We start from the raw sequence: 72,089 nt of genomic DNA, 5'->3' as shown, positions 1-72,089 counted from the left end.
CTCTGAGTTTGCCCCTAAAGACACTATGGGCTGAGCATGGTAGCTCACACCTGTAATTCCAGCATTTTGGGAGCCCAAGGTGGGAGGACCATTTGAGCCCAGGAGTTCAAGACCAGCCTGGACAACACAGCATCTCTATAAAAATAAATCAATAGAAAGTAAAAATGCTGTGAGTGCACAAAAGCATGCAGTAGCCACAGAAACAACATCAAACAAAGTCAAGTAAAGATTTTTAAATTTTTATTTAGGGCTGTTTATTTGGTTTGACCCTTTTTCTTTCTATCTATCTCTATGCCCTGGGAATTAAGAGAACTGAGTTTGAGGAGCAAATCTGCATTTTGCTTAATGTTAACTGAGATGTTTCCTGCACTTCGGCACCAATATGGTTTGGCTGTGTCCTCACCCAAAATCTCATCTTGAATTATAATCCCCATAAGCCCCATAATCCCCACATGTCCAGGGAGAGACGAGTGGAGGTAATTGAATCGTGGGGGTGGTTTCTCCTATCCTGTTCTCATGATAGTGAGTGAGTTCTCACGAGATCTGATGGCTGTATAAGTGTTTGGTAGTTCCTCCTGCATTCATTCTCCTTTCTGCCGCCTCACGAAGAGGTGCCTTGCTTGCCCTTTGCCTTCTACTCACGATTGTAAGTTTCCTGAGGTCTCCCCAGCCACGCTGAACTGTGAGTCAATTAAGCCTCTTTTCTTTATAAATTACTCAGTCTCAGGTATGTCTTTATAACAGTGTGAGAACGGACTAATATATGCATGATCTGTGTACATATTATTGTTTAAAATGGTGTTCCTAGAGAGCATTAAGTGACCTAGTCAGACAAGCTGGGGTGTCAGGACCATGGTACATGGTTCTAGGATCCTCAGGCCTTTTCCATGAGCCACACATGCACTCACAGTCTCCAACATTCCTCTTCAATGTCTTTTCTTGCTCAGGTCACAAGGAATGTTGCCAAGGCAAGCATCCAGGGCCCCTGGGCTGCAGATGCCCACCACCCTACCTTTGGCCCTGCTCCTGTCTCTCTAGAACATTCTTTCTTCCTTGTCTATCCTGCTCTTAGAGAACACCTGCTCAGAGTTCTTTCTCTGTGACAACCATCACTGGCGGAAATTATCCCCCTCTTCCTCACGTCCCCACCAGACACAGGGGACACTGAAAGTGAGGACCATGTTCTATTGTCTCTGTAGACACAGCAACTAGCAGAGGTTCTGGCAAAGAAAAGAAAGTCTCCATGTAATGGTTGAACCAAAGCTTTCATGGGCTCAGAATTTATTCACCTGACAAGTGTCTGTTGATCACTACTGTGTACCAGGTCTGTGCTATGAGGAAGGGATATAAAGATGAAAAAGACCCAGTTCATGTTTACGAAGAGCTCTTAGTCTAATGAAAATTAATGCAAATTTGTCAACCTCTAAAGGAGAAAAAATATCCAAGTTTATTCCCTTCTGATAACAGGACAGAGGCATCTTATTCTTGGGGCCAGAGTTCCAGCACCATTTGTAGAGAAACTCACCTCACTGGGCATCACACCCACACCTAATGAAGTCTTAATAACCTGATATGTTTAAAGCTGAATTCAAGTTAACAGAGGCCTGAAGATATTAGGGTTGATTAGGGAAAGTACAAGAGAGAAAGAAAGAAAATTAAATCTGAGAAAGAGAGAAATAAAAATGATAATCAAATTTTACGGTAGGCGATTTTGTTCTATTTCTCTGTCTCAAAGTGAAGGCAAAAGTAGAATTTTCTTTTATTCTTTAGAAAATCCACAACTAGCCCAGGAGGCCAGGCATGTACTTGGTTCCCACCTCAAGACTTCATTTATAGCATTCTCCTATTTTTAAAAATGGATTTCTGTAAAATGTTTCATAATGTGGATTGGTTTCTTTGGGGTCTGCCTCTGCACTATAGCTGCATAAAAAAAGACATTAATAACTTCTCCGTTAATGGGTTTTTCAGAGTCTCCAAAGACTCACCTTGTACATTATAACTTCCTCCCCCTTAGCCCCCTGGCTATATCTTGATTGCCCTTGTAAGACATCTTCAGGACATATTGCTTAAGTTAAAGATTGTCCTGATGAGAAACAACTTCTCATACTAAGCACAACGTACACTCAGGAAACAGCCGTGCTTAAGTGCCGTCATTTCATGTGTCATTTTACCTTCATCCTGTGAAACGCTCAGCTCTGAGAGGGGCTGACCCTGCCTAGTAAATGAAGAATTTCAAAGACAGAGGCAGCTGAGGCTCTATCTAAGACACGAGAGGTGACTTTGAACTGGTTATTTCATATTTTTGTCCTTTGCCAAGACACTGTAGTCAACTCGCCCAATCTTCACTTTTACAGGGTGAGGTGGAGTTCCCAGAAAATTATTGTTCCATTTTGAAACCTGTAGAAGAGAGAAAAAAGATTCCATAACATCATAATTTGCTAAGTGTATGTGTATGTGTGTATACATGAAATATATGAGTATCTTTTCTATCATCCAGATATGCTAATATTAAAGATAGAGTCTTACAATGCGTCTCAAATTTTGCTACGTGAGCTCTATAAACCATAGAATGTAAATCATTAGAGGGTAGGAACCATGGCAGCCTCATATTTGTCACTGCTTCTAGTCTTGTTATTTTAGTCTTTTCTGGTCCTAAAAGAAATCAAGCTTGCATCTCACTAAATATCTGTCATTGGGACGAGCAACTGGCACCAGCCGCTTTAGCTTGGCAAGCAAACCCTGAATTCAGAAGTGACAAGCAAAGGTCCCAAGTTTCTTCTTGTTCAAGTAGGAGTGCTTTACCTTTTATGAGTTACACACAGCTTTGGGAATATTTTTAAATGTACATAGCTACAAACAAAAGTCTGGATGCTATTTTTGGAGGGTCATAGGCCCTGACAGCTAACTTCAGCATCTCTACCTTGAAAATATTTTTAAAAGCAGTCTGCCCCATCTCTTCATATTCTGCCCTGTCTTCCCCAGGTTGGCAGCCCCTTGCTTTATTTTGGTCTCTGCCGTCTTCTTGCTACTCAGAGAGCACTTATTAAATAAGCAGCCTCCGAAATGATCAGGTAACTGCAGTGGTAGTTGTGTGCCTCGCCATGCTGCCGTTAAAGAAATGACAGTCTGGTTAACGAAGCAGCACTGGTTTTTGACAGATGACAAAGCATTCATGGCACTGAGATCAGTTTCAAAACAAATGGCTGTCTCAGGCTACTCACCACTCTGTCATGAGACTGTCAGGGGCTGCCTGTGCGTGGTTCACATCCGAGGAAGCTTGGCCAACTGGCGCTCACAAGAGATGACATCTATCAACAGCATCAGTCTCTACAGGCCTCCAAGTACTACACCCAACATTCAAACACAAAGCGTGATAGAAGAGGCATCCCAGAGCGGCAGCTGCAAATTAGCGGCAGACAATGAAAAGTTGGTTCAAAATTTGGCTTCATGGTTTTCATTCAGGACAGCATGATGAGTGAAAGCAGATTTTTGTCTCTCGTGGACCTCATTTGTCACTCACTTGCCCTTTCAAACCACCCTTTTACTCAGTTTCCCTTTATAGAAAATGGGGAAAATTGAAACAATTATTTTCCAAGGTTACTGTGAATGGTAAATGTAGTGGTAGTTAGTGCAAGTAACTACTACAGTGCCTGTCAAGTATTAAAGGATTCAAGGAACTCACGAATGAAATAGTAAATGCAAGTTAGTTCTAACTTATAAAAGGAAATCATCTAAGTTTTATCTGAGAACTACATAGTAAAGTCAGTCTGCATGGGCTGCCATAACAAAATACCATAGACTGAGGGGCTTAAACAACAGAAATTGATGTCTTGAAGTCCTGGAGGCTGGAAGTCAAAGATCAAAGTGCGGATGGAGATCAAAGTGCAGGTGGACTCTGTTCTTGGTGCGAGTGGACTCTGTTCTTGGTGTGATTCTTCTTCCTGGTTTGCAAATGCTGCCCCCTCATTGTGTCTTCACGTGGCAGATGTGGTGTGGGGGAGAAAGAGGCAGACCTGGTGCTTTCTGGTGTCCCTTCTTATAAGCACACTAATCTCATCAGATCAGGGCCACACACTTATGACTTCGTGTCACCTTAAATCCCTCCTAAAGGCCCTATCTTTAAATACAGTCACATTAGTGGTTAAGAATTAGTGCAACTTAGGAACTTGGGGAAAATACAATTCAATTCCTTGCTAATGACAATAGATTTTAGGTATCCTGAGAAATTTGGAAAATCAGACCCAAACTGAAATAATATCTCTAATTAACAAATTTTATAAATCTTGAACTGAGAAAATTAAAATTCTGAATTGAGAAAGTCCGTACAAAATTATATTTCTCCTTCTCTGGGTTGAGGGAGAGCCATGCCAAGTCCAGAAATTCTCCACCATTTGGCCCATTTTGTGAGTCTATTGGTACAATTTGAGGGTTGGACCACAGACACAAAAGTATGATGCGAGGGACACTCCACCAACTGTGCCAGGGAGTGAGGGCAGGGAAGGCAGGCTAGCCTGCAACTGCCACTTGCTCTGTGTGGCCATTGTCAATGAAGGATCCCAGGGGCAAGAGAGAGTATTTTAAAGTTCATGGCACACAAAGAGTATGGAAGAAGTCAGGGATATTTTCTGAGTTGGAAAAAACATACCTAGTTTTCTGCTAAATCGACACAGCTTTTCTTTTTCTTCTAGCTCTGGAGAAACTAAAATGTGAGGGGAAAAGCTCCCCTGCATTTTCATGCCCATCTGTCTGTGCTTATACGCCATTCCTTTGACTTGAATACTGTTCCTGCCTTCCCTCATGGGCAAAATAATCAAGTCCCAGGCAAATAACACATCCTCCTTATAATTTCTCATAAGTTCCATCTTATGATGGAACCCCAGATAAGTTCCAGCAGCATTCTCTCTTTCACCCCATATCCCAATACACTTTCCTCTTGCTACTCTGTGACCTCTTAGCAAGTTCTTTACCCCTCCACCACTCAGTTTCCTTGCCTGCAAAATGGATATGTTATTGATATATATCTCATGGATTTGTAGTAATTAATGAAACAATAAATGTGAAGCATTTAATATGGGGCATGACATATTACAGCCGCTTAATACATTTTAACCTATTGCTATTATTATAAATTGTTTGTAACATGTGTTTCAGATATCTTGAACAATTTTCCAAGCCTTAGTGCTTCTATTAACTACATAATATTTACAGAATTGTATAAAAATAGATAAAGACACTTAAAAGTATGTATGACATGTTCTTTTTAAAAACTTGAATTTATGATTTTTGGAGAAATTTATGATTTTCTCCTATAAATCATTATTCTTTTAAAATCAACCATGTTGAGGCATAATTTACACTCAATAAAATTTACTCATTTTATGTGTAAAGTTTAATGCATGTTAACTAATGCATACACCATTGTGACTGGCACTACTTATGAGACACAAAATACTTCCATCCCTCCCCCTGAAAGGTCCCTTGTGTCCTGATCCACTCAAGTTCATTCTACCCCTACCCTGCTACTTTCTCTCACTACAGATTCATTTTACCTGATCTATAATTTGATATAAATCAAATCCTACAGTTTGCTTTCATTTTTTTCTGGTTTCTTTTCCCAGATTAATGTTTTGAGATGTGCCTATATTGTTAAATCTATCATTAGCTAATTTTTTACTGTTTTTAATTTATTTTTTTTTACCCATCATATGGCTATACCACACAGTTTGTATATAGCTTCGCCGTAGATGGACATTTGATTGTTTCTGTCTTTTATGCATCATGAATAAAGCTGCCATGAACATTTCATTACAAGTCTTCATATAAACATACATTTTCATTTCTCTTGGAATTAAATTGTTAGGTAAAATGGCAAGTGCGTGTTTATAAGAAACTTCCAGGTTATCTCCTATTTTGATTTCCCCCAGTGATGTATGACTTCCAATACTCAATGACATTACCAATGTTTTGTGATGTAAGTCTTTACTTTTTGTCTTTCTAGTAGGTGTACGGCAGTATCTTACAGCGATTTTCATTTATTTTCCCCAATGATTAATGATGTTGATGATCTTTTCATGTGCTCCTTGCCCATTCATATACTGTCTTCTATGAAGTTCCTATTCAAATATTTTTTTTTCTTATTAAGTTGTAGAAACTCTTTATGTATTCTAACTACAAGTCCCTTGTGAAATACATGTAATCTAATATCCTCTCACAATCTTCAGCTTGCCTCTCATATTCTTAACCATGTCTTTTAAAGAAAAGAGCTTTGGATATAGTCAAATTAATCATTGTTTGTTACATTTAGCTTTTGTTTTCTGAGGAATTTTTGCTTACCCCAATGTCACAAACATTTTCTTGCATGTTTTTGTCTCATAGTTGTATGGTTTCAGCTTTAACATTTAACTCTATGATATATTTAAAGTATGTTTTTGTGTAAATTGCAAAGTAATGGCTGAGGTTTATTTTTCTTATACATATATCCAGCTTCTCCAGAACAATTTATTTTTTAAGAAATGATGTTTCCCCAGTGAACAACTGTAACACTTTTTTTGAAAATCAATTGACTGCATATGTATGTGTCTATTTTTAGACTCAATATTCTGTTTCATTGCTCCATGTGTTTTTCTTAGGCCAATATCAGTCTTGAACACAACTAAGCCTTGTGTCCCCACCCAAATCTCATCTTGGTTGTGTCCCTACCCAAATCTCATCTTGAATTCCCATGTCTTATGGGAGTTACTCAGTGGGAGGTAAGTGGATCATGAAAGCAGGTCTTTCCCATGATGTTCTCATGGTGGTGGGTGAGTCTCATGAGATCTGATGGTATTATAAGGGGGAGTTTCCCAGCACAAGCTCTTTTATTTTGCCTGACGCCGTCCATGTGAGACATGACTTGCTTCTCCTTGCCTTCTGCCATGATTTTGAGACTTCCCCAGCCACTTGAAACTGTAAGTCCATATTAAATCGCTTTTTTGTAAATTGCCCAGTCTCAGGTATGTCTTTATCAGCAGTGTGAAAACAGACTAATACAGTAAATTGGTACCAGGAGTAGGGTGTTGCTGAAACAATACCCAAAAATGTGGAAGTGACTTTGGAGCTGGGTAACAGGCAGAGGTTGGAACATTTTGGATGCTTCAGAAGAAGACAGGAAAATGTGGGAAAGTTTGGAACTCCCTAGAGACTTGTTGATTGGCTTTGACCAAAATGCTGATAATGATATGGACAATGAAATCCAGGCTGAGGTTGTGTCAGATGGACATGAGGAAGTTTTTGGGAACTGTATCAAAGGTGACTCTTGTTATATTTTAGCAAAAAGACTGGTGGCATTTTGCCCCTGCCCTAGAGATCTGTAGAAATTTGAATTTATGAGAAATGATTTAGGGTATCTAGCAGAAGAAATTTCTAAGCAAAAAGCATTCAAGATATGACTTGGGTGCTGTTAAAAGCATTCAGTTTTATAGGGGAAGCAGAGCGTTAAAGTTTGGAAAATTTGCAGCTTGACAATGTGATAGAAAATAAAATCCCACTTTTTGAGGAGAAATTCAAGTTGCCTGAAGAAATTCCCATAAGTTACAAGGAGCTGAATGTTAATCCCCAAGGCAATGGGAAAAATGTCTTCAAGGCATGTCAGAGGTCTCCAAGGTAGCCCCTCCCATCACAGGCCCAGAGACGTAGTGCACAGAAGTCAAGAATTGGGGTTTGGGAACCTCCACCTAAGATTTCAGAAGAAGTATGGAAATGCCTGGATGTACAGGCAAATGTTTGCTGCAGGGGAGGGACCCTCATGGAGAACCTCAGCTAGGGCAGTGAGGAAGGGAAATGTGGGTTCAGAGCCCCCCACAGAGTCCCCATTGGGACATCATCTAGTGGAGCTGTGAGGTGATGACCTCTGTCCTCCAGACCCCAGGATGGTAGATCCACTGACAGCTTGCACCATGTGCCTGGAAAAGCCCCACTCAACACCAGCCTGTGAAAGCAGTTGGGAGGGAGGTTGTGCCCTGCAAAGTCACAGGGGCAGAGCTGCCCAAAACCATGTGTATCCACCTCTTGCATCAGCATGACCTGGATGTGAGACATGGAGTCGAAGGACATCATTCTGGAGCTTTAAGGTATGTCTGCCTCGCTGGATTTCAGACTTGTATGGGGCCTGTAATACCTTTGTTTTGGCCAAAGTCTCCCATTTGAAATAGCTGTATTTATCCAATGTTTGTGCCCCCATTGTATCTAAGAAGTAACTAACCTGCTTTTGGTTTTACAGGCTCATAGATGGAAGAGGCTTGCTTGCCTTATCTCAGATGAGACTGTACTTGGACTTTTGAGTTAATGCTGAAATGAGTTAAGACTTTAGGGGACTGTTGGGAAGCCATGAGTGGTTTTGAAATGTGAGGACATGAGATTTGGGAAGGGCCAGGGGTGGAAAGATATGGTTCGGCTGTGTCCCCACCCAAATCTCATCTTGAATTCCCATGCATTGTGAGAGGAACTCAGTGGGAGGTAACTGGGTCATGGAGGCAGGTCTTTCTCATGGCGTTCTCATGATGGTGGGTGGGTCTCATGATATCTGATCGTATTATAAGGAATGTTTTCCAAGACAAGCTCTTTTTCTTTGCCTGCTGCCATCCATGTAAGATGTGACTTGCTCCTCCTTGCTTTGTGCCACGATTGAGGCTTCCCCAGACACTTGGAACTGTAAGTCCATATTAAACCTCTTTTGAGAGGCTCAGTTATGTCTTTATCAGCAGGCTCAGGTATGTCTTTATCAGCAGCCTAGGCTCAAGTATGTCTTTATCTGCAGTGTGAAAATGGACTAACACACCTTGAAATCAAGCAGTATAAGAGATTCCCCTTCATTCTGTTTTTTCAAAAACTTTAAGCTGTTTCTTACCACCATCCAATATACATTTTTTGATGATGAAAATGTTCTATATTTGTGCTGTCCAATACAATATCCACAGCCACATGTACCTAAGTGTATGAAAAATTTGGATTTTATAACTGAGAAACTAAATTTTTAATTTTACTTAATTTAAATTTGACTTTAAATACTTACATGTGGCTAGTGGTTACCATATTGTACAATAAAGTTCTTTGCCTTTCCATTGAAATTTTAGAATCACTTTGTAAATTTCTACCAAAAAAAATGCTTTCTAGGATTTTGATTGGGATTGTGTAGAATCCATAGGTCAATGGGGAAAATTCATATCTTAATATCATGTCCTAAAATCTAAATAAATTCCCATTTATTTATATTATCTTTAACTTCTCTCTTTATTCTTTGTAGATTCTCTACACAGATCTTACACAATGTCTTAGTTCATCCTGGCTGTTAGAAAAAAACACCACAGACTGGGTTACTTGCAAAGAGCAGAAACATTTCTCACAGTTCTGGAGGCTGAAAGGTCCAAGATCAAGATGCCAGCATATTGAGTGTCTGGTGAAGGACTGCTTTCTGGTTCATAGATGGCACCTTCTAGCTCTGTCCTCACACAGTGGAAGGGGTAGCTGAGCTCTTTCAGGCTTCCTTTATAAAGGCACTAATCCCATTCATGAGGGCTTCACCCTTAACGACCTCACTACTTCCCAAAGGCCCAGCCTTCTCATATCAACACCATGGGGGCTAGGATTTCACCATACGAATTTTGGGGAGACAAATTCAAGCCAGAGTGCACATTTTGTCTAATTTATTTTTAAGTATTTCACATTTTTATATGCTATAGAAAAGACTTTATGTTTTTCTATGGCTATTTCTAACTTACTAGTATTTTGCTAAGAATTTTTGAATTTATGTTCACTAAGGTATTAAGATTGTAATTCTGGCTTGCATTGTTTCTTATGAGAAATCAGTGGTCACTTTTAACTTTGTTCTCTTATGTGTCATTTTTTTTCTCTTGCTTCTAAGATTTTTCTCTTATAACTGTTTTTCAGCAATTTGATTATGCCTTAGAGAAATGATATTTTTATTTATTTTTATATTTTTATAGCTAATACATAGAAACAAAGCTGATTTTTGTGTATTAAGCCTATATCCTGCCATTTTACTAAAAATTTACTCATTAGTTCTAGTATCTGTTTTGTAAAGCCTATAGACTTCTAAGGTTATATATATACAATTCATGCCATCCATATATAAAGACACTTCTTCCTTTCCAATCTAAAGTCTTTGTTTTTCTGATCATATTGCACTGCATAGAAAAACCTTGGGTACAATACTGAATTTAAGTGATGAAGATGACTAGCTTTGTCTTATTTCTGTCTTAGGCGCCTAACGTTGGTAGGCGTGACTGAAGTAGGTTTCTTTTATAGACACCCCTTACCAGGTTGAGGAAATTTTCTTCTACTCCTAGTTTATTGAGAGTTTTTACCATGAGTGAATGTTGTATTTTGTGAAATTCTTTTCCTCAACCATCAAGATGACATGAGTTTCCTTTTATAGTAGGAGTTAATAAGATTTTCTTTTATAGTAAGAGTTTATCTCTGGAATGCAAAGTTGTTTTATTGTTTGGAAATAAACCAACAATGTAACCATTATACTAACATAATGGTTAATATAATATGGTTTCTATATATCACTTAATTCAATTTGCTTGTGTGTGTGTGTCTGTGTGTGTGTGTGTGTGTCTTGAGATACAGTCTTACTCTGTTGCCCAGGCTAGAGTGAAATGGTGTGATCATACCTCACTGCACCTCAACTTCCTGGGCTCAAGCAATTCTCCTGCCTCAGTCTCCTGAGTACTCTGCCCTGTAAATTCCAGCCTCCTCCTTCTCTGTCTTCTCAGTTCAGTGCAACCACTATGGTCTGCTTGTGTTCCCTCTCCTCATATCATGTTCCAAAATGTGTTTTCAGGAAGAAATCTGAGGAAACTATGGGACTCACATTGTTAGTTCCCCTTTTCTCAGGCATTAGAAGACTGAGCTGCTTATTGCCAAATATCTGAAAAGTTATTTCCTGTATATCAGCCAACATTGCAGTTGATTGCAGAGAAAAATGAGTCCTATATTACCTATTTTCTTCTCTTTTTTTTTTTTTTTCAGGGAGTAGGGAGCGACAGAGTCTTGTTCTGTCACCCAGACTGGAATGCAGCAGCCCAATCTTGGCTAACTGCAACCTCTGTCTCCCAAGTTCAAGGGATTTTCCCGCCTCAGCCTCTAACTAACTAACTGTAGGATTACAGGCATGTGCCACCATGCCCAGCTAATTTTTTGGTGGTTTTGGTAGAGAGGGGTTTTGCTATGTTGCTTGACCAGGTTGGTCTCAAACTCCTTACCTCAAGTGATCCACCTGCCTTGGCCTCCCAAAGTGTTGGGATTACAGGTGTGAGCCACTGTCCCTGGCCCCTATTTCTTTCATAGTTGAAAATCTCTATGCATTTATACATACATTTAATATACAATGTGTCATTGAATTATAACTTTTTAAAATTAATCTACAATACCCTGCTAAAACACTTTGAGGTCAAGAATCTTTTGTCTTTCATATTTATGAAACCTGAATTTAGCAAAATGCCTGGCATATAATGAACATTGGCATAAAATGTTTGTGGAATGTGTGCTTTCTTCTTCTCTCCCAACTCTGACCTCCAGTCTCCCAGATGTGTACTGGCAGGCTGACTTAATTTTATTTTTTATGAACCTTATTTCCCCCATTATTCTCTCTGCTTCCTTCAATTCAGGTGTTGAGCTATGTAATTTAAGCCAAGTCAGGTAAATCTACCCTGATTCCTATTTATTTCTTGACTTGATTTTTGATTTTCTGTATCCCAAATCCAACTAAATTAGTAAGAGAAAGGGAAAGATGTGAACTTCCTCCCTTAGCATGTCTAGGAAAATCAAATAACATATGTGGTAATACATATCCAAAAAATTAGATAACACATAAATAGTACTTAATAAATGTGCTGTTATTCTCCTACTCTCACTTACCAGCCTTCATCAACACAGAAATCATCAAAGGACCCACCACTTTTCCATTCCCAAATACAAGTTAACAGAAACACTCAACAGTTAATTTGCCACCCCAATTACACAGCTACTTTGCGTTTTACATGCAAAATGTTTAATCCAGTTTTGACCCGTACTACTTTGAGAGTTTTTGTCTGCTCACTTATTAGTTCTACATTTAATGCTTTTGTCTATCAGTTCTTCATGTACATAAGCTCCTAGTAGGCAGTAATATCAGCAATAGCTCATGTTTATCTGGCACTTAGTTGCAAGTATTGTGGATCTATTAACACATTGAAATTTCCCAACAACCTTGGGTGGTAGGCGCTATTATTTTCTCTAGTATAAAGATTAGATAACCGATGCCTATAAAGGACATGAAACTTGCCCAAGGTCACCTAGCTAGTAAATTCAGGAGCTGGGATTCAAATTCCAGAGCTGGAACTCCTACCCGCTACAAGATGCTACCTCCACAAGGATGGTCTTATCTTCCTGACAGCAGAATAGTCCTCATACATTTATATCATGTGCCTTGAATTGGATGCCAGACTACTTTATTATCACCCCAGATCCACCAGGCCCCTCTGCCCCCTGGGTCCCAGCCACTTGCTTCATCTTCTGGCCACAATGGCTGCATTAAAGACAGAAGCTTCTGCAATCATTTCTCTGCATCTCATAACACCATCAATTTTCTCAGTCTCCCTAGAGGATAAAAGTCAGGCTTTGTCTTGGCTTTTATCTCGCTCATTCCTGCAGGAAATACAACCATCTCAATGCCCAGATCCAATGTGATTGGTCCCACCCAGGGTCTAGCTATTGCACAAGATGTCCAGAGTGACAAATTAATACTGCTAAGAAGGATGAGGAGTTAATGCCTCATGGAAAGTAATGTGTCCTTTGATAGACAGGAAGAAGCCAGGAGATCAATTCTTCTTCCTTCCTTCCTACTTGACTGCTCCAAGACACAGTGATTCCATGTCACTTCTCCAACTCTCTAGATACAGTCCCAGTAACTGAGCAACCAACTATAATCTTTCAAAGTTGTAGTGTTGTGGGAAGTCAGGGACCCCAAACGGAGGGACTGACTGTAGCCGTGGCAGAGGAACATGAATCGTGAAAACTTCATGGACATCTGTCAGTTCACAAATAATACTTTTATAATTTATTATGCCTGTCTTTACTTTAATATCTTAATCCTGTTATCTTCGTAAATTGAGAATGTACGTCACCTCAAGACCACTGTGATGATTGCTTTAACTGTACAAATTGATTGTTAAATATGTGTTTGAACAATATGAAATCAGTGCACCTTGAAAAAGAACAGAATAACAGTGATTTTTATGGAATAAGGGAAGACAGCCATAAGGTCTGACTGCCTGCAGGGTTGAGAAAAAAGAGCCATATTTTTCTTCTTGCAGAGAGCCTATAAACAGACATGCAAGTAGGAGAGATATTGCTAATTTCTTTTCCTAGTAAGGAATATTAATATTAATACTCTGGGAAAGGAATGCATTCCTAGGGGAAGGTCTATAAATGGTCATTCTGGGAGTGTCTGTCTTATGCGGTTGAGATAAGGACTGAGATACGACTGGTCTCCTGCAGTACCCTCAGGCTTATTAGGGTGGGGAAATACTCTGCCCTGGTAAATTTGTGGTCAAACCGGTTCTCTGCTCTCGAACCCTGTTTTCTGTTGCTTAAGATGTTTATCAAGACAGTACATGCACAGTCGAACACAGACAGTTAACAGTAGTTCCGTTTTGCCTTTGTCCTGTTCCCTCAGAAGCATGTGATCGTTGTTCTGCTTTTTGCCCCTTTGAAGCATGTGATCTTTGTACCTACTCCCTGTTTTACATCCCTTCCCCTTTTGAAACCCTTAATAAAAAACTTGCTGGTTTGAGCCTCGGATGGGCATCATGGTGCTACCGATATGCGATGTCACCCCCAGCAGCCCAGCTGTAAAATTCCTCTCTTTGTACTCTTTCTCTTTAGTTCTCAGCTGGCTGACACTTATGGAAAATAGAAAGAACCTATGTTAAAATATTAGGGGCAGGTTCCCCCAATATTGTAGCCTGTTCTATTAGGCACCACTTTGAATTGTTTCCTGTCTTCCTTGCCTCACTTTCTTTTTCCCCTCATTATTTCCTCCCTCCAATTATATTCTCTGGCAAAGCATAAGCACACAAGCTTGACTTGAGGGTCTGTTTTCTTTGGGCAACCAACTTATTTTCTTCAAATAATATAGGTTAATTTGTGCTGACACATATGTTCTCTGTCTTTGCATATTAATTATCTATTGTTGTATAACAAATTAGTCAACACTTAGTGGCTTAAATCAAGAAACACTTATTATCTCATGGTTTGCATGGGTAAGACATGCAGAAGCTGCTTAGCTGGGAAGTTATGGCTCAAGGTCTCTCCAGAGGTTGCAGTCAAGATAACAGGCAGAACTGCAGCCTTCTCTGAAAGCTCAACTGGGGCTGGGCCATCTGCTTCCAAGATGGCACACTCACAGCTATTTCCAGAAGCCTTGGTTTCTTACTAACTCTTAGCAGAAGGCCTCAGTTCTTCACCAAATGTATCTCTCCATAAGGCTGCTTACATGTCCTCCAGAATGAGTGTTCCACGAGAGGGCAGCAAGGAAGATGCAATGCCTTTTATGACCTTCTAAGTCACACACCATCATTTTTGCCTCATCCTATTCATTAGAAACAAGTCATAAATGTGGCTCACATTCGAAGGGAATAGAAGTACTCTCTACCTTTTAAAGAAATGAGTGTGGACAGAATTTTAAATCACCACACCTGGTTTTTCTAGTTGCTAAGAATATATATTTACAAGGCAGATTGCTAGGGTTATAGTCTACTGGCTTGAACTAGAGAGTTGCTAAAGATTCTATGAAAAAAAAAAAAAAACTGAATTCGTGGCCACCACTAACACTTTGCAGAGTTCTTTCTAACTAACTGTCTTGCTGTATGGCACTATCATAAATGATTCGCACTTCTTTTAGGATGTAATATATGATGTCAGCATCCCAAAATAATTTTGGTTCAGCCTTTCTTGGTTCTTTATTCAGTCCTCTCCAAACCTATATCTGCATTTTATGATAAACATCCCAACAATTGATTGATACTGACCACGTCTACTATTGGTAATGAATATTAATAAAAATAAATCTTCTAATTTGCCAGTAATAACAAGGTTATTGGAAGAATCAAGTAAGTTAGCAAATGAAAAATGATCTGGCACAGTGGGTAGTCAATAAATGTCCTCCTCTAAATCAAAACAAAACAAATCTATAAAAACTATTTATCAGCTAATAGCTCTTACCTTACTGCTTCTTCAGTCACTGCAACTATATTCTTGTAGATCACATAATCAAAATTTGTTCTGCCCCTACATGGTGATAAGTAACTTGCCTCTTTCACCTGATATTTTGTTGGTATAAAACATATAAAAAAAATGACACGTCAGTTTCGGTATTTCTGCTTAACTGTCTTCTTCCTATACTTTTGATATACCTTGTCTACCACTTTGGCCTTGGTGAAATTGAATCTCACTCACACTACAGGTTCAATGAGATTATTATTGCCCTGCATATTCAATAAGATAGTAGTTTATGTCATTAGTTTCCTACTTCAAGATACATTCGCTCAGCTATTGAAACAATTAAACTTTTAACTGAAAACAAATGCTAATTGCTGGCCACAGACATAACTTTCTAGGTATTATTATTATTTAAAAGCAATATTTTGCACACACATAAAGGTAAGCCTTATAGCCACTCATCGAAGATCTTTAGGTCTCTTGTTAAGTTCCTATGTACAGCCAATTGTTAATTATTTGTGCTAATAAGTAACAACATAATTGAAATTAATGAGCCAATAACTGTCTCCTACCTTCCAAAAAATTTCCCTTTTCTCTTTACTACAACATCTACCACACTTAAATAATGTGTTTTATTTCATTCTATTTCTTCTATCTATGCTTATAAAGTGCTAATAAGCAGAGAAGAGTCAAAATAGGTCAACCTGAAGAAGAAAAGCAAAGATCTTAGTATACCTAAAAATGAATATTCATTCCTCAAACAAATGAGAAAGAAATGCATTTTCTAGGTATAAATACAGAGTGGGAAAATCTTTGTATCATGGTAATTATAGGTGATATGCCCTTAGACCAAGAAATTATGTTTATAACTAGGCCAATAAATAGTTTTCAACTCATGTACCAATTTCATATGGTGCACATACTGAAAAGGATCCCAAAACCAAGGACACAAGGGACAGGATGATAGCACATCTAGACCCATGAGAGCAGCCTTATTCATAATAAATTGCTTGAACATTTTCATATCCATCACGTTCATTTAATCCACACAAACCTCACCTTTGAGTCATCAATACCTTCTATTTCTGGGATGCAGATTACAATTTACTATTAATTTCCTTCACCCCACCCCTATTAACCCAGCTGTCCCTGTGAATTCCTAGTAACTGTGCTCACTCTGGAAGGACAGCAGCAATGAGGGCAACAGTGTGGCAAGTTTAACTGAGAGAAGGAAGCAGAGAGGAAAAGATAGCAAGGCTCCAAGGGAAGAGTCAGAGATCATCATGGTTTTGGAAGGTGTTTATAATGCTCTGCTCAGGAGAAAAAGAGAAATGCAAGTTTGGTGTCTCCAGAAACTTCTCCTGGTGATTCCCCATCATAAGAATTCACCTGGCTTGCCCTGTAGATCCACTTCCAGGCTAGGGAAGAGGACAGTGGGCTTCTATAGAGGTAATAGGGCTGGGCTGGACATGGCAACTTCTGGAAGACATCTCTTCATGCAAAAGTAGCTATTCTATAAAAGGGCAATTGCTAAACTAACATACCTTCAGCAAATATGGTTACCCATTGCCTAGTTGATGAAACACTATAGTACATTCCAATTTACTTTGCATTTCCTCCAAGAAGTAGGGAACTTCACCTTGACACTCTTGGCCCCCTGAAAGTTGGCTCAAAGTATCTATCTGGCTTATCAGGGAGAGAATCCAACATTTTCTCCCAGAGAACCAAGAAAACAACTTAACAAACTTGACAATTATTTCTCTCAGCGCAACAAGGACTGCTTTACTTTCCTGGAGAGGCAGTGGATCCCCATGCTCAGCACATAGCTCCCCAGGCGTGTTTGGTCACCAGGCTAACACTATTTAGCATCCATTTCTTTAATGAGGACTTTGCCCTCACAGGGTTGACTGTTGACTCAGAGAGATGCAAAAGGCCTCCACACTTGATGTGCCCAAGATCTGGAATGTCCTTCCAGACAAACGCCCAGTAGCTTGGAGCCCGTTTATTGTAAAGACAAATGCATTTGTTTCCATCACAGAACTGCAGGCAAAGTCTAGCAGAGTGGGAACGGGAAAATGAAAAATATATCTTTATAGTCTATGTCTGTGTATGATTTCAATCAAAGTAACAAGGCCAACAAAGTAACAAGGCCAAATAAATTTACACCAAAGACTTCCTACTCCAATGTTAGCATTGTTGTGGATACAGTTTGTAAAATATAAAAAATAAAAGCTGGATGTGGTGGTTCAAACCTATAATCCCAATGCTTTGGAAGGCTAAGCTGAGAGGATTGCTTCAGGACAGAAGTTTGAGACCAGCCTGGGCATCATAGCTAGACCCTGCCTGGAAAATAAATATAATTTTTTAATTTTTAAAAAGTCTGTTTTGAAGACCAAATCTTAATGTTGTAAGTACCTAATCTAAGTACCATTTATTTCGGTTACTCTAGTGAGTCCTAGATGATATCCATGTGCAATTTTTACCTAAATTTCCATGACTTTACTGTTGAAACACTGGACTTACTATTTTTTAACTCTCCTAGGCTACTTACCTTTCATTTTTCTTTTCCTATTTTTCTCTATAAGCTAAATTCTAACTTCACCACTTCCAGGCTATGTGATCTGGAACAAGTCACTTCACCCTCCTTGTGAAGTTATTCACCTATGAAGTTCAGATAAAATAGACCCCACCTCATAAAGCTGGTGGAAGAACTGAATATGAATGCATTGAAACCTCACAGAACTGAGGCATGCCATTCTCTGATTCAATATCACCATCAGAGAGAGGGAAAAAAATGCAGGTTACAATATCTGCAACTTCACTATTATACAATGAATATTAAATAAATATTACCTATTATTATTGGGCCCACTACACAATGGGACCATGTTCCAGGTATCCCAATCCTAGGCATTTTTATCTTATTCAATCCTTTTTCATCAACATTGTTCTCATCACAAGCTGACTCTTGACTTTAGACTTTCTCTCTTTTAAGTAGGCAGGCTTTGTACTTGTCTTCTGGCTCCAATCTTTCCTGGCTGTCTGGAGTAAAGATGCAATACCTGTCCTCCAGTACCTCCCTCCCAACACCCTTCCCAAGGTAACAGAACATTGATAAACAAGCACCTGTGCAGTGAGAGGGAGCTGCTCAAGTGCATGAACTGGAAAACAGCATCTTGAGCAAGCGCTGGGTAAATCAGTATAAGTGCACTTTTGGAACTTGTTTCAGCTCACTCTTTCTTCCATCAGTTTGTGGTTTATAGAGTGATAAATAACATTTTTAAATGTTGCTTTCGTGACACTCAAGTGGAAAGAAAATTTGCCATAAACTAGATAGCAACCTTTGCACACGCTATCCCCCGTTCCCTTTTCCTGGGCAAGCCTAGAAAGCCCAGGACTTAGGAAGGAAAGTGAGACACATCTAAGTCCAGAAGTAGCGGGGAGCTGATTGATTTGGTCTAACCAAGCCTCTTTGAAACACAGAAGCAGGCTATAACACAAGTGATGATCTCGGCTCTCCTCAGATCCACCGTTACTGCCACCAACTTTCTTTAGAGTCTTATCACCTCTCACATGGATTCTAAATTGCTTCCAAGTCTTTCTTGTTCTTACTGGCAAATTCCTTCTGATCCACAGCACTTTTCAAATGGATGCCAAATTAATCGGATTATTGCATTCTGATCTTCAACGGTTTCTTGCAGCCAGCCACATTAGGTAGAAAAGACGGATTCTGGCATTCAAAGCCCTTCAGAAGTTTAGCCCCAACCTCACTTTCTAGCCTTATCTCCTTTCATTGCCTACAAACACCATACTCTCCAGCAGGGCCAGATCTTTTTCAGGGATCCTTTTAATGATTTGCAACTTTATTTCCACCAGAAACTTATTCTCCCATTTCTCCCCCAGTCAATTTCCATTTCAAATTTTACTTCCTTCCTGACCACAATCACCCTATCCTCCTGCTCTCACAACAAGATGTAATCTCGTCTGCATCAAACATGTCTTGGTGCTGTGGGTATAGCCCTCCTTAGGCTCTTACTACATTCTGCTCTGTATGGTAATCACTTGTATATTGAATTTTTTCCTTGCCACCATCAAACCATAATCAGCCTGAGCATAAAGACTGTATCATTACATTTCCTCCGATGCCTAAAACAGAGCTTGGCCTGCTGAAAGCACTGAGTAAATATTTTTCAAATTGAATTGAATACTGTATCATGGAGAAATATCCTTTATTCACCTTATATTTATTTAAATTTGTTTTATTTTGCAAATATTAGTAACTATATCAACCTAACATTTATTTTTCCCTTCTGTTCCTGTTACTGCCAGTGAACAATATTTTCCATAGCTGTATCTATATACTGAAAGCCAGAGAGAGAGAGAGAGAGAGAGAAGAGAGAACAAGGCATTATATTTAATGTTTCCAGATGAAAGGGCACCAGTATTTCACGTTCTCAGGTGACCGCATAATGCACCAGGCCATGGAGTCACTGAAATAAAATAAAGTTTAAAAGGCAAGATTCCATTATTATTCTTTGGGACCATACTTCTCAATTGCCCTTTGGTTTATCTTTAAAAGAGTCTTTCATCCCATGAAATTCAGTGTTCTCTCCCTTTTCTCATTATAAACAATTCACTTCACATATGCAGAAAAATGAAATTAGGTTGAATAATAAAAAGTTATGAATGCTGATAGAAAATAAATATCTTTTTATCTTCCTTTCATTTTGCTGCTTGGTCTCTGTGGTTTTGCCTTTCTGGATCCGTGCCTTTTAAATGCCTTCAAGTCTAAAAGTTGAAAGGTGGAAAAGATGAGAAGATTTACTGTTAATGAGCACAATTGGGTCCTATGTCTTTATAGTCAATATTTTAAGTAGTTTAAGGAAAAGAATGTTAATTTAAGAGATAGGTCAAATGTTTTGTCTTGTTTTTCAACAGGAGCACCTGGAAGAATATGTTGTTTTTATTTATTAGATATTTATAAGGCTCTCAGAGCCCAGCGAATTATGATGAACACTAGGTATTTAATACAATATGATAAACATAAAAACTCCCAATACAGATTGTTTGTTTGTTTCCAGATTTTTTTAAAAAGTACTGAATCACGGAACTAGTAAAAAGAAAGACAGAGAAATAGAAAGAAGGAAGAGAGGAAGGAAAGAAGGAAAGAAAAAAGAAAAAGGAACACTGATATTGGGAGAGGTAGCCCAGGCTGTCTTTCATAATAAGAACATTGAAAGAGCAAAGGGAAGGCTTTCAGCTAACTTACCCAAGCACCTGTCAAAATTCAGGGTTGAGTCTATCTAAAGAAAACAATACGGAAAACAATACGGTCAGTTTCTATTTACTTTAAAGAGCTACAATAAATCTGTTTGAAATGTCTAAATGTATGCTTATTGTGAGTCACTGTTTTCGTGAACACACAGTCATGTACCTGTCTCTTATACAGGCGGTAGCATTTAAGGTAATTTTATAGGTTGAATGACCAAAAGGCTACGTGTCTTGGAAACCCTTTGCCCTTTACCTTATACAGAACATCTATGCTGGAGGATCAAGGAAGATCAAGGTAGGGTCAGGGGAGGGTGCTCAGAAATACACAGTTTAAAAAAAAAAATGGAAAGAAAGAGTACTATTCCAGGGATTATTCCCACCCCAATTCTTCATTCAGATATTTCTACTCAAAACCCAATTTTCTCAAAAACAAAGTGCCTACATCTATTTCTCTTGCCATTTCCTTAAATTAAAATTCCTTCTATTCCCTATTTCTGTTATTGGGGTTGCAAGATTTAGCAAATAAAAATACAGGACATCAAACGAAGTTTGAATTTCAGAAAAATAATGAATACATTTTAGTAAAAGTATATTCCATGCCATATTTTGTATATACTTATACAAAAAAAAGATTGAAATGTAAACAGTGAATCATTTTTAGTCTAGGTATGTCCCAAATATTGCATGAAACATATTTACACTGAAAAAAATATTTGATGCTTATCTGAAATTCTTATTCAACTGGACATCCTGTATTTGATCTGGCAATGCTCATGTAAATTCTTGCATCATTCAAAGCCCATATCAAATCTCATTTCTTTAGTGAATAGTTTCATAGCCATTTTATATGTTTAAACATAGCCATTTAAACATTGGCTATGTTTATTGAACATAGCCAATAGTTCAATATGGGTTGAACATTTAGTGTCCTCCAGGAACTGTTAGGCATTAAGGCTAAAACAAAGATCCTGTTGTTAGAAGGCAGAGGTACCCTTGAAACCAGCAAGAATGACACAGGTAACAAGAGCTATGAGAGAGGTGCACGGGGCACCATGGGAGACCCTCAGTGAGCCTCTGCCTCTTGTCTCCTGTCTAACTGTGTCGCACATCGGCACTTGGAGCTATACCTTTCACTTCTAAGCCTCTCCCTAGTGTACTACTTTGCTTATGGTAGGAACTTAATATTTATTTGTTTTCATATAATGAAGGGCTTTTTCCATTCACTTCCCCTTCACTGGAGTTATTAGAAAGCTAACCGCAGGATTGGGTTTGGTTTGTTTCTCTTTAATCAAAGTAAGAAACTGCCTTTTCCAATAAGCTAAATGTGACAAGCTTTGCTCCATGTTCTTTGAACAGTCATTTAATCCTCATGCTGTCATCATGAACTAGGTGCTATTTATAACCCATTTTACTAAAGAGGAAACAAAGACACAAAATGCTTCCGTTAATTTGCCCCAGGTCAGATGAGTAGGAAAGGAGGGGCTGAGATTCAGACCCAGCGGTCTGGCTCTAGAATGTTCTGTTGCCACTCTGTAGTAAGTAATAGAGGTAACTTTAAAAATTAAAACTAATAAGCTTCTGGAATTTTCTGTAGACACTTAATAGCTTCCTTTTTCATTTTATATTTAAAAAAAGCTATCCTTATTTTATTTCTGATGATCCGCAAATGAACCAGATAGATTCCTCTCTACTTCAAAAGGAAGAAATGTTAAGGAGAAGGAAGCCAAAACTGTGCCATCTAACATAATGAAAGCATTTGTTTGTTCATTGCATTCTCCTTCATTGCAGCCAGTGCAAATCATTCTGGTCTGTGCTGCAGTCTAATGTCTGATTCCAAGGGTCAGCTCCATACCCACCCATACGGCATAGTACAGACAATAGCAATTCTGATGTCACTGGGAAAGTAGAGTCATGAAACCTTTTACAAGTGACTGTTTAACTTAAAGTTGGCCACTACGGAGTTAAAATGAATCAAAACATTCATAAACATTCACTAAGAAATGTTAAGGAAATGTGACACAGGAGAGAGAGAAGTCCTAGGTATTGAGGGTTGTTACTTTATTGCCTGATCTATGAAAATTCAAATTTGAGTATCCTGAATGTTATAAAGTCTTGGGGATTTCCAAAATGTGTTCTGCGTGAAGCTATTGATGAATGTTAAAAATATCCATTTTCCATGTGTATAGAATGAGGATACTTAAAACATAAACAGATTAATTTGGATGCACTACAAGTCCCCTTTCTCTCAACATAGTACTGCCTGTTCCCACTTCTTGATAGATGGGATTTCTCACAAATAAGTCATGATTTAAATGTTAGCTACCTGGAATACCAATAGGAACCAGTTAAAAAGCATTTTTACTACTGAAAAAGATGAAGAATTGACAACACTCATAAAGAGACTTTCATCTTCAGGAAATAATTGTCCTGCTTTGAATAGTGCAGGTTGTTGTGGTTTGGCCTCAGTGTTTATGTCCCACTTCGATTAATGCATTGTATTAGGAGAAGGCTAGCTTTGTGGAATCTTTGCTAATAAATTATGTGTTAAGATAAGTAAAATAAATAAAATTGTTGGGACAGACCTATTTGTCCCTAGATGGCATACTGATACCAAAGCTAAGACTCTATTGATATTTTTTAAAGGTCTGTTAACTGTAAAATATAGTTTATGGCCTCCTTCACTTTCAAAGTCAGAAAATAATGCAGAAATGGGAAGTTATTGTAGAAAATTCTGTTTAATATCTTATATAAATCAAAAGTTTCAGAATCTCAAAACCATACAAAGCCCTCTTATTTTGCATAAATTGTCCCATATAGAAACTAATATGAATTTCATATATAATTGATAGGAGAGTGACATTTAGAATAATATAAAATGTCAACAGGGACATCTTGAATAAACACATCACAAAAGCCTGTGTTTATAACAATAAAAGACAAAAAGATTTGGAGGGAATAAAGGAATCTCAGAGGTTGAAAGAACTTTAAAGTTTAACTAGTTCAGCCACCCCACTCTCATACACTTTATATTATCACCTCCAGAAACCTGAGCCTGGGTGCTTGTACAGTATCCCCTAGGAGTTCACAGACTCTGTGTCCACCCAAACATTATCCCTGGGACTTACTGGTAAAGAACAAGAAAATGAGGCCAAGATCAGGAAGAACTTTGAAAGCAACTGTTTTCCCCCTCTCCCACAACAAGCAATGCTTCTGTCTCCCTCTGAACCTCTCAGCACTTTGCCTCCTAACCCTTGGAGAATGTGGGCGCTTGAGGAAGCACCATTGGGTGAACCAAGAACCATGGACAGGAAAATTCATGTGCAATGAAAGCAAGGCCAGGAAAAGTGTGAAGGTCTGTGGGACAGTGCAAAGCTCTGATGGAGGTGGCAAGTGTCCTGGTATTGGTCTGAAGCTGAGAAAAAGCCATATGATCCAAGACTATCCTTTCATGTTTAAATTGTGGTTGAAAAAATAAGTAACATAAAAGTTGCAATCTTAACCATTTTTAAGTGCATAGTATTAACCATATTCACATAGTTGTGCAACCGATCTCTAGAACTTTCCATCCTGCAAAACCAAAACTCTGTGCCCACTGAACAACAACTCCCCATTTTCCCCTCCCATAGCCCCTGGGGACCACTTTTCTACTTTCTGTTTCTAAGAGTCTGACTACTCTAGATATCTCCTGTAAGTGGAATTAGGCAGTATTTGTCTTTTTGTGACTGGCTTTTTTCATTTAGCAGAATATTTTCAAGGTTCATCCATGCCATAGCACATGACGGGACTTCCTTCCGTTTCAAGGCTCCATAATATTCCATATATACAACACATCTTGTCAGCCATCCATCTGTCCATGTTTATTTAAGTTGTTCCCGCCTCTTGGCTATTGTGAACAATTGTGCAATGAAACATAAATGTGCAAATAACTCTTTGAGATACTGTTTTCTGTCCTTTTGGATATATACCCACAAGTGGGAATGCTGGATCATATGGTAATTCCATTTTTCATTTTTTGAGGACCTCAAGACTTATTATTTAACCATATTGCTACTTATTCTTTTCAATTGCCTGTTCTTCCAATTCTTGCTTCCCAGTAGAGGCTATTAAATCAATCCAGGGACACCTGGGGACAACCTGCCACTGGCTTCTCCTATACAGATTCACACTATTACTGGGACCAAACCAAGCCTTTCTGTACCACCTTTCACACATTGCTCCAAAGATGAAACACTGTCCAATCATTCTTTACTTACTACATTTGGACAGGAAATACATGTTGATTCCTTTTAGTAATTATTTCCCATTTTAGTTTCAAGATATCATTCAAGAAAGGCTCCCAACTACACAAATGCTATTTTTATTTCAAAGGAATGATCTTCCTTTCTTTATTTGAGAAAAAATTTAGATGTTTTTAGGGGTAAAAAGTATTATTTTGAGAGACTTGATATGAAACATGTAAATATGTTTGTGTATATTAACTTATGAACATAATTTATAAACTAGATAATGCCCATCAAATAGCTAAGATGGTTATCTTCTGCAAATTAAATTAGTAAAATAAACATGTCAAGGAAAAGATAATTTGTTGCAAAAGTCTTCAGAAAGACAATGTTTTTAGGTAAAATCCTCAAAAAGCAAAGCCTGTGATATGGTTTGGCTGTGTCCCCACCCAAATCTCATCTTGAATTGTAGCTTCCACAGTTGCCATGTGTTGTGAGAGGGACCTGGTGGGAGGTAACTGAATCATGGGGATAGGTCTTTCCCATGCTGTTCTCATGATAGTGAATAAGTCTCACAAGATCTGATGGTTTTAAAAAGAGAAGTTCCCCTGCACAAGCTCTTTCTTGCCTGCCACCATGTAAGACATCCCTTGCTCTTCCACCATGATTGTGAGGCCTCCCCAGTCATGTGGAACTGTGAGTCAATTAAACCTCTTTCCTTTATAAATTACTCAGTCTCAGGTTTGTCTTTATTAGCAGCAGGAGAACAGACTAGCCGAGAAAAAACTTAACTAATTATCCAGAAAATGTTCAGTGGGATTATTATTCTGAAAAAATAATGTGTAAACATCAAGGCAATGTTCAGCAGAGGTCAAATAAAGGCAAGTACAAATCAAAGAAATTCCTGTCTCTTTATCAAGTATTCAGAAGAAAGCAAGACTGAATTGGGGACAGAAATGCTGTTCTCTCTAAAACTCACTAGAGTTGTGAAACCTGGAAGGCAGGGAGAGCTCTCTGGATTTTACATAGCCTGGAAAAAAACAAAAGATGTTAAGATTATCTTTCTCCTTTCGTTCTTTTTAGCAAGCAAAATTCTGAGTACCCTTAAGGTACCCTGAGGCTGCAAAGGAGGTATGTGAATGGAGACTACCAGAAATAAATTTTCCCCATTGTAATTAATAATTATTTGGCATTTTGGTTCAAATATCACTGTCTTGTGAGTTGATTTAAGGAACCAGTCATTGGAAAGTTGATAAACTCCAACCACTCTGCACCAGCAAACCAGAAGCTAAGACATAAGGAGGCCCTATCCTGGTTCCTGCTTAGCTATGCAATCCATCTACAACCTCCTGAGTGATAGAAACCCAAAAAGTGACCAACTTCTTGGAATAAAAAGAAATTCTTACAGCAATAATAATAATAATAATCAAAGAATTATTCTACCACACATGCAGCAAAAATTCAAAATGTTCTCTTCAGTAATTATCCAATGTTAAGAAAACCCTCAAAGAAACAGATGGAACAAATTGTAGTTAAATTTTTAAACATTTATTGGGGCTGCAGCAACCTTGCGGACAGTCCAAAATTCCAGAGCAGTATTCCTCAAGATGTAGTGGAGATTTTTGGAGTTTCGACCACATTTGAGAAGCTCTGCTCTTCCTTTTCAGCACTCAGTAACAGAGAAGGGCGTTCTGATTAATAACTTCCAAATCAATAAGATTTTCTGTTTATGAAAATGAGATATGCCACAGGAAAATCAAGCCCATATGTGAGTAAATTGTGAGGCCTTATGATGCTTGATGGGAATTGACACCCATTTATTTTTCAAAATATACATTTTACCAGAACTCAGATTTTGTTTGTTTGTTTTTTGAGACAGAGTATCACTCTGTCACTCAGGTTGGAGTGCAGTGGCACGATCTCAGCTCACTGCAACCTCTGCCTCCCGGCCTCAAGAAACTCTCCTGCTTCAGCTTCCTGAGTAGCTGGGACTACAGACATGTGCCACCACACCCGGCTAATTTTTGTATTTTTAGTAGAGACAAGGCTCAGATGTTTTTAAACAAGGCTTTCCCATATAATATCATCAGCTTCACTCATTCCATAATTAAGTTCAATCAATATGTCCCAAATACCAAAGGAATTGTCAATAGTGACAATATTTAGTTCAATCGATGTATAAAAACTAAAAAGTTTGTTCTTTATTGCATTTAGTTACATATGATATTCCTCTTTACTCCTCTAATGTCTCTTCTTAGAACCCTGGGAATTAAGTTTTCTTGCGGTAGTTTGTACATATCAACATATTTTAAAGGCAAGTTTACTGGAAGACCACATAGTGTGAAGATTAAACTATCAGCTCATAATAAGAGTGAGAAGTTTCCATCCCTGGCCCCTCTTTCCTGTCAATTGGCTGGTTGAAATCAGGCTTCGTGAAAGAGATTATCTTTGAAGACGAGAAAAGGGTAGTTTGAGAAGAAGAAATAGAATATTCCTCAAGATATGCAATAGCAACCCCCACTTCTATCAAGTAAGGGGAATTGACTAAAATAAATTCTAAGTACAGTCATACCTACAATATTTAGTGACTATTTGAGCATAAAACAAAATACAATGGTAAGGATCAAAGACAGACAGCAGCCAGCAATAAACTACATGGTAAGGTTTGAGATGGTGCTTACTAGTATGACTTAATACCACATTTTTCTCGAAATAAAACTTCCACATTAATTGCAAATTCTGCCTGACTAACTCATTGACAGAAATAAATTCACATATGAATGTCAACCAATAAAAGGACAAAAGGAAAGTAACACTAAAAACAAACATTTGATAGTTCTTCAAAATAAAAGTACCTAAGTTAAAGCAGAGTAAGCATTTTTTACCAACATTTTCATGAGATGAAAATAGGTGTAAAAACCTTAAAAATAATCTGCTGGAAGATAACAGATAGCTAATAAGATGGGAAATAGAGATCCAAGGAGGTTAAACAAATGGCAGAGGCCATTTTTCCCAAAGGATTGTTCTTGGAATACTAGAAGAGATAATAGAGAGAATTAGCTGCACAGCTGACAATGTTTTAAGCATAGAAGACAGTGATTGGAGTCTGGTACAGAACTTTTTAAAAATCATCAAGGAGACAGGCCAACATAAATGAAACCCAGTATGGGGAAAAAAAAAAAGGCAATGGAATCAGATCCATGGTGGTTCCAGATACTAGAAAGTCTATATTTTTAAGGAAGTCTGCTTACTGTGTTCAAGAGTATCACAAACAAAATTCTCGTCATAGAACTAGATAACTTAAAAAACTGAAAATAAAAGGTACAATAATTGAAATTAGAAACATATAGATCAGCTTAGCAGCAGAATAAACACAGTTGAATGAAGAGAGAATTGGTGAACTGGTATAGACCAGAAGAATAGGTTCAAAATAAAGGATGGAAAAAATATTATAGATGATATACAAGAAAGAGTGAGCAACTCAGAAGGCACAGTGAGAAAGCCTAAAGTATGGGCAATTTGTGTCTGAGAAAAAAAAAAGAAGTAATGTTTGCTAAGATGGTGACTGACAGCTTGCCAAAATTGAGACAAGATGTTTAGTGATATATTTAAAATCATTATGAAGCTCAGGCAAGATAAATAAAAAAAGTATATGTAAGTACATTGTATTAAATGCTGAAAACCAAAGACAAAGAGAAAATATTAAATCAGAAAGAAGGGAGAAAAAGGATAAGTTACTTTCAAAGTAACAACAATAAGCGTTATAGATAATCACTCAATAGACACAATGGAATTCAGAATAAAATGTAGTTATAACTTCAAAGTGCTGAAGGTAAATCACTCCTAAAATATAATTTCATACTTAGTTAAAATATCCTGCAAGAATGGAGATAGCAAATCATAACTGAAAAAACAATTGCTGCTAGAAGCCCCTCCCTAAAGAAAATGCTAAGTGTTGCCTTCAGGAAGAAAAAACTAGACAGTTGTTCAGAAATGAAAAAAAAAAAAAAATGGGGAGCAACAAAATAAGAAGTATTTGGATAAATGTAATGAATATTAACTTGCAAATGAAAATAATGGTTCTTTTTCTTAATTTAAGCTAGAGAGACATAAAATTCACAGCTTCAATGACATGTGTCCATAAGGGTTCTTACATTATCTGAGAATGAGACAAAAATACAAAAACAATGGCTTGAAAACTAAAGGAGGTATGGTGTAATGTCTAATGCCACCGCTAAAATAATAATAGCAACACTGTTTAAAACTCCCAATCTAACACATAAGACAAATGCAGTAATAGAAAATAATAAATTAAAAACAAGGCAAGAAAGAAAAAGGGAATATAAAATATGTATTCAAATAAAAAGTATTTGGTAAAACTAAAGATTTAAACCCAAATATAGAATACATCATATTAAATGTAAGTGAAAGGAGTTTTCAGAATAAATAAACTCTGCATTGCTATTTAAAAAAAAACACATCTTAAATTTAAAGAAAAAGAAAGATTACAAATGAAAGGATACAAAAAGATATGCCACACAAGCATGACAAGGAGAAATCTGCTGTAGTCATTGATATGGTTTAGCCCTGTGTCTCCACCCAAATCTCACTTTGAATTATAATAATCACCATGTGTCAAGGGCGGTGCCAGGTGGAGATTACTGAATCATGCAGTCAGTTTCCCCCATAATATTCTCGTAATAGTGAATAAGTCTCATGAGATCTGATGGTTTTATAAGTGGGAGTTCCTCTGTACATGCTCTCTTGTCTTCCGCCATGTAAGACGTCCCTTGCTCTTATGCCATGATTGTGAGACCCCCCCAGCCATGTGGAACTGTGAGTCCATTAAACCTCTTTCCTTTATAAATTACCCAGTCTCAGACATATCTTTATTAGCAGCAGGAGAACAGACTAGTACAGTCATATTTTTCAAAACCGATAAAATTTACTTTAAGACAAAAAGCATCACCAGAGACAGATTGGCAGGCATTCCTGGTGTCACTCAACATGTCCAATTTCCCTCTTTTTCTGAGGACACCACTCTAACGGCTACATTATAACTTAACCACCACTTTAAAGACCTTATCTCCAAACATTATTACATTCTGAGGTCCCCGGGATTAAGCCTTCCGATTCATGAATTTTGTGGGGACACAATCAATCTCTAATGCATAATTATAGTAACTCATAAAAATTGCTGATCTGATTAGCTTGAAAATCACAGCAGATAAGTAACAGTCAGTTTTTACTATTTTATATTATATGACAAAAGGCCCCACGCTCCCTGTTGTTTATAGCACAACCTCGTGTTTCTGTGGCTTCCATGGCTCTGCTCCACGTGTCTTCTCATTGTAGGAATAGATGAGGGAAGAGCTTTTAGCAGGGATTTGCCATTCCCATGCAAACGGGAAAGAGTGGGGAAAATGTGGTGCAAACACACAGTGATTTTAGGAGTTTCTGCTTGGAGGTAGCATAACTATCACTATCACTATTGCTTACTTGGCCAAAGCAATCCCATGGCTCAACACTAACGCTTAACAATTGGCTATTCTGGGCAGGTGTGGTGGCCCATGCCTGTAATCCCACAACATTAGGAAGCTGTGATGGAAGGATTGCTCGAGCCCAGGAGTTTGAGACCACTCTGGGCAACATAGTGAGACTCCCTCCAGCCCACTTCCAACCCCATCCCACCCACCCCCATCTTTACAAAAAATTTAAAAGTTAGCCAGGCATGGTAGTGCATGCCTGTGGTCCCAACTAGTAGAGAGGGTGAGGTGGGAGAAAAACTTGAGCCTGGGCAATGGAGGCTACAGTGAACTGTGATCACACCACTGCACTCCGATCTGGGTGACAGAGGACGACTCTGTCCCCCCACCCTGCACAAAAAGATTTAAAAAAAAAATTGGCTATTCCTTCAACTGGGAAGCGCTGCAAGCCAATTTCAACAGCTGTGACTATAGAATCCCTTTACAGAGAAGTAGGAAGCAATTAACTGAGAGCAGTAATACAATCAGCCACCGCAAGGTCATGGATTTACAGGAATTTGCTATTCACTCACGTTATAAAAGCAAAGACAAAAATGTGAGTAACAAAATGTTTGTCATGCTTGCAAGGGACAACAGGAGCTGTTAGCAAAATACATCGATTAATTTTCTACTTTAAGATTACGTGTTTCTAGTGAACCAGAAAGCATGCAAAAGTTGCTGTCTACGAAGAGGATTTGCTTGGAGGTTTATCTAGGACTGATTAACCAAAAAGTATTTAATTATAGGTTCAGAGAACTTAATGTTTTCAGATACTTAGAAAATGATTGATTGATAACAACAACAAAATGAGTGAGACATAGGACAATTAACAGAGCCAACCCTTGCTAAAATGATGAAGGTGAACTAGCCATCCACCTACACACCTCCTAGCCCTATCCCCCAACCTCTCCTCCCATCTCTACTCCCTGTCTTATTCTCTCCTGAATTCTGCTCAAGTTCAGTGTCATTTTCTGCCTTCTCTAGACCTGGGCACAGACTGCTCCCTGATCTCTTCTTATCAAATGTGTCAGGTTGACTTTTGGTTTTGTTTTTGTTTATATTGAAGTATTGGTACTTGTGACCCTTCCTAGTCTCTGATCTTCCATACTTCCAAGGTAACAACTATCCTAACTTCTAACACCATAGATTCACTTTCCTGTTTTTGTATGTGTTCCTTAGTTTCTGGTTTCTTTCACTCCACATTAGATTTGTGGTAGTAGATTACTCATCCAGCTGATATATAGAAGTCCATCGTGTGAATATACTATAATATATTTACCTATTCTACCTTTCATGGACATTTGGATAGTTTCCAGTTTGGCGCTATTATGAATGGAGTCACTGTGAACATTCTAGTTCATGTCTCTTGGGGAACCTCATTTATAGATTTCTTTAGATTGAAACCTAGGACTGAAATGACTGGGTTAAAGGGCATATGGACATTTAGCTATAATCATTTTCCAAAGTGGTGGGACCATGCTACCGACGTTTAATAAGGATTTGCATTCATTCATAAAAACCTGAATAGTCTGCACAGTATTTTCAAAAGAAGCAGATCGAGAACTCAGTTCTGATTCCAAGCCTAGTACGTTTTCCATCCAGTGGATTCCAGGTTCTTCTATCCTACTTTCTTCTCCTCAATACTGTGCTGTCTTTTTCCTCTAAAGACTCAAGAATGAATAGCTAGTCATTCACGGGGCATTCTCCCCAGGGTACTTTTTGTCTTAAAGAGGGTCAGTGGTAACTCCAAAGAGCTCTAATTGTGGGACTTTCAGGTTCTATAAAAGATCAATCTGTAGGAAGGAACTAGAGAGGAGAGAGACGGAGATAACTTCAGTCACAGGAAAGTACTTAACACAATCACTCAGATCCCAGAGGGTCACTGACCTGAATAGAGCCATTTCTGATGAAACACAATAGAAGATAGGAAGCTCATCTTTTATCACGTGAACTTCAGGGCAAACATGCTAGAAAGCTATTAAACCCTGGCCTCCTCAAATTGATACACAGGAACCAAAGGGAAGTCTCAGATGTCAAATTAAACCACAATTCCCATGTCTGAACCCAGGGGGCCAGAAGCAGGAATCGGCTCCTGGTTTCTTGAGGGTGGCCTGCATGTGAGCCCATGATGTGACAAAATGTAGCAGAAAAGACTGAGAAGGATGACAATGAACATGAAGCTCCAGCCTCCTGACTTACCCCTCTCAGGTGGGCATCTGTTCCCAATTCCGTATTACAATTAAAGAGAATTATTTTTATACATTTAGATACTTTCAGTGTCTGGATTTGAATATAGCTGAACTTAAGGGTACTAATTAATTGTGAATCATTCCAATACTTGAATATAAAACCTCTTGAGCCTAATGTGCAAATTTATGTAAAAACATTGTGAAAATTAGAAATGCACTGGCACTTTTTTTTAAGCAGAACTGTAGCACTCTGTCTAGTCGAACAGACTGCTCATTTGCAAGTTGTCTATATGCAAAGCATTCTGCCCCTGGGAGCCTAAAATCTCCTTAGCAAGTCATCTGAAATTTGAGAAGAGCTTTGTTCGGAACCTGCTTTCTGCTCTCTTCACTTTTCTTCCCTGTTTCCAGCACTGTGGGCAAAAAGCCTAAGGATGGATTACACCTGGCCAACCCAGCAACAGCCATGGCCCAAAACAGGAGGCCTGCCCTGGGAAACCCATTTGAGTTCAAAGGAGGGTGTCTAAATATGCTTGTCTTGAGCCCTGTGCATTGGACCTTGCACTGCAGCCTTCCAACTTTAAAAGAAATTTCAGAATCCTCAGAGCCTCTGCAGGGCTCAAATTTTCTTTTGCAGATCAGACCTGGTGAAGAGGCTATTTGCTGTTCAATCCTAGGCTAGCTTTCTGCCTTTCACCTAGTGTTTGAGGTAAAGAGAAAGCAGAAAAGAGAGACTGTAAACTGATCAACACTGCATGGGCATCTGCCTCACCCAGCTTTGGGAGTCGGGGGAAGAGCCAGCCACAGGTGCTCGAGTGCAGGTGCCCAGGTGTGAGCGACCAGGTGCAGATGCTCAGGTGTGGCAGCAGGGAGTGCACTTGGCCCATCTGCCCTGGGGAGGGCCAGCTCCCGACGGAAATAGGCCAGAGGTCAGTCTCAGGAAATGCTTGGAGCAGCCAGCAGGGTAGGGCCAAGTCATGATACACCTAGGAGTGGGAGGGGAGGCCTCTTTGGGAATTACCTGGTTTATCATTTAGCTGTTGGGGTGGGGAAGAGGTGGGAAAGACAGAAGGCTCTCCTAGGAATTGGCAGGCAGCCAGGACAGAAGTAATGGCAGCCCACTTGTGCTAGAAAGGTATGCAGGACTTGATAGCTCAGAGATTCCCTCCTGGGCTGGGAACCACATCAACAAGTACAAATCGCCGTTGCCCTGGAAGGAAATAGCTCAGGTTTTTCCCAGTAGCTCAATGCCTAGGCACCCCCACCAGTGGTTTGGACATTTCGCTCTATTAGCTCTTCTGCTCAGTGGCCCATTCTGCTAGCCACGGCTCACATTTACTCAAGTTATGAAAAAGGTTAATTTCCCCATACTGAGTTTCTCTGCAAAAGCTGCTTTCAGTTGTGACCAGTAAGTTCTGTTGTCACCAATATGGGTACAACTGTTGTCACCCTGATATCCTGAGGCCATGATACTAAAAGTGTGAGCACAGATCAGTGTCATTGCCATCAACTACAAGCTTGCTAGAAAGAAAACTCGCCCTACACTTCCAGAATCAGAATCTGCATTTTAACGAGGCCCCCCAGGGAATCCTGTTCACACTGAGTTTTGAGAAGCTCTGTTCTAAGATATTACTCCAATCCCCAGCAAGCCAAACCGATCCTTTTCTTCGCATAATCAGAACGCTCGGTTCCAGTACTCCAGATACCAGCCATAGGAAAGCACGTTATTCTCTCATTTCCCTTTAACCTTACCTAAAGCACTCAATTTCCTCAACCCTTAAGTCCTCATCTGTAAAATGGGAGAGATAATCCTGCTTAATTTAAGATGATTAAGTTGAATATTAAACTAGAATTTGTCCTACAAATTGTGCATCATGATTGGAATATTCAATTTTCTTATTACTCTGTGTCCTGACTCAATAACTGGGTTATACACTCCTGAAAACAGGACAATCTCTTCTCTACCTCTTTCTTTATCTTCCCTATGTACTGAAATATAGCATTCTGCCCATAATGAGGTCGACTATTTGACATTTACAAAAATGTCCCTTGGAATCCCCCTGCCAAAAAAAAAGATCGAATTTCAATTTATGACTCCAAGCACAAAGAGATCCTGTCACTTTGACCTAATTCTCTGAGGTTCATCCCTCTAAATAATTGTATTGTCTCCATCTATAAAGCACTCTGTTACTATGACAACGCACACATAATTGCATGTGTAAGTGGTTGAGGGTGGCTGTACAAGTCAGACTCCTTCCCACCAGAAAACATTCTCTCTTCCCAAATGTTACTCTCTCAGATTTGCACCAAGACCCTAGAAGTTTCTTAAACTTCCATATGCTTTATGGACACTATAGAGCAATTCCAGGAAACACTGATACAGTAGCAAAACTACTGGGAGAGGAAACTGGATGGAGATCTGGGTCCCAGTTCAGAGTCTGACACCTAATTTGCAACATAATTTGGCACAGGGCACTCAACTATTCCGGACCCTAAACCCTTCTATTGAAAGGAAAATGAGGGAACAATATGTGTTCCTATGGCTCAGTCCCTCCAAGATTCTGTACTATTCAGAGTTGATTTTAAGTGTCACTTAACTGAAATTATCCAACAAACCTTCATGTCATTAAACATTAACACGGCTCTTTTTATATGGCTTGGTTCCTATGGCTCAATCCCTATAAGATTCGGTACTATTCCGAGTTGATTTTAAGTGTCACTTAACTGAAATTATCCAACAAACCTTCGTGGCATTAAACATTAACGCAGCTCTTTTTATATGGCATGGTTCATTATCATGCCAATAAATGATTAATCGTAACTCTCTGTCTTGACCAATAATTTTGCCGGGCTTTTATGATTCACAACGTGCTCTGTGTTGTAATGCTACCTCTTGAAACTGACATCCTAGCATTTATTGTTTTTTATTACTTCCCTAATGTGGCTTTCAAAAGAGACACCAAGTGACATATTTTTAGAAGGAGTTTAAAAGTTTGATGGGTTAGAAGTAAACGTTGCTTATCTCAACTGGCAGCAGAGCCAGGGCCCAGGGACCAGCGCTTCTGTGGACTTGGCCTTTTGAGCAGCAGACCCAGCAATGAATGATCCGAACAGCTGTGTGGACAATGCAACAGTTTGCTCTGGTGCATCCTGTGTGGTACCTGACAGCAATTTCAATAACACCCTAAGTGTGGTCCTAAGTACGGTGCTGACCATCCTGTTGGCCTTGGTGATGTTCTCCATGGGATGCAACGTGGAAATCAAGAAATTTCTAGGGCACATAAAGCGGCCGTGGGGCATTTGTGTTGGCTTCCTCTGTCAGTTTGGAATCATGCCCCTCACAGGATTCGTCCTGTCTGTGGCCTTTGACATCCTCCCCATCCAGGCCGTGGTGGTGCTCATTATGGGATGCTGCCCTGGAGGAACTTCCTCCAATATCTTGGCCTATTGGGTCGATGGCGACATGGACCTGAGGTAAGATTATCTATCTACACCTCTAACTACTCAATCACCTTGGAGTAATCCTTCCAGAAGCCTATGGCATACTGAATGTCCAACTGATTTGCTACCCATCTAAAGTATGACGAAGGAATTAAACAGGACAGAATAAATGCATTCACATGCCTTCTAGCACAGCTGTTTAGCTATTTGAATTGGGAGATTTATATTTTGTGTTTGTGTTTTTAAATCTAACTCAGTTAACAGGGAGTTGCATAATTGCTGTTGATCTCTAGGAAAAGATTCAAAACTTTTTTTCAAAAGTAATCTTTTCCAAACCACAAGCTGCAGCTGAGGAGGTTTATCCTGTTGGTAGCAGGGAAAAAAAAAAAAAGCAAAATACAGTTTCTTTGTAATGATGAGGAGCTCTGGGTGCAATCAGAAAATAAAACTGTTTGTCAAACCTTAGAACCTCTAGTGAGACAGTGATCAACTCCAGCAAATATAGCCAGTTCTTTGGGCAAACATTTTCCTGGTATAAAACCTAAGGAAGAGTTTATATATTTGTTTCACCTCCACTGGCATTAAAAGTGGGGGGAAAGCCTACAGCAGCTTTTTTTAAAATTATGCTTACCTTACTATGAAATAAACAGAAAATGGTTTCTCCACTTCCCACAAAGTAATCTAAATTGCAATGTTTGCCCAATTCATCCTGGGCCAGTCTGAACTAGCACTGGAAAAAAAAAAAAAAAAACTAATAGAAATAAGATGAAGCATTAATGCGACGAGACTGAGAAATTTAATGCTGAAAGTTGAATAGACAAATGTCTTTTTTCTTAGCTCATAATTCCTCATTTCCCTTGAAAGGTATGCATTTCCTTCTGCAAACCATCCAGGTGCTAATGCAACGTGTGCTTATTAAATACTGTACAGTAGGCAATTAGCTCTCTTCATCCCCAGCTACTACAGGCAGAGGAGAGAAGCACAAAGTGTAGAAATGTAGCCACTGGATTGATAGAGTACCCAGTGAGCAATTAGGAACCTGCTGTCTCATTTCAACTGGTGCAGGTTTCTCCAGAAGCTTTGGAAAAGTCATACAAACCCTATACCTTCACATGGCTTAGTCTTTTACATAAGAAAGCACATGATATCCACTATGCAATTGCTTTTTTTTTTTTTTTTTTTTTTAAATTTAAGGAAAGCCCTATAAAACAACAAAGGATGGCAAGTGCTATTCAGATTTAGTTAATCTGTGACCCACAATATAGCAATAAGGTCTTTTTAGACTTCGATTTAGTTTGACCTGGACACTGATACACAGAAGTGAGAATTGTAAATGCCAGCAACTATTACACTGAGAAAAGTGAGCTACATGGAACAATGGGCCTTGACCTCCAATAAACAGCTTTCTCATAATATTTGTAACTTTTAATGCAGAGGAGTTTTGTACCTCAATGTAATGCCACACATGGAACCCTGTTATAAGACAGAAAAAAATGTGTGTGGTGCTGGACTATTAGGTTGTTGAAATGAATTCTCTTCTGTCAGCTAAAAACAGTAAGATATAACCTAAAAGCTCCAAGTTACATTTTTCTGTGGTTTTAAGGAAATCTTATTTCTCCTGAAACAGGAGATGATTATGTAATCTTGTCTACCTATCATAACAATTCCTATAAATTATTTTTTCAATAAGAACTAAAAGTAGAATATGAAGCCTTGGTAGAAACCTCCAGCTAAATCCGTGCAAATGAATTCTTCCAGCAAGTCAGAATAAGCCCTATAACGCAAAATGGAGCAACCTCACGTATCCAGAGCTCAACAAGACCCAATAAAAGACACGGCACACCCAAAATAAATTTCACTTAATCTCATAAACACTCCTCATGCAGGACCTACATAACTATTTTTATTCTAAATCTCTGTTGTGTTATTTTCCAGAAATGAGAAGTGGGGAAGGAAGCAGAGTGTTAGGAAGGGCAAAAGAGCAGATCAAAATACCTACAAAGCAAAGCAGACACTGACAACACACAGCCATCTCTCTATCGCTTATTCTCTATCACTTAATCTCTCTATCACATATTCTCTCTTCATTATCAATTATTCTCTCTGGTTTCTGTAGCACTTATTCTAGTCTCTGGTCTCTGTGTCACTTATTCTACAAACACAAGAAGTTGTCACTGTATTTTAGAATAACCGATAATCATGTTTGTCAGGATGGGTCTTAATCATTGAGAAGAGGTTAAATTATACTGCTATGTAAGATGATGATATTATGCATTGTGTGTTAGGAAAACAATATTCCAATAGTTCTTTAATACAAATTAATTAAAAGAGTAGAACCTGAGTTATTGAGTAATAGTTTTCCAAAACTTTTTATTCTTCTGGATTAAGAATTGGATAACTAAAGACTTCTGATAATTTATTTAGATACAATCCTATCTAACATTTATATTTCCAATTGTATATGCTTAGAATTTTACCTTCTCCATCTCCACTTGAACTCTAGCAATGGCAAGAAGACATGACTGTTTATATTAACAGGCAGCTCCACTAATTGAGCTAATGCCACACAATGCCAGCAAAACCATTCCACCTGATTTTAACTCTTTTGGTTATGGTTCTTGGGAGAAGAAACCAAAACATTTCCCTCTCACCCTATCATCTCTTATGAACCTGGAAAGCCACTGCATTTTGCAATCTCTGGTGACTTTGAAAAACAAAAAATAATAGACGATAATCCTTGATCATTGGAATTCAGCAAGTACTATTTCAGCTCCTTCTCTGACCACTCCCAGCCTGGAAAGTTGTTTGTGAATCTGATTGGTGCACATATATTTTCACCTAAGTTACAGCTGTGCCATGGACATCACATGCACAAAAACATCAGGGAGAAGAGAAGGTGACATTTCAGGTGAATCTGCTGGTGGCTAAAACCCATAGTTGAGGGGACACAGAAACCTCTTATGTCCTTTGTGTCTGCTCTCTACCCAGACACAGGCAAATATCCGGTGTCTTCATGCTTCTTAATGGCCTCAGCCACATCATGCAAGGACTTCTTATTTCCTTTCTTTGGCTTCCTCTTTGGGGAATCCATTCTTATGCATCCTTCTCCCAGTTGCCCCCGATTCCTTCCCTGCCACCTACTTTCTACATTCCTTTTTATTACTTTATAGACTTTCCAACCACATCCTTTGTTCTTTGGCCAAATGCTGTTAGATTTTTCAGCTTCCAGTGTAGCATTCACTGATATTTTAGATATTCAAGAAACCTGACCCTCTGGCTAATCACAAATTCACAGCAATAAATCCTTCCTATGTCAACCCCTAAATGTCTCCTGTCTACTCTGGGAGACCTAACCCAAAACCATTTGGCTTTTTCCTTTATTCTCCCTCAAAGTAACCAAAAATTGTCTCTCTCCAGTAGCATTTATTTTACTAGCTAATATTTATTAAACACTAGTACATGCCATGCACAGTGCTAAGTATTCAAAATACGTTGGTGTATTTCATCCTCCCAAGAATCCTCTAGAGTTAGTACTATTATTTTCTGCATTTGGCAGATAATAAAGTTAAGATTCATAACCTTGACCAAGGTCATTGAGTCAATGTATGCCTGAATCAGAATTGGAATCATTCAGATCTACCCACAACCCCTATGCAGGCTCATCAGCTTTCTCTACACTCTTTCCATCACTTTTCATTTCTCCAATTTCTAGCACTGCCTATATACACTACATTAGATCCTTCACACTTGGTATTTTACTTCTAATATGATTACAGTCTTTTACATTGCTTAACACTGATTTCACTGAATTCCTCAACATTCACTAAATTTATATTGATTCTTTCTTTTATTTCCATACACACGAAAGAAAATCTCCCTGGCAAGTCAAAATTAAGGCCAAGTGTTTATTCTTTTTTTCTTATACTTTACTCTTTTCTCTCATTCTAATATAAATTCAAGGTAGTATATGTATTTTTTATATCCATGCCTTTTATAGAACTTCAGATTTTTTTGTGTAAGACGATATTCTCTTTTGCTAATTTAGGCTCCTATATTATTTCTTAAAATTCGTTATCTGTGAATTGCTTTGAATCTCATTTTGAGTGATTTGATTTTGTTATTGTATTCATTCAAATAGCATCAACTTCCAGCCACCTATTCGTCTGTTCATCTGCAAGGTCTCTTCATCAAGGTTCCTCACAAGTCTAAACCTTTCCTTCTCCAAATCCTCTTTTGTCCTTCATCACAATCCTTAAGAAACTGCTCTCAACAAACTCAAAATTATGATACAACCTCATAGATTGTCATAGCAATATTCAGAATTAAAAGTTTGTCAAGGATCTTCGAAAGAAAAACAAAGACAGAAAAAGACTTCCTTCTTTAACATTTTCTCACATTTTAAAACAAAAATTCTCAGACTTCTCTTCACTGGGATCCAGTTAATAAACCCTCCTCACTTCCCCACCAGACTCCCACCACACTCTAGAAAAAAATATTGGATGCACAGAAACAAAAGTGATTTTATTATAGGGACAACTTTAAATCCATTCTAATATATTTTTTAAAATAAAAGATAAAAAAGAGAACACTGAGAGAAGGGAGGAAGGAAGAGAGAAAAAAAATCACCTTCAAACTCTAGTACTTTCATTATAAGTAGGACAAAGTACTGTTAATAACAAATTAACTTGTTTGTCTGGTGTACAATTCTGCCTTAGCATCTATTTTACACCTAAATTAAGTTAACCTATAACCAGAATAGATTGAACTGCTCAGAGTTTTAAATACATCCACAGCATTTGTTACTGTTATAATATTTTGGCTCTACTAAAACAAGTATTTTTATCCAAATTATTTAAACCTATTTTAAATGAGGTCGTTCTGGTTAAAAATAAATATATTATTAGAGAAGTTAAGCTCTCTGATGAACTTTGTCCCACCCTGTGTTTTGCCAAACGTGTAAATTTATCTACAAGCTTTGAAACCAAATTTCTCATTGTTAGCTCCTTTCTTAGTATAGTGTGTTGTTGTTGTTGTCGTTGTTGTTGTTGTTGTTTTGGGGGGCAGGTAATATAAATATTTAGCATTTTCTTTCAAGTACACACATAATACCCTTAAGAAATTACTACTCTTGACGACCTCAATGACGACCTGTTGGGAGAAGGGCCTTTCAGAGAAATTTCTCATTTCTCTAAGTTTCCTGATTCTATTTGGTGGAACACAAAATACCACAAACATGGTAACATAAATGATCACAGCAGAGAGATGCAGGGTGCAGAGGCTCCTGCCTGTAATCCCAGCACTTTGGAAGGCCTAGGCAAGCAGATCACCTGAGTCCAGGAGTTTGAGACCAGGCTGAACAACACAGTGAAACCCCATGTCTACAAAAAATGTAAAAATTAGCATGGCGTGGTGGCTCGTGCCTGTAATCCCAGCTACTCGGGAGGCTGAGGTGCAAAGATCACTTGAGCCCAGGCTTCAGTGAGCCAAGATAGTGACCCTGTACTCCAGCCTGGGTGACAGAGATAGACCCTATTTAAAAAAAAAAAAATGGTAGTAGCAACCAGCTCTTAATAGAGTGCTTTGCGTTGTTCTAAGTGCTGGACACCGTTGGCTCATCCTATCCTTACAGCCATTTTAAATAAGGAAACTGGTAAAGAGAAGTCAACTAGATTACTCAAATTAACACACTAAGTGGCACAGCACCGCCTGCTTTCAGCCCAGACACTGTGTGGCTTTAGAGCTCAGCCTTTAAAGGCAGAGAATGTATGCTGTGTACAGATCACCTCGAAGAGGACCAGGAAGACTCACTCCCCAGAAATCTTTCTTTGACCCACTGTCTTAGTACTAGAGATAGCATGATTTGGCATTAATTTCTCCATGTAGACAGCCTGCTCAGCCAGACCCTCTTACTGAAATAAAACGCTCTGAGCAGGGATGATACCAGACACTAGTTCTTCTGAACACACATTTGCTAAATTGTCAGTGACTTACTCAGTGCTAAGAATTCAGGTCTACCCTGCCTGCTTGCATGCTTTCTTTTGATTTTTAAGTCAGTTTCCTCTTCTTTTATCAAGCTAGGGTCACTTGGGCAGTAATTTTTCTGCTTTATGGCAGTATACCGAGGCCTCCTCCCTTGGACATGCATTCTATTCCAGGGGCCCAGGAAGGCCGGTTCCATCTCAGCATGGTCAGACACATGCAGCCCTGATGGTGTCAGCTGCTTTAAATGTGCAGCCCTGATGGTGTCGGCTGCTTTAAATGTGTTTGCTTTTCTTTGAATGTTTGAAGGATGGCACACCCAGCAAACTTTATACATTGTTTAATGATGATTTTTAACCCATTGTTTAATACTGTTTCTGACCCTTAAGAATAAAAGGGGAGGGAAGGATGGCACAAGGCAAAGTGGAAAGACACCAAATATGGCCCATTGTGCTCAAGGCCAGGCCCTGAATACACTCCAGCACATGTGTATTTCTGTTCATCACACCAGATGATGCTATAGGTTGAGACAGATACTTGCAGGACTTCCCTATCATGAATTGAAAATAAAAATTGTCTCCCATTCTGGAGGTTGTTTGTCTACTCTGTTGGTAGTTTCCTTTGCTGTGCAGAAGCTCTTTAGTTTAATTATATTCCAACAAAACAACAAACAAACCCATTAAAATGTGGGCAAAGGACAGGAATGGATGCTTTTCAAAAGAAGTCACACATGCAGCCAAAAATCATATGAAAAAAAGTTCATCATCACTGATCATTAGAGAAATTCAAATCAAAACCACAATGAGATGCCATATCACACAAGTCAGAATGGCTATTAATAAAAAGGCAAAAATTAACAGATGCTGGCAAGGTTACAGAGAAAAAGGAACACTTATCTTCTGTTGGTGGGAGCGTAAATTAGTTCATCAATTGTGGAAAGCACTGTGGCAATTCCTCAAAGACCTAAAAACAGAAATACCACTCAACCCATCAATCCCATTACTGGGTATATACCCAAAAGAATACAAATCGTTCTGTTATAAAGACACATGCACACATATGTCCATTGCAGCACTATTTACACTAGCATACGCATAGAATCAACCTAAATGCCCATCAGTGGTAGACTGGATAAAGAAAATGTGGTACATACACACCATGGAATACCATGCAGCCATAAAAATGGACGAGATCATGTCTTTTGCAGGAACATGGATGGAGCTGGAGGCCATTGTCCTTAGCAAAGTAACACAAGGACAGAAAACCAAATACAGCATGTTCTGACTTACAAGTGGGAGCTAAATGATGAGAACACGTGGACACACAGAGGGGCACAACACACACTGGGGCCTATTGGAGGCTAAAGGATGGGAGGAGGGAGAGGATCAGAAAACATAACTAATGGGTACTAGGCTTAATACCTAGGCGATGAAATAATCTGTGTGACAAACCCCGTGGCACAAGTTTACCTATATAACAAATGTGCACATGTACCCCTCAACTTAAAATAAAAGTGAAATTAAAAAATAAAACTAAAACAGCGTCTTCCCTAGAACACACAGGTGGATGTGTCAATCTGCCCGTTGCCTTTCAGCGTCAGCATGACCACATGCTCCACACTGCTTGCCCTCGGAATGATGCCGCTGTGCCTCCTTATCTATACCAAAATGTGGGTCGACTCTGGGAGCATCGTAATTCCCTATGATAACATAGGTAAGTCGTCCCTCTGCAAGACCGTTGACTGTTACCCTCAAACTCTCCGCTTACCCCCTGCTAGGCTCTCAGACCAGGCTCACACCTGACTGTTATTGCCCTAGCAGGAGTTTCTGCCCCATTTCATTATAAAGTCACCCCTGCGTTTGAAGAGTGTTGGCAGAATGTAAATTCCAAACCTTGACCTTATGGGATCACCTGTCTTTTCTTCAATTTGAATCACCAGGGAGAGGAGCCCCCTCCCCAGCCCTGTCAGTCTGGACTGAGGAGGCTTAAGTTTTGGGGACGTGGGAGTCTCCACCTATTCCTTAACCCAGAGTGTCACTAGTTCATGGTCATAGGATTTTGCATCCAGACACTTGAATTGAAGAAATTTTTTTTTTCCTTTGAGATTGAGTCTCGCTCTGCCACCCAGGCTGGAGTGCAGTGGCATGATCTCGGCTCACTGCAACCTCCACCCCCTGGGTTCAAGCAATTCTCCTGCCTCAGCCTCCCTAGTAGCTGGGATTACAAGCATGCACCACCACGCCTGGCTAATTTTTGTATTTTTAGTGGGGATGGGGTTTCGCCATGTTGGTCAGGCTGGTCTCGAACTCCTGACCTCAAGTGATCCGCCCACCTCAGCCTCCCAAAATGGGATTACAGACATGAGCCACCGCACCTAGCCTGAAGAAATTTTTTAAAATCACATAATGGTTTCAAAGTAGAGCACTGAGTAAGCAGTCCAGAGAGTCACAATAGAAAACCACTAGATGAAACACACTGTTTCTAACACTCAACTGTGAGCCACACCGTGATGCAAAAGTTGATTTAATGGCAAAGTCTGTATTTCATGCTCCAGGAGTCAGATTTACTAGTAATGACTCTGTCTCATTTCACCCCCATCCCAAAAAACTTATTTTCTGTTTCTGGGGAAACAAATTATAGTGGGAGATTAAGTTATTGTTGTAACTTAGGGACGAGGGTCAAGAGAAGAACAAGAGAGTTCGTGGTATACCAGGAATAGGCATTTCCCATAGAACTATCACGAATAAAAGACAAGATGTAGGCAAAATAGTACAACAATCACCAGGTATACTACACGCTAAATACCTGGATTTTTTTCCCCCCACTGACCTTGGAAACAAATCCCAATGAGCTGCCTTAAAAAGGTGTGGGTTTCCCATTGAAGAAAGCATCCAAGCAAAGGCTAAATGGTGAGCCACCTGGATGCTTATAAAAGGGACTCCTATTGGGATGAGAAGCTGGGTTGAAATGCCTTCCATTTCCAAGAAAGACTGCTTCCATGATTTAGTGTGATTGAGGAAACATACAACTGAATTAGAACAAACTTTGTGAATACTAATTGGGGATGATCTGTATTACAATGTTTGTAGCCTCTTCTCTCTCTCCTACTCTTACCATTACCATTAGACCATAAAAAAGAATTGTCCTCCTTGATATGCCCTATTCAGTGTGGTTTTTTTTGATATACAAGATTCTTCTGACCCCTGGAGAGAAACTTCATATCATATATAACCTCCTGACAACAGACTTTAGGGTGACCCTCCACGACCACCTGCCTTTGCCTTCACACTGCTTGACTCTCTAGCTGCTCTCTCAGTGGATGCCTTCCACAGAGCTAAAAACCATAGTTAATGTGAGTGGTAACTATTATATCCCTCTCAAAGAACCTGCCTGCTGAGTGAGGAATTTCGATTCCACATTACTCACTATAATAATTTAATAATTTAAGCCATAAAATATTCTCTTTTTGATATACATTCCCTTCTGGAAAATGGCTCATGGAAATACTGAATAATTCTAACTACAGTGTGAAAGACTTATACCATATTCTGTAATGTGAATAAATTTTGAAATAAGGAGAAAATGAAAAATCAATCAGCACCTCAATGGAGCAAACAGTCATCATAAAAGAGGTCAAGAGTGAAAAGAAAAGAAAAGAAAAATAGGAAGAGAGAAAAGAAAAGGGAAAAAGAAAGAAGTTTCAAAAACAAAGATATTGTTATATGTAAAATGTTTATTCAGAAACAGAATGCTTGTTCCTCAGTACTGCAAGGAAAAATCAGCATTCAGACCAGAAGTTTTCACAGCAAGGCAATTTTACTTTCTGCAGAAAGAGTGCTCCTCGCAGATGAAACAATGGCAAGAGCACACCTGAACAATGGAGGGAAGTAATTTGTATCCCTTATGCAGCTTGTCCCGACTACTGTGTCTCTCTCCATTGACTGGAACCAGACCTCACAATCTAAGCTAAAACTCGACTGGCTAATAATTTAAAACTTTTCTAAATAGGTATAGGCAATAGAGAACAAAGGAAAAGAGGAAGTCACTTGTGAAAGGACTTAGAAAAGTAATAATATTTCCAAATAAGGAAGGGTCATACACTGTGAGCTACAACATGCCTGTGAGCATGTTCAGCACAAATAACTTGGTTAAAATACAAGGACACAGAATGTACTTATTCCTTTATATCTAACAGCTACATAGAATAGGGCTTAACAAAGAGTTATTAGCACAAAGCAAGGAGGCTTAAAGGAAGTTAGTCTTTAAAAGAAATTATTTCTAATGTTTATTATTATTATTATTATTATTTTCCTTTAACAAGAAGGGAAACTTTGAAGAGGAAACTTTTTACTTCCCACAGATATTAACCCTGTGCCCAGGCTTCCAAGCTCATCTTTTTGCGTTGGTTTTTCTAGTTATTTAACATAGAAAATAAATGAACTGACTGCTTCACAAGATGTTATCACTGCTTTCTAAATTGTGGCTCAGGGTAATTATTTGCCCAGGGTCACTAGGAAGCTGGAATAGCCCACAGTCTATTCTCTACATAGCTCTATGGGCAGACATATTTGGCACAACTTCATGCTCCAGTGATCCAGTAAACACCTGAGAGCCCCCTCAGATGCTGACATCTGGATGGGGAGGAGGCAGACCATGCAGCTGGTACCACTAAAATAAAACTACTGCTGCAAATTGTTGTACTCACTCCTCTTTACTCCACATTTGTGTCTTGTGCCAAGAAGTTTATAGCCATTTCATCATTTGATTATCACAACAGCACTGTGAGGCAGACATAACTCTGCCCATTTTACAAATAAGGAAACCAAAGCTTAGAGGGGTTCAATGTCTTACACAGTTCCCACAGTTTGGGAATACAGAAATGTTCAGCTCCAAATCTATCTGACTCCCAGTCCCACTACATGAATCCATTCACCACCACTCTCTTTCATTCTCATTCTTCTTTCTACCTTTCCTTCCTCTAATATCTACTGTGTAAACTTGGTTAAAGACCAAGTTACGGATTCAATGTGTAACCATGAGTGGATGCTTTTTCATCTACATAGACAGGCACTTTACAGGGGGAGCATCAGCATATGAGGCATACATAAAACAAACAGAGCCTGGGGAAATAAAAGAACAAGATTACCGGCCCACTGGAGACCAAAGTTAAAACATCTACCTCTACAAGCAGGAGCCACACACTGTGGGTGTAAAGAAAAACAGAGTCCCTTTCCCAGTCAACCCCAGGTCCCTGAAAAACTTCACCTGGCCTCATCTGGTCAGGAAAAGAAAAGCAATTCTGCCATGGATTTTGGCAGGTGGTGCTGCTTGTGTGTTATCCCATTGGCTTAGGCTGCCTCAAAGAGATGAAGACACTTAGCAGGAGGGGCCAAACAGAATCAGCACATTAAAATATAGGACGAAAACCTAACCACACGAACATTCTAAGCACAGGACTTGCACCTAGATTTAAGCTACCACATCACAAACAAGTCATATATCCAGATGGTTTTAAGACCTACAAACTTCAAAAATTTAGGCAATGGTCTAAAGACCCAGGACAGGGTGTTTCCTCCTTGTATTCACCTGTCCTCTTATTGCTATAAAGAATTACCTGCGACTGGGTAATTTATAAAGAAAAGAAGTTTAGTTGGCTCACAGTTCCACAGACTGTACAGGAAGCACGGCAGGGGAGGCCTCAGGAAACTTACAATCGTGGCAGAAGGTGAAGGGGAAGCAGGCACCTTCTATATGGCTGGAGCAGGAGAAAGAGAGTAAAGAGGGATGTGTGCACACTTATAGACAACTAGATCACATGAGAACTCACTATCACAAGAACAATAAGGGGGAAGTTTGCCCCCACAATTCAATCACCTCCCACCAGGCCCCTCCTCCAACAGACCCCTCCTCTAGTTGTAATCCTCCAACTGGGGATTATAATTCAACATGAGATATGGGTGGGGACAGAGAGCCAAACCATATCACTCCCAAAACAGCAGGATGCAAGGATACCCAAGAGGGGGTTTTCTGGGTCATCTCAGCAGTGCATGTGTCAACGCCTCTCTTTCACATTCTTTTTTCCATTATTCCCTCCTTACTCTCCCGCATTTATCTTTTTTCCTACTCTGAGTACCCTTAGTCATTATTTAATTCTGCCAACTAATTTCTGTGTAAAAGTCATCACTGACCCTTATATTGCCAGGAGGGCTAGAAGACTACAAGGAAATTATGTTTTCATCATTATTGCATTCACTTTAAATTAATATCTATTGCCTTGGATTCTAGAATCTGTTTTCCAGTCCTAGCTCACTATACCTAGTTCAATCAATACTATGCAACATCCACTCTCAGAATGTCACTGTTCAATATCACTTTCTTATACTGCTTTAAAAGGATGTTTGAAAAAGAAACAACCTATGAAAAGTTAGAAGTTGTTGGTGCTAAATTATATGAAATCAGCTATTGGACAAATGAGTGTTAAATAACATGGAGAAACAAACCATATGATGCAAGAACAGCAGTAAATTTAACGTAGTGAAATTGAAGTATGACTCTTTTATCTGGCCGGATGAGCATGTTACTGCAAAGAACTATAATTACATGAGAGGTCGTCAAATATATTATCTCATGGAAAATTTAAAGCACGCTTTCTCAACTTATATTCTCACCTCTCTGCTGTAAATTTGAATAACTAAAGCTAGTTTTAACCAGAAGTCATGAGATGTCAGAACACCTGGTGATCTTGAGCTAATTTTGGACATTTTCTTTCATTTTACAATATTTTAAATTTATTTTTTATTTCTACTACCATGAACTAGCAAACACATGTAAAATATCATCTTTGTATGCCATACACACACATACACACATACACACACACACACAAACCTTGGTGAGCTATTCTTCCTAGAACTATAAAGATCCAAAGACTAAAGAAGTCAAGACTCTGACAAACTGAAACTAACATATACTGGCAATATAAGAAACTCTAAAAAATTAATGCAGAATTTAGTGAAAGAATTTATAGCATTGACATTATCAATTATCTACCAATAATATTAAATTATTTACTGGAGTGGGTGAAGAAGTAGAGTAAGTGAGTGTGTGTGTGCGTGTGTGTGTGTGTGTGTGTAATTCTGTATACTGTTTTGTGTATTCAAGAAGGAAGACTGAAATACTACTTAAGCCTTCTTCAGGCTGTTTGTTCTTCTGTGTTTCTCTTTCCTGTGTCACCTGTTCTGCTGATGACATTGCCCTTCTGTCATCTTTAGGTACGTCTCTGGTTGCTCTTGTTGTTCCTGTTTCCATTGGAATGTTTGTTAATCACAAATGGCCCCAAAAAGCAAAGATCATACTTAAAGTAAGTATCCCAGTTCACACCGTTAAATGTTCCACCATGACAATCAAAATGATAGGGTTTTCCATCCATGAAATGCTTTTATTTTCATTATATGATTACTGTTGAGTGGAGGCCTGAAGTCATCAGCCATGCAGTCTTCTCTTTAAGAATGCCCTTCTTTATATGTGTGTAGAGGAGAGAGCTGGGATCTCACTGTGTTGCTAATGCTATTCTTGAACTCCTGTGCTCAAGTGATCCTCCCAAAGTGCTGGGATTACAGGTATGAGACACTGCACCCAGCCTAGCATGCCCTTCTTTATTGCGGTCACAGGAAAAATTTCTACCCATTCTTTAAGACACTCAACTGAACTATCACCTCCTGATTTTACTCTATTCTGTCCTCACCACATATTACTGTTATCTCTGTTATGTGAATTTGTGTTATACAATATATCTAAATGGCTTTCTTAGAAAATAGAACTTATCTTTCTTATGTCTGTATCCATATGGCCATTTCATTGCTGGCAATCAGTAAATGCTATTTATATAGTAACTATTCACTCCCCTTCACTAACTATATTCTAGCTAGATGATCTGGATGTGGTTGTAGATAATATAGATAGACTCTGCTGCTCAGGGGGCAAAGTAAGTCCATTGTATTCCTTACTTTTCTTGACAAAAAATACGTTTATAATCTCCAAATTTTGTTTTAAATGTGAAAAGGAGAAAAAAAATAGCAACAGTGCTTTTCATTTGCTTATACCTTTTTTAAAGTTGTATAGAGTTCTATACCCATTTTCTCATTATCATAACAATCACAAAAGGAAGCTGGGGCGACATTTTATCCCCAATTACAAATGAAGAAACTACAGTTCAGAAAGTTCGTGATTTACTGAAGGAAACAGAATAGGAGTAGTTGAATCCGGAGGCCAAGTCTTCCAGGTTCTCATTGAAATGGGCTGTTTTTTTGTTCTGACAAGGATGATTTGCAAGCCGGAAAATATTCAGGCTAATTGCAAATGGATGCTACTTGTCCTGTTGTGTAATTAAAGCTTAAAGCATGGGACAAGCACCAGGATTTCCAGTGGCCTGATTGCAGCCTCCCGGCTAGAAGCACATAGAAAGACAATTTTACCATCACTTTCCCCAAGGGCAAGGAGACTGCTGAGGTTTCGTCTCTGACAAGCATACTTGGATTTGCTTTGACTCATGAATGCTGGGTTCACTTGTTCCCTTTTTTTCAGATTGGGTCCATTGCAGGCGCCATCCTTATTGTGCTCATAGCTGTGGTTGGAGGAATATTGTACCAAAGCGCCTGGATCATCGCTCCCAAATTGTGGATTATAGGGACAATATTTCCTGTGGCAGGTTACTCCCTGGGGTTTCTTCTAGCTAGAATCGCTGGTCTACCCTGGCACAGGTATGGCACTTTAGTAAACCACATTGGGAATTTTAATCTGTAATATCTGTTGTATTCCTTTGCTAGAGTTGCCATAAGACAGAACCACAAACTGAGTGACTTAAACAACAGACTGTTATTGTCTCGCAGTTTCAGAGACTAGAAGTGAAAATGAAGGTGTCACTGGATTGATTCTTTCTGAGGGTTATGATGGAGGGATCCCTTATTGGCCTCCCTCGTGGCTTGCAGACAGCCGTCTTCTTCCTGTGTCTTCCCTCAGTGCACGTCTCTGTGGCCAGACTCCCCTTTTGATAAGGACATCAGTCCCTGGATAAGGGCCCCCTATAATGAACTCATCTTAACTAATTATATCTGCAATGACCCTGTTTCCACATAAGGTCACATCCTGAGGTGCGGAGTGTTAGGACTTCAACACATGACTTTGGCGGAGAGGGAGACATAATCAACCCAAAACAGCTGCAAACACTGAAGACAGGATCAAAATCCTTAGCCTTTCATCAATCACATTCATCCTATTTCTGAATATGTCATTCTAAATAGGCCCATTCATTCCAAAGTCATGTAAGTCCCCAGAAAGAAAATACTGACTGCCTCTTTTTTGGTCAAAGTATTCTGGACCATTCCACTTTCCGTGCAGATGGGGCTCTTCCACTGCTAAGCATTCTTATTCTCTGAGTGGAGTGACATTAATGAAAGCAGTTGGGCTGCCCTGGAATAGACAAGCGTTCCTCCAGCTGGCAGCAGGGTGAGCTCATCCTCCAAAGGCGCCAAATATTAGAAAGGGTTTTGCACTTCTGGATTTGACACTGGGCAAAAACAATTCTTTTTGACTAATCCATCGAATCCACAGGCAGAGAGAACACAGGTGTAGGGACAGATGCACGTATGAAGTTGGGAAAGAGAGGAGTGGCAACGGGCAGCGAGAAGGGCACAGTGTTTGAGTCAGGCAGACCTGGGCTTCCCTTCCAATCCTACCACACACCACCCGGGGGACCTCAGGCCCAGCACTCTCTCTTTCTCTGAGTTTTATCATCTGTAGAGTGGGGACAATAATTTCTACCTTATAGACTTTTTGTCAAGATTTAAACATTTTTTTTTTGAGACAGGGTCTCACTCTGTCACTCAGGATGGAGTCCAGTGACGCAATCATAGCTCCCTGAAACCTCAGCTCAAGTGATTCTCCTGCCTCAGCCTCCAGAGAAGCTGGGACTACAGGCACACACCACCTTGCCTGGCTAATTTTTTTTGTTTTGTCTTGTTTTTTAGAAACAGGGTCTCATTATGCGGCCCAGGGTGATCTTGAACTCCTGGACACTTGGGCTCAAGAAATCCTCCCACTTCAGCCTCCCAAAGTGCTGGGATTACTGGTGTGAGCCACCTGCTTAGCCCAGCCTAAACAAAACAAATTAAACAATAAAACAGCGACAACAAATACCGTATCTTGAGCATTTTCTGAGCTGCTGCCCTGTGCTCTAGACTGCTACCAAAATCATAATTGAAAAGGGTGAAAACCCTCTTGGCCACTTACCGAACACTGTGGTAAATGAGCCAACTCTTCCTATGTACATATTAAATATATTTACGTATATTATATACAATAGGTGATATGATGTATAATATACCTTAATAAGTATTACATTTATTCCATAGAAAGTCATATATTGAATAAGCCTATCTTAAATATATGCATTAAAAGCAGAGACAAGATGCACATTTATGTACTTATTATTATATCCGCTTGTAATGTTTCACAATAACAAAACAACAGCTAAAACATATGCTCTCTTAACATCTTCTTTAGGTGCCGAACGGTTGCTTTTGAAACGGGGATGCAGAACACGCAGCTATGTTCCACCATCGTTCAGCTCTCCTTCACTCCTGAGGAGCTCAATATCGTATTCACCTTTCCGCTCATCTACAGCATTTTCCAGCTCGCCTTTGCCGCAATATTCTTAGGATGTAAGGAATCATGCCAATCCCATTTCATGATGATCTTTGAAAAATCCTGGAGTTGCTAAAACAACATTTTTTTAAAACTCCCCATTCCTGGTGGTGAATTGTACAAATATATGAGAGGAAAAAGCCACCGTCATGTTATCATGACTTTCCAATTGCTGATGAAAAGATGGTAGTTTTACCAAAAGATTCTAGCAAAGATTATTTTTAAGTGAAAAGTAATGGAGGTCAATTCTCTCCATTGACTTTCTTTTCCTGAGTAATTAGGAAGGCAGAGGAACCTGTCCGGACCATTTTATTGTGCGCCTTCCGGCATTCGCCCAGGAACTCAGGATTTGGGATCTTTTTCAAAACATTGTCTTGATATGCTTTATAAATATAGGATATTTATCAGAAAACTGGTACACAAAGAAAATTTAACAGGCTAACTTACAAGGCAGATCTGTGTGTGTGCATATGTGTATACACACACACACACACACACACACATATATATTTTAAATACCCATATAATTGAAGTGATTGAAGCAAAAATATTCTTCATGCAAAGTACTAGGTGTAGTTTAAGTAATTCCTACTTCTCCTGTCCTGTGACATGAAGCTCTCAGCGTCTCCCGTCAGGCCCCACCACCCACTGGCCTTCACCTAGTTGAAAATTCTTTCTACATTTTCCTTTCCAAGGGCTGATAATATCTAACCTCTATTTTTACATTCTATTTTTTTTTTTATTAAAAAGCTAGTTTTTAAAGCCTCATGACATTTTAATGGGGAATATAAAGTGAAGGCACACAACAAAACTAATGTAAATGTTAAGTCACTAAATGTCCAGAGATACAGTTTGGTTTTGTTTGGTTTTGCTTTACTTTACCTTTTTTTTTTTTTTTTTTTTTGTGAGATGGAGTCTTGTTCCGTCACCCAGGCTGGAGTGCAGTGGACTGCATCATTTCATAATGATCTTCTTTGAAGATCTTGGCTCACTGCAACCTCTGCCTAGCAGGTTCACGCCATTCTCCCACCTCAGCCTCCCAAGTAGCTAGGACTACAGGCGCCCGCCACCACGCCCGGCTAATTTTGTGTTTGTATTTTTAGTAGAGACGGGGATCCGAGGCGGGCGGATCGGGAGGTCAGGAGATCAAGATTATCCTGGCTAACATGGTGAAACCCCGTCTCTACTAAAAATATGGTTTTGCTTTACTTTTCTACTTAACTTCATCAGCTCTTCAACCTGCCCTCGGATGTGGATCTCCTCTGCACTACTGTCTTGAATGTCATTCTCAAATCAAAGGCTTCCTTTCTAGAATAGAATACTCTGGATCCACTGAAAATATTCCACAGATTTATCGCTACTCCAGGAAGCAGGAGTCCAGGCCTAATTACCTTGTTTTCTGTATAATAACCTTGTTTGTACAGAGCTCTGCTAATTTGGCACACAGTGGGATTTTTCCAAATAATTACTTAATGGTGTCAGTAGATAAGCCAGAGAAAGTGGACTGGTTGATAGAACAATTAAGTAAATGCACTAGTTGAAAACTAACTCCAAAGAGATTGATTAATAAAAAATCAAGTTGAAGGAATGAGGAAAAGGGAGCACTCAACTCGGTCTTGAAATTTCCCACAGTTATATCAGTAAGTATAAAAATAAGGGCGGAATCTTTGTTAAGTGTATACAATGCCTGGAAACATATTTTGGTGATAAGACTAGGAATCTAAATATTTTTTGGATAAAGGAGAGGAAAAAAAGAAAAGGGAAAAAAGGAAGGATGGGGGAGGGAAGGAGGGAGGAAGGCAGGAAGAGAAGGGGGAAAAGAAAAAGGGATAAATAAGAAGTATAGTTTGGTTAAATGAAATCATTGGCATAAGTTTAAGCTGAAGGACTCTCAGCTCAAAACAGTTTATAATAAGTGGCAGATCTTCAAATTGACCACAAGCTCAATTAAATTCAATAGTGTGGTTCAGTGGCTTCGAAAATAATATATTACTAGAAGTTCAGGGACCAATCTAAAGGAGATATTGATCTTGGGTTAATAAGATCTTTGAAGCAAGTCATTGTCTCTCTTGGCTGTGTATCATAATGAAAGTTAACATTTATTGAGCATTTACTATTCTTCACAGACCATGCTAGGCATTTAATTTTATCTCATTTAATGTTCACAATTGCCCTATGAGGTAGATAATATTATTATGGCCATTTTATATGTGAGGCATTAGAATTTGAGGGGCCCTATAAGTAGTATTTTCTGTCCTCCTCTTGCCTTTGTGACCAATTGAGAAGTAGAAGAAAAATCAGATATTCAGATAACAAAATAGCCCTTTTACTATGGATAAAACTTAATTGAAAAACATGACTTGAATCTGCAACCAAATGGGCTTGTTGAAACCACCCTTTCCTCCACTGCCTCACACATGTGCAGACATGTACTCACACATACATAGACACCACAGGTCTTGCCTCGCAGGGCAGAGCCTACCCTGATGAGCTGACCTTAAAAATAAGCCGAGAAATGCTTGCTACCAGAGACCAGCAGCTAAACAGAAAAGAGGAAGGCTGATCGCCCATCAGCCGAGTCTCTTGTCTCCGGGAATGAAGATTGAATGAAGGCAGGGAGGGAACTGGAATGTTGTTCTAGTTCAAGTCCTTCTACAGCAGACCATCGAACCAAGGTCCCGGAGGTTGCACTGCACCATGTGTATATGTATTAAGAACGAGCACATTAACTGGGATATGGTAGTACACAATAAATCCTCGTTATTGTTCTCATCATTGTCGAGTACCACGTGCAGGGCTGAATGCCCGAAGAAGGCTTGTGGCTGCCCTGAGCAAATGTCTCATAAAGATTTATGCTAGGTCTTCCTGAAGTGCAGTCATCCCTCTCGCCATGAGTAACCATGGAACTAAGAATGGTGATTTCTTTCTCTAAGCAGCCTCCAGTCTACAGAAAATGTGATCTGCCATGTGAATCATAGGTTAGAATCTCTAGGCAAAGTAATTTTGCAGTGTATTATTATAAAATTTACTTAACCACCTGTGTATTGTTTTCTAGTTTATGTGGCATACAAGAAATGTCATGGAAAAAACAAGGCAGAAATTCCAGAGAGCAAAGAAAATGAAATGGAGCCGGAGTCATCGTTTTATAAGATAAATGGAGGATTTAAACCCGATGAAAAGTAGACATCAAGTGGACAAAAGAGACGAGTTCTAAATTACATTCTTAAACCATAACTATATTTAATTATTTGTTTTGGTAGGACAGTTGGCAGAAAAGAGTTAAAGTGGAAATCTGAATTTCATTTGAATTCATGTATTGGTTTCAGTACCAAGTGACTGGTGGCCCAATTCTTTAATGGGACAAATATTGTTTCATATATATATACATATGTTTTATATATGTATGTATACTCATATAGATACATTGTCATTGAAATATTCCCCCATAATATTCTCAAGCTAAACCAGACATAGGGAACACCGAGAATGAGAACTTCGTCACACCAAAACTGAATTCTTACGTAGAACCTCCTAGCCCAGAGATGAGGACCTGACTTTCTGTATGTTAAAGTAGATGTAATGAATTATTATTATTATTATAGTGGTCAAGATTTTCTTCAGTGTTTATGATTATAAAAATTGACACGAACATCTTTCACTGATATTTTAATCATTATTTTGAAAGCTTTGCAACCCATTTATTTATATAACTATGTTATATAACTATGTAATATAACACGGGCAAATATCTGACTTCTGTACTTTTAAAAAATTGCCTTCTCCAGGGACAGTCCAAAAGCAGAACTGAGAGGAAATTATTACGAAGTAGAATTCAATAACCATATTGGATGCAGGCTCTTAACTCAGCAGGAATATTGCACATCTGTTGCTCTACCTCAGGGGTCCAGTGATACCCACTAGATCTTTCAAGGAAAAACACAATTCTTTCAAGTGGTTTGTATTTGGCAAAGAGCTCTTCAAACCTGGAAGAGGGACTTCCTCAAGGTTTTCCTGTGTGCAGCGGGTCCACATAGCTAATATGACAACTATTCCGTTCACAGTGACCACCCACAGTAAGCAACATGGTCAGGGAGGTAGCAGGAGGTGCAAAGACAGAAGTATTGGGAGAAACAGCATGACTCTACTGGAGGAATGAATTCAATGGGTGATAGTATAAAATACATAGAAAACACAAGTAACAGAAACCCGGTTGAAATGCTTAATTAGAGCCAATTAGATGTGCAGGAGTAAGTAGCATAAGAAGAATCAAGTCTGGGAGTGATCAGGAAATGAGTATTAAACAGTATTTGAAACAGAGAACATGTCCCAGGGCCCTAAAGTCAGAAGGGCCCCACCAGCCAGGCAAGTTGTTTGGATGCTGTAAGTAGGTGTAGCCAAGGGAAGCCACGAGCATCTGACATATGGCAGCAGGGTTTTCTGGTTGCCGGGGGAAAATAACTTGTTAAGTGCTGAGCTTTCAATTATAAGATCGAATTTAATTTCCTTTCCCTGTTTCTGCAGCAATCAGAGTACACAATCTTCTCCACTCGGTCCTTAGTGGTTTTGTTCCATTTTGCATTGGATATTTTCACTGCCTCATAGAGTCCATTTCAAGTGTTTTGGCTGAAAGGGCTTTTTGCATTTGCATGTTCTGAGTTCAGATCCTGCTGGCGCACCCATGCATTATGGAAACAGGAACTCAACTTAGCTCTTCCAGTAGAGGAATGAGGGATGGATTCTGCTTTTAAAATCCATAGCATTTATCTTTTTATACTAGGTTTCCATTTACAGTTGAATAAGTGCTTCATATTTTTCCATCATTAGACAAATACAAAATGGACTAAATAATTTTAAGAAAGAGTGGAGGAGAGGGGGTACAGATTTCCTTCTTAGTGAGTGTCAAAGAATATGCTCCCAATGGTGGAAAGGAAGATTTTCAGTCTAGTGGCTAAGTACCTCCTACACATTTCTCATCCCATCAAAAGATAGACAGGTGCACTAAAGGGACCCTGAGAACTCGTATCGTAATTTCAACATACCCAAAATCAAGGGCCCGGATGCCAGCAACTGCAGCAAGCAGGTTTCTCCTCCCTGTTGATCCAGATAGGTGAACGAGACAGAACTTGGCTTTCTTACATGATGCGGTATCTTGTGACTTGTGTCTTTTTCCCTACCGTGCTAGTGGGAAGAAAAATAGTTGAGCTTTCTAAAACGACAGCTCTCTATTTTTAAACGAATTTGAAAAGTCGATTAAATTATGTATTTTATTGCCTCTGTGAGTATCATATTAAATGAATATTTTATTTTAAAGGCTTAAATAAATGAAAATGATTTTTGTAATGTTTGGTCTAGTTGAATCTTTGTGACTTGTGTCAAGATTTTCTCACTGCTCAGTTCTAGAGATACAAATAAGGTGGAGTTTCTCAGATATTAAATTGTTCTTTGAAAAGTGCCTGAAAGAAACTCTTAATTAAACACTCTCGTAATTCGGTCTCCCACTGATACTGACTGGGATTTTCCTCCAGAAATCATACGGGGGAACATTAATTAAAGACTCTTAAAAATAGTTTGACAGTGATAGCTGATTTAAAATAATAATGAAAGTATTTTATGAACTTATATATGAAGTCACCATCTTCTACAAAATGGTGATGTATATACGTATATATATGTGTGTGTGTATATGTACATACACAATGATAGCCTATTTAAAACAATAAAAGTATTTCATGAACTTATAAATAAAGCTTTCACCTCCTACAAAATGGTGGTAGATAATATATGTATATATTATATATATGTCATATATATAATATACACGTACACAAAGAATTATGGAGCACTTGCATTAAAATCTCTCATAAATGAGACTTGAAGAAATTCAGGTTATCAACCTCATTTGACTCCTCCTCAAAGACGTCATTCTCTTTTCCTTCTTGGAAACTCTCACTCTCTTCCAGCAGGAAACAATTTATCTCCTTGGAATATTTGGTATCCCATTGCCTCTCAATCCTTCACCTTTTCAAAAACCACATAAGTTTAGAACAACAGTCTTCAAATTGCAAACTTCAAACTGCGGTATGGTTACCTCTGGGAGTTCATGCAATTGTTCAAAGGGTATGCAGGCATAGATAGGGAGTAAGTTTCCATTTCTTCAACTTCCAGATGTATGCCTTCCTGAAACTGCCCTGCCTGAAATGCCCATTGTTTGAGTTGTCCTGGGTTCTCCATTTCCACCTCCTCTTTCACGTCCAGGTGTTATTCTCAGGCCTAATCTTACTATGGTACATTAGTCAAGAGTAGGAATATTTTTTTAACACCAAGCAAACAATTCAAAATATTGATACCTGAGAAAAGCTTATTTTTCCCAATTGTATAGATATGTACTCAATGACTTAGAAAGGAAATATTTGGGCCTGTGTTGGAATATTTGTATAGGAATGTATTTCATGATTTAGAAATGAAGTATTTGAGCTTGTGTTCAAACATTTTGAATATATAAAGTGGTCTCGGAGTGAAGACAATTTTCCATTAACATGCCAGTACTTCCATCCCAATATTTAACCACAAAAGCCATCACCTTTGAGAGTAATACTGTGAGAGCAAACAAAGTAGCATTGGTTAGAGACACTGAAAGAGGACACAGGGTATTTTTTCCTCCAAGAGATACCAAACTATGACAAATGTTTGAGCCTTATCTATCTATGTTAAGTTGGAATTCAGATGTGAAATGGTCAACACAGAGGCCCATGTTGATGTATTGTTAAGACTGAAAAGAGAAGTCAAACAATTTTTTCTGACAAAAAGTCTGATGTAATTGACTGGTTTCTCTGCTAATTAAGAAATATAAAAGACATTTCTTGTAAATTACATGAGCTCAATCTATAGCTCTAAGGTTTAAAAAACATATTTAAAACATACGAAAGCACATTATAAAATAATTGACCTAAAATACATAAAGAACTCTTGAAACTCAATAATAAGAAGTCAAGGAACCGAACTGAAAAATGAGCAGAAGAATTTGAATAGACACTTCAGCAAAAAATTGTACTAAAAGCAAACAAGCACATGGCAATGGGAGGTACATTCATGAGAAGATACTCAACATGACTTAATATTAGATAAATCCAAATTAAAGCCACAATAAGGTACCACTGCATGCTCAATAAAATAACTAAAAAGAAAAAAGTGCTGATAATAATAAGTGTTCACAAGAATGTAGATTGCTAAGTGGTACAACCACTTTCAAAAACATGTTGCAGCTTCTTATAAACATACACTGACCATGAAATCCAGCAGTCTCCCTCCTAGGTATTTACTCAAGGTAACCAGAAATAAAATGGTGACAAAAAGCCAATCAGGCATCAAGCATCTGGGGAGGCAATTACAGCAAAAAGACATGACACACTGTTTGGGAGTGACAGAAATGTTCTATATCATAACTTTGGTGGTAGATCCACAACTTTGTACACTTGTCAAAATTCACAGAACTGTACATTTAAAATTAGTGAATCTTATTCTATGTAAACGTTATTATAATAAAGCTGATCAAATATTTTATTGCCCAAGATGTAGCAGGAAATGTATCTAATACTTTTATCTTCCCAACCCTTTTCTGAGAATAGAGTTAAATTTGCAGACTCCAAGTGGAAGAAGAAGAGTCTAGAGCTCTTTGATACATCTAGGAAAGCCTTTGGTGGCACACTTTCCAGAAATTGAGACAGCAAATGACTTCAGTTCAAGAAACATTTTGAAAGATGGGTAATTTCAATTACTTATTTTCAAGAAAACTGAAAGAGGATTCCATCAAGTTGTTAATCCTTACATTTTAAAAAGGTTTTGATGATAGACCACTATGTGATATTGTTCTTGCGTGTAACTTGGAAATCTGAGGGACAATATATACCAAAAATCCTCGCATTATCATCTTCCTCTTTATGTGAACAAGGTTTATAAGCACTGAAATCCATAAAAAAAGAGGCACAAAATGGTGGTTGAACTCTGTCTCAGTCTAACAATAACAGGATAGTGTGCATTGCATTCCAGGCTTTCGTCTAAGTTATTTATATATGTGAACTCATTTAGTCCTCACAAAAACTCTACAGGATAGGTAATATTTCTCCCACTTTTATAATTGAGGGAACTTAGGCACAGAATTGTTAAATAAATTTCCCAATGTCTCTCAGCTTTCAACGGGCGAAACTTGAACTCCAGAAGTTTAGCTGTATATTCTGTACTGTTGACCACAGCACTAAACTACATAATATTTATCCAAAAATACACAAAGTGTCAAAATTTTCATAAATATATTACATTAGAATAAAATTCTATAATGGAAAATGGATTAACATAAATTCAAGTCAAAAGAAAAACAATGTAAAATTCTCAAAAATGAAGGCAGAGCTTCTCATTTTTAAAAAAACAGGTAATAAATATCATATCTATGAGCTGCGTAGGTTTCAATGGATATATTTAAAAGTGATGTATCACTTTAGTTTTAAATTTCCATTTTTATCAAATTGTATTTTCAGCTTTTGTCAGAAATTGAACTTGTAATTATTTAACCTTATAATAACAAATGTTAAACATCAGCTAAGAATGTACAAAGTATACATCAGATTTAAAAATTATTTTGGAGTTATGTAACCAAGTTTCTTTTATTTTCTAAATTCCAGTGGTTTGACCTTCTATTAATTTGCTAAGTAGTACATGTAAAACCGGTTCAGTGTTATAAAGCTGGTAGGGAAAAATTAATTCTAAGAAATGATCATTGCCTTTGCTGGGAATAAGTACATACCAACAAACACACCAATAAGTAATAAGAGAGACAGTATCATCATTTAAAATTAAAAATAGTAGTTTAGGATGTTTAAATACAAAGATTACTTGCATGTCAAACCAGCAGGGCTTTCGGCTGCTTGACTGATTTATACAGTATAAGTGAATTCTTAAGTCATTGTGGTTACTGTTCTCAAATCAGAAGAATTTTAAAAGAACAGCTTTGAAAAATAACAAATACAATTCTGTCCTTTGGCTACTAGGACATAATGACTCTTTCATGCCTCGTGGCAGAAGAAACATAAGGCTAAGCCTTCTAAGCTGTATCGCTAATGTCAATCCTTTAAAGGAGTCAGTGAAGATAATACAGATATTCATTAAGAACAAAATGAGACAGGGAAGGAAAAGGGTTATGAAATCATGTTAAGTGAAGAAAGCAAACTGGTAGTTAATTATATTTATATTGCAATCCATGCAAATGATAGGAAATAAAAAGGAGGAGAAACAGTAATGGTTTTTTTTTTTTTTTTAAGGAAATGAGACCTTGAGGTTGCTTTTTAAATATTTTTCTTTACTATCCTATGAAATCTGCGACAATAAAATCAAGAGAAAGAAATATTAAAAGTGGCTTCAAGGGTTAACATGGCTCCCCTGGGGTCAATGTATGGGTCTGTTGAGTATGGAAGGAGTGGAGAGAAATGAATGTCTCCATTGGTCTTGCAGTTTCTGCCATCTGTACCTTCTTCCTTCCCACTGGCCCTAGGAATCTCTGCCCCTCACCAGTAAGGCACAGGCTTTTCAGGTGTGGCAGACATTATTGTCTGGTTAACCCAGCACTCATTTCCAACCCCCTCTCCGATTCCCACCTCAACTAAAAACACACATGTCAACCTTCATTTGCAGCTAGGTAGCCATGTAACACATTTTTAGACAATTACATAGAAGCAGAAATCTCTTCAGGAAGATTCTAGCAAAGCCTTTGGTAATTTTTTGTTGATGTTGCTATCGAGGTAATAGAGGCACCTGCCATTGACCCTTCTCCCACCTCCTCCTGCCTTAAAGACAAAGGGTTGCCTGGTGCTGCAACTGCGACTATAGAACAGCACAGAACCAGCTATAGCAGTGTTGAGCCACTGAAGCAAAGCCAACAGCTGCCAGCCTGTAGACTTGACACCTAAGCAAAACAAACACCTACTTACTTAATCTGTTGTTACCCAGATATGTTATCACTTGCAGCTAGGAGGATTCCTAATTTACAGACCTGTTGATCCCTGTCACTGGAGTTGCCTTAGATATAAGGTACCCACAAAAATGCCTGAGGAGTCAGTGAACAACAGAAAACTTAAAAGGCTAAGAGGAGTATCAAGGCAATCTCTCCCTAGAGCATTTGGCTTGGGGCACAACAAGGTGGAAAGTTGCGTAAAGATTATGACTATAACATTTGATTTGCCATATCTCTCATTATCACAAAGGAAATTCATTGCATACTTATATTCATATTAGCCCTGAATCCAAATATTTAAAATGTTGCTCATTTCCAAACCAAAAGAATCTTCCCCACAGACTTAAATTTAAAAGTAACAAACACAGAAGTTGCAGAGGTAGAGAATAAAAATTATTTGTTACCTTTCCAAATAGCTACTGCCAAGATATGTGTTAAAAATATTTCATTTGTACACAGTGCAATTATAATGATTTTTATTAATTCTCCAGCAGACCATACACATTTCTTTAAAGGATAATTACACTATTTATTTGCAGTAATAAAAATAAAGTCCTGCCATATAGCAATTAGGTGGGGTAGAGGGCAGAAAGCAAAATAAAAATTATGTAATTCTAATGTGTAGTAATCGTTTTTGAAGCTTTTGAATACATATTTATTACACTGGGTTTCCAACTGCACATAGAGTCATCACTCATACCATCCTAAGACTTTTGAGTAAATATGCATTAGGTGAGTTTTAAGCACTCATTATTAACTCAGCCAGCCAGAACAAATTTATTAACTGTAAGCTTATCTAGTTTATCAAGTGAATCTAGACTAAGTTCTTGGGAATGTGCTTAAACTTTAAATATTTATTCGTTAGACCTTGCTAGAATCCTAGAGTAATATATTCATTATGCTGGGAACTTTTAATGTGCTGTGTTAAATTATGTTCTCCCAAATGCTGAAGCGATATAATATAATTAACTTTATAACCTGGGTGTTAATTCTTATGATATAAAGGACCATGAATGAATCACCAGCATTGCAGGGTTTGCTGCCTTTGGTCACGAAATCCCCATACGTTGTCTCTTCCAACATTTTCAGCTCTCGTCTCTCTGCTCATACTAGGAAATTTGGTTTCTTTCTTCTTCACCTGAAAAGTCTACTGTTGAACCGAAAAATTCCCTCAAGCCAAACACTGATACCTCCCCCAGGCCACTCAATAAGGTCCTGTGCTTAAAGTTGCTCCTACATCCAGCCTCCCTTCAAAAGAATCTCTCATCTCCCTAGGGCCAAGGAGGTGAGAATAAAATCATCTGTCCAGCCCGAACTGCTATCTCTACAGGATTCACTTTATCTTACATGACACACACCACCATAATTGTTAAGACACTGTCCATTATTTTTCATATTTGGTTATCTCATTACTTTCCACCCTTTCTAAACTCCCATCATTTTTATTTTCTGCACTATCATCTGGCACTTTGCAAAGGCTTATTTTGTTAGTTTTCTTTCACCTTCTCCAAACCTCATAAATAGTTATGGTTTGATGACTCTTCAGTAAATTAATGATTATTTTAATGACCTATATCAGAGACCTATCACATAGGTCTTTAAAAGTTTCAAAATATCTTTATTTCTTTTCCATGCCACCTAGCAAAGGCGTTCTTATCCTTGTCTTTCAAAATATCAATAGCCCTGCAACAAATTATCTCATAACTCACAAAATACACATTGACTCCACACATTCATATCAGCAACCCATTTACAGTCACACCTTGCCGTTCATACCAAATGTTTCCTGGTTAAACAAGCAAGCATTTCTGTAGGGCCATACTTAACCGTTACCTGAATTATCATCAGTTCCGTGGAAAAACTTATGAGAAATGATGACAATTACCCAAGGGCCGACTGTGTGACTGTGTTTGTGTTTATGTATGTGAGCATGTGAAAGCATGTTTTATGTGTCTAACTAGTATAAACAGGATCCTGATATTTATGCAGATGTTTTCCATAAGATACAACACTATCCTTGCAAAAGATGTGTATTTGCAAAGGAGAGACCTTCTGATTATCACTCATGTGTGTTGTCCAGCTTACTGAAGCTTCTTCCGTTTATTACACACTTTTCTAACAATGCAGAAAAGGTCTACTCAGCAGCTTCATTCCCCAGAGTAACAAACACATCTCCGATGCCTAGTCCTGCCCTGTCCCTTTACCGACTCCCTCTTTCAAGGACTTGAACATTGTATAGACTTGGAAAGAAACTATATTATATACGATGGTGATGGGCGTAAGTCATACACTTCAGGTTCTGTTCATTCCACATTTCATCTTATCTTTATTTTACGGCTCTATTTTATTGTCATTGAGATTACTGAATCATAAACCTAAGAGGAAAAATGTTCCATTTTAAAATATATTTTATACTATTTGGGGGTTACGCTCATAGTATGAATCTTCATATCTATATATCTATGTCAGTTAGTTAAAATGCCTGTGTATTGTATCACACAATATTATGGTATTTCAACCTCTCTTGCACTCACCCCACCAACAGGTGACCTCCATGAAGTCAGGGACTTTTATACTCAGTCTTAGAAACTTAGTGACAAAAATATACCTAGCTCATAGTAGGCATGCAACAATATTTGTGAATAAGAAGTCTACCAAAATTAACATTGAAAACCTCAACACATGTGACACTTGGCTGCTCCCATTTCCCTCCCATTTTTCTGCCCCTCATAAGTTTCTCTTCATCTCTCTGTGATCTCTCCTAGCAGTTGTGAACATGTGTGATATTTATTTCTTGCCTCTGTGATATCAAGCATAGAAAATAGGTAATTTGCCTTATTAAATTTAGATGTATTGACTTTAACTTTATACTGTTAATGACTCTAATATCTATTTCCAATCTTGATCTTTAATTTAAGCTTCAGTCCTATATCTCCAACTGCATACAAGACCCTGCTATTTTAAGGTGATACCTGTCCTCTTCACACTAAAATTGAATCCGCTTACTTAATTCCATTCTTTCTATCAATAGGATTCTCTCAGTCAGCCCACTGAAAATCTGAAACTGTCTTCTACTCTTTTCTTTCCTTTATGCCCCATCAACCAGTTAAAATGATCGGTCTAATCCTAGTTCAAAAAGTCTCCTAAATCCAATCCTTCCTCTTTGTTTTCATTACTTTATTCCAATAATAGTTCTCATTTTCTCATATCTGGACAACTACATCAACCTCTTGGTTTCTCTTATTCTAGTCTCTCCTTTCTCTAAAACCTTATACACCCAACATTTGACTGCATGTTCAGCGAATATTAGGAGTCAAGGACTATTTGTTCAATAAATAAATGAAAGAATTATTTAATGAATAAATGTTGTACCATATAACATGCCTTAGATACTGAATTTATCATAGGCGATGTCTGCCCCCATACATTTCAACCCAGACTTCAAATCTGTTCATAATCTGACTCCAACTTTTGTCCACCATGTCTAAACGACCCCCACTGTCCCAGGTAGTTTACCCGCATCAGTCCAGACTCAAGTTTCTCTAGCTCTGAAGAGCACCTCTCACACTTTCCATATATGTAAAATTTGCCCTATTACCTCCGTGAATAGATGTCAAGAATGACTTGTGCTGCTCATTGGCCTCTCAACTTCTCTGAATTCTTCTAATATCCTCTACATAATAGTAATAAATTTTGGCGTTCTAACCTGCAATGTCACTTCACTACTTCTTGCACATAAGTCTTTTTCTCTCGGAGAGATTTACATAATCTGGGAGGCCTGAGACTGCATCTTAAGGTCTTTGCTTGACTGACTCCAGTGATTTAAAGGACTGTGTATTTCTTTAACGTCTACATACTTCATTTTGCCTTGGTATACTTCCTGTGGAGAATACAAAGGGAAGCTAACTTTAAAGCAGAACAAAATCTCCACCTAACGGGTTGCTGAAAGGAAAATCATGTTCTACATCAATTTATTAACAAGGAGTATATAACTCAAGAGGACCTTTCTAAGTAGAACTTCCTAAATGTTTTCATTTATAACCATGAAATAGAAAAAGAAGTAAAATATCAGGATAAGAATATCTTACTTTTTTATTATTGTTTCCTGAAATGCCCAAAATTGACTTGCTAATACTGCATATTAGTAGTCAGTTAAAATGAGAAAAAATATATAGACTTGCTCCTGTTCTTATAAAAGAAATGTCTAGAAAAACATTTCATTCAAAGGTTTTCTATGTACTTAAAAGTAACAAATCTGCATGACTTGTTTTTAAAAGCACAGTAATAGTAATAGTAATGCCAAAAGAAAGACAATAAACAGAGCTAGAAATCAGATATCAAAGAAAGTACCATATAATTTTATTAAGAATGTTTGTTCCTGCAACTCAAAAGTTGAAAATACTCTTATCGGATAAGTTTCAAAGATAAGAAGAATGACTGAAGATAAAAGTTTATTTTTGACCCTCCAAGGACTTTACTTTTACTAAAATATTAAAAATAATAAAAGATACAACTCACATTTTTTCACCTAAGGAAATGCTCTGCTGTTATGGAAATAATTTCCCAACTTTTACTTCCTCTTTTTCAGATAATTATTTCAGTATTCATCTGGTTTTGGTGCTTAATGGTAAAATAAGAGTTTTTGAGGAAAGATCTCAGGCTAAAACGTTAATATGTGAACACAGCCAACCCCGAGGCAGTTTTGAGAGATGAAGTGTGTATCTTCTTTTTCCCCTGCAGTTAGCTTCCCTCTTCCTGCCAGGTGGTCTCTGTTGGTTATTATAAGTTTCTAGTCTTATCTTGTACCACTTCCCCAGAAAACCTATTTTCTATAAAGGCCAATTTGCTCAGTATGTTACAGTCACTCCTCACACACACTCAACTCCATGCTGTTATGTGAACCGTTGTAGTGGCCTGGAACATTCTCCTCTTCCCATCCAGATCTCACTCATCTTTCAAGGCCCCACTCAAGCCCCACCTTTTTCTGCGTAGCCCTCCCTGATCGCATCAGTATCTTCTGAAACTATACAGAGCTGTAACATTCACGAAAATGCTGTGTCTTTTCTCCTCAAGTAGATTTGCATGTCCTGGTAAATAATAGCATGTTTTATATTACAGAAAACAACCGATTTGGACCAAAACATACATCTATCTTGAAAAAAATGATTACCTATTCTTTTAACTCTCTCCTCCACTTTCCTGTGTAGAGTTCTGTTAAGTTTTCACATCTTGTTTATTGCCCTGTATTTTGATGAGTTCTTGTTTAAACATTTCTTTTTCTTTTTTGTGTGTGTGTTTTGTTTTGTTTTGTTTTGTTTTGTTTTTGAGATGGAGTCTCACTCTGTCACCCAGGCTGGAGTGCAGTGGCATAATCTCAGCTCACTGCAACCTCCGCCTCCCTGGTTCAAGCGATTCTCTTGCCTCAGTCCCCTGAGTGGCTAGGATTGCAGGCACGCATCAACACACCCGGCTAGTTTTTTTGTATTTTTAGAAGAGACGAGATTTTTCCATGTTGACCAGGCTGGTCTCAAACTCCCGACCTCAGGTGATCCGCTCACCTCGGCCTCCCAAAGTGCTGGGATTACAGGTGTGAGCCACGGTTCCTGGCCTGTTTAAACATTTCTTATCTTCCTGACAAGAATATGATCCTTGAAGCAGCAGGGATATGTCTTATACTGGATGACTCAACCACCAAGACTAGCACCATCATAGGTAGTCTGCTCTCCATATCAATGGGTTCCATGTCTGTAGATTCAACAACTGTAGATTGAAAGTATATGGAAAAAAAAATTCTAGAAAGTTCCAAAAAGCAAAACTTGAATTTGGTGCATGCCAAGTACTACTTTGAATCCACACAAATGAAGTCATATGTAGGCTTTGTAGTAGGTGTTTTCAGTAATCTAGAGGTGATTTAAAGTATACAGGAGGATGTACATAGGTTATTTGCAAATACTACACCATTTTATACAAGGGACTTTAGTATCCTTGGATTTTGGTATCCATGGAAGGTTCTGGAACCAATCTGGCATAGACACCTCATGTATTGATAGATAGATATACAACTGTATATGTAATAAGACATAATTGGGAACTCAACAGTAGTTTAGAGAGTTGGAAAATCCTGGAATCAAACCATAGCTTTGCCATTTACTAGCTGTAGTGATGTAACCTTGGTTTTGCTATTTACCCTCCACCAGCCTCACTTGCTGCATCTGTAAAATGTGGTTGTTCTCTGCTATTGTCAGTATTGTCGATGTGGTTGTGGTGGTGTTGGCAGTCTCCTTTCACTCAATAAATGGAAGAACATCCATGTCTGTGACAAGAGACAATTTTTTATTTAAGAAATCTTTCCAGGCGTGGTGGCTTAAACCTGTAATCCCAGCACTTTGGGAGACCAAGGCAGGCGGATCACCTGAGGTCAGTAGTTCGAGACCAGCCTGGCCAACATAGTGAAACCCTGTCTTTATTAACAATACAAAAATTGGCTGGGCATGCTAGTGCATGCCTGTAATCCCAGCTACTCGTGAGACTGAGGCAGGAGAATGATTGGAAACCAGGAGGGAGGCAATGAGCCGAGATCATATCACAACCAGGCGTGGTAGGGTAATCCCAGCACTTTGGGAGGCCAAGATGGGCAGATGACTTGAGGTCAGGAGTTCAAGACCAGCCTGGCCAACATGACAAAACCCCATCTCCACTAAAAATACAACAATTAGCTGGGCATGGTGGTGCATGCTTGTAATCCCAGCTACTTGGGAGTCTGAGGCAGAAGAATCACTTGAACCTGGGAGGCGGAGGTTGCAATGAGCTGAGATTGCGCCACCACACTCCCATCTGGGTGATGGAGTGAGACTCCATCAAAAAAAAGAAAAAGAAAAATCTTAACTATGTCATTAAACTCTCTTCAGAAAATTTATTGACATTTATAGTATTTTTCTGAAGTTTTTCTTTCAAACTCCTAAAAAATGTATGGGAAGGCAATAAACACAGAGGAAAGGAAATACTAATAATATATATATTCACTCTTAAAAATCCAAACAAATGATACCACAAAAGTATTTGCTGTCAAATATCACTCTGTAATCTTTGATGGGTGTTCAACCTGTTACGAACCATATGTCAGATGTGGGGATGATTTTGTGGTTCATTGCAGCCTTGGTAGAAGTCTTTAACCCCATGACAGTTGCTCCAGTGAGAAGGCTCAAGACTACCTTCAGTCATTTCACATATGACAACACTGACTTGCTTTTTGCTATTTTGAATCTATTCTGCAGCGTAGAGGTATACCAAAAAGGCATCTGAGCAGCCATGGGGCAGTCTTCTGATGTGCTAATATTTGCATGCCTGCATGACTCTGATTCTCACATGCCAAAACAATTAAAGAAGCAGATGTAGGTTAAAAATTGCCTTTTTTTTTTGTTCTAAGTCATTGCACACAACTTTTATGCATCATTTGTTTTCCATAATGCAAACTTTAGTATCATGTTTACTACCGTTCTGACGGACTATTCCCATTTAGGAAAGTTTCTGAGTTTCTGTGAATTGGTCAAGGGTGAGATTTCAACATATAAAGAGTAGTGATTATTCAGTTAAAGAGGAATTTATGATCAACAATGAGCATGTGCAATAAATGCTCAGGGAAGTGAAGAGTTGAACTTGCCTGGGACCTGTCATTCATCTGAACATTCCTTGCTTATTGAGCAAATATCACATTCCAGGCACTTCACTGGGCACTGAGAGTAGATCAATTGCTTTTCTTAAGAATACTATGTATTGTCTTTCACATTTTTGATGCTTAATTAAGATGATCTAATTAACAACTCAAAGAGGAAAACATTGTCACTCCAGAAGATTTGGCTAAACATAAAGAAAAGGGTGTAAAAATCAATCTCTCAACTATTGTCTAGTTGGCTTCCTCGCCATGGTCTTTAAAACTTTTCAGTAACAGTGCCTCCCTAACATCATTATTTCATTATCCCCATTTTTCAGGACATTAAATATATTGTCTTACATAAAGTCAATTAGGGCAAAGCTCCTAAACTGGAAATGCATACTTGATTTAGCCCTTTTAAAACTTTTATTTCTCTATTTTGTTGCCATTCTTCCCATTTTTAGAAAAGGTTCTTTCCACTATATCTCCACTAAATCAAGACTGCTTTTCTCAAAGATTCATTTCTCCCAGGAAATCCTTTTACGCATGGCTCAAGTAACAATGTTCATTCAAATAAAGGACATTCCAATCAATGTCATACAATATCTAGATCATTCTAAAATATAAATGTCCTTGGTAAATATTCATTTATTATGCACCTTGCACAGAGCGGCTATATAATTAATATCTGGTGAATGCATTAAAATTTCCTTTAATTTCTCACATCTTTAGATGAAGTCTTTCCAATATACCATCATTTTCCATCATTGTACATTTTAACACTCCAAACAGGAAAATAAATCAATTACAAAGTTGTAAAGACCATTAGCGATATTAAGAAAAATTATGTGAAAAAATGTTGGCAAGATGGTGGAATTGAATTTTCCAGCACTCATGCCTCCCACAGAAACATTGATTTGAACAACTATCTATGCATGAAAATACATTTGCAAGAGGTAAGGAAACCAAGTAAGAGATTACAGCACCTGGGTGTGGCACAGAAACGAGAAAAGGCACATTGAAGAGGGTCAGAAAGACAGTTTCACATTACCCATGTCACCTCTCCCCCATGTCCAGGCAGCACAGGCTGGAGAGGAGATACCTTCTGCTTGGGGGAAGGAAAGGAAGGAGAGCATAGGACTTTGCCTTGAACTCCAATACCCAGCCCACTGCAGTAAAACCCAGCACTGGGCAGGTGCAGACGGACACAGACTCAGGCTCAATACCCACAGACTAAACTTCCAGGCCTAGCCAGGCACCAGACTGGATCCCATAGGCCCAAATCCCAGGCCTGCAATGTAGAATCAGTCTCTGAACTACCCCACCACTAAGCCAACTCCAGCCAACCCAGTCTCTAGACCACCTCCAGCACCAGGCTGACCCCCACAGCACCAGGCTTCAGGCATGGCCCAGCATCAGGCTGGCACCCAGAGCCCAAGCCATCAAACTAGCACCTACAGGCCAGGGACCCATCAGTTGAGATACAGGCACAGGCTTTCTCAGCACCAGACCAGACCCTGTGGCCCTAAGCTCTAGGACAGTACCCATGGACTGAGCCTTTTAAGTCTGCACCAGCCACAAATAGGATCTTGCAACCCCAGGTCCCAGGCCAGTCTGATAGACTAGGTATCACAGGGCTGGGCTCCACAGGCCCAGGCTTCAGGTCCACCCACGCACCAGGTCAGTTCCTGTAGCCCTAGTCATCCAGTCAGCACCGTTGGACCCATCCTCCAGGCTGACCCCTGCAAGTTTAGACCACAATCCCAAAAAATACAATCCTTAATGCCATAATCCCAAATGCGGAAATGTAAAAAATCCCTAACATCTAAAATTTTAAACATCAAGCCAGACGTG

The 72,089-nt window shown here is 38.6% G+C and overlaps 1 protein-coding gene across 1 annotated transcript; it reads left to right on the top strand.

Moving 5' to 3' along the window:
• The first annotated feature begins 34,691 nt into the window (after window positions 1-34,691).
• On the top strand, window positions 34,692-57,924 carry SLC10A2 (solute carrier family 10 (sodium/bile acid cotransporter), member 2). Its single transcript, XM_011977235.1, has 6 exons — window positions 34,692-35,937; window positions 43,478-43,596; window positions 49,155-49,243; window positions 50,467-50,642; window positions 52,444-52,601; window positions 55,640-57,924. The coding sequence occupies exons 1-6, from the start codon at window positions 35,561-35,563 to the stop codon at window positions 55,765-55,767; spliced, it is 1,047 nt and encodes a 348-aa protein (XP_011832625.1). The 5' UTR covers window positions 34,692-35,560; the 3' UTR covers window positions 55,768-57,924.
• Window positions 57,925-72,089: the final 14,165 nt, after the last annotated feature.

This window comes from Mandrillus leucophaeus, unplaced genomic scaffold, assembly GCF_000951045.1.
Source record: "Mandrillus leucophaeus isolate KB7577 unplaced genomic scaffold, Mleu.le_1.0 Scaffold175, whole genome shotgun sequence".
Lineage (NCBI taxonomy): Eukaryota > Metazoa > Chordata > Mammalia > Primates > Cercopithecidae > Mandrillus > Mandrillus leucophaeus.
Note: the sequence above shows the minus strand (reverse complement) of the source record. Positions and strands in the feature narration are given on the sequence as shown.

Coding starts and splice junctions, on each gene's coding strand:
- SLC10A2 (XM_011977235.1), top strand. CDS start 35,561: ATGAATGATCCGAACAGCTGTGTGGACAATGCAACAGTTTGCTCTGGT. Junction 35,938..43,477: donor GATGGCGACATGGACCTGAG/GTAAGATTATCT, acceptor GTTGCCTTTCAG/CGTCAGCATGACCACATGCT. Junction 49,244..50,466: donor AAGCAAAGATCATACTTAAA/GTAAGTATCCCA, acceptor CCTTTTTTTCAG/ATTGGGTCCATTGCAGGCGC.